Below are 72,089 nucleotides of genomic sequence, written 5' to 3'. Positions count from 1 at the left end.
TTTGGTTTCCCTAAATCCTTGTGTTTGCTATATCTAACACATATTTCAAATTTCTCCCTTTCATTTGAAAGGATTAAAACGCTTATTTTATAATTGCCATTCCCGCTTAAGTACACTTGACCGAGTTTGTCTTTGCGTTCATGGTTGACAACATAAACCGCAATACCATATCCTTCGACGTAATTAATTCTTCCGTTCTCAATAAACATCCTGTGTCTCTTTATTCCCACAACAGCATAATCGCCTAATTGCAACCATTCGTTTACCAAGTTGGTCCCAAGAAAATGATTTGAGAGGAATATGATGAGTTGACAGTTTGTTGCAGTACGAGATTGAAATATGTTTATAGGATAATTTGAATCCCAAAAAAACTTCGGTGCATGAACGATTTTCACGGGCAGGATAACATTAAACCAATCAACGTTGTTGATAATGTCTTTGTGTAAAATTTGGACGTCGCAAGTTTCCAATTTCTTCAAGAGAATGTTAAATATTGGAAGAATTGACTTACTTTGTGTACCTTGAAAAAAGTGTAGGAATGAGAGTGGAAGGAAATAGATAAGTTGAGATGGCGTCATTTTAACTTTTGTGCTGCGGCAAGTAAATTAACGCTTTTTCAATCTACACTGCAAATAGCCCAGTGTTGTCACGCGGGTGTCAACTTCTTCTTGTTAATTAGGTGTGAATTTTTCAACGGTCTGACGTTTATTTGTCACCACGCGATATAAATTTGTGACTATGGCGGTCATAGTGATTAACACTACAGCAGGGGATTCATATATTATGCACCCGCACGGTGTTGAATTAACACCGGATTATCTGCAGTGTAGTAATTGGCCTCCTGTTGATGCCGTTCATAAATAATTTACTAGCAAGTTACAGTTGACAGAACATTAATATTAATATTATTATTCTAGAATATACAATAATATTATTATTAGATTAATATTATTGTTTATTATTATTCTAGGCAACTACACTCTAAAATATATATGAAATCTTCGCCATTTCTTTAGTACCTTCACGTTATAAAAATTTAGACACTTCTTGCAATTCTGGTTTTATGACGACCCGGAAAGATTATAGCTTCGCTAAAAAAATGACCTTTCAGAAACGTCAAGGAGACCCATGCTCAGGTTGTCATAGGTTGGCCTGACTTTATTAAAATCGATATACCGTATGTTCTACTTAAATATATTTCCAATAGATAAGGCCATCCACTAATTGTGTTAATGAAGTCTTAATTTTTACGATATTATTCTAAATTGGTGATAATCACGGCATGTCGGAGTGAATACACAAATGTGCGAACAACAGCTATTTTTAAATATTAGGTATCCGATGGTACCGGGATACCAGAGCGGTTAACGTCATATTTGCACCTCACCAAGGTTCTTCAACATCTTCAATAACCACGCTAGGGTTGCGTGTTCTAAGACACAGCAAATGCTAATTTTCTAAGTGGATTTGAAGCAGGCACGAAATTTCTCGAAGCTGCATATAACAGAAAATTGCTTGACTAAGAGAGACCATTTGCTTATCATTGTGTCGATACATTTCCTATTTATCGATTTCCATCGACAAAAGAGGAGGAGTCATAGTTCTGGCCAAACTTATATAATTTTCTTACCGACACTATAAGTCCATTATGATAAGGAAATACCACAACTGATAAGCAATGAATTTGCATATTTAATTTACACACCAGTGTGAGACTTCACAGTAAGACCCAGAAAAAAACAATTAGTTTCCTCGAATAGGAGGGCCGTTATTATTTTTAGCGCGGTTCTCGCCATGATGGCGAACGGTGCTATGGTTCACCTAACAATGCCGCAGCATTTTCTTGCTGAAAGATTATGTAGCGTATGTTGTAATGCTAATAAGCATTGGAAAATTGAAATTCAGCCATTTATTGAATTCTCCACCGATTTGAAATGAATGATTTGAATGAAATTTGAAATGTTATGTGAATTACTATCTGTGATGTCGATGATTATTTGACCGGAAAGGTCCGAGGACGTCATCCTCATCGTCTTCCCAATAAAGCGATAAAGCGTCGTCCCAATATGTACGTCCTCATTCTTTATTTAATTCAAGGAGGCACATTGTCCGATATAACTCATTATTGTGCAATTCACCACCTAGGTAAAATTTAACACCTTCTTCCTTCAAAAATGTACTAAAGTCAACCCATTTATCCTAATCCGGTGCCCAAATATATGAAGCTGTAAACTATGGAACTTTTTTTCCGAATCAACCACTGTCTTGCAAATAAAAAAATATATACTTAAAAAATAAATATATACGAGTACATGTGCATTACTCGCTAATTTTATAGCAATTAATCAATAACATTGCATAATTTAATAAATCGTTACATAATCTTTGTATTACCATTCTTAACGTATTACCCATACCACTAAACATCATCTTCACAATACATCACATCTACAATGAAAACACACACTAGGCAGAATTTTTACCTCTACCACGACCACCATAACAGTATTATGACCATCAGTTATCACAATTCATATTTCTATTACCACATTGGTAACAAAAACATTAATTACACACGTTTAACCAACACCACCAGGTATTGACAAGCACCTTCAATAACCACAGTGTGGTTATCACACCTACATAGATAACCAACAAACCATGGTGTTAGTATGCATTATACATCCTTGCATTAGCGTCATAAAAATTAGTCGAAATATTTAATGTAATAAACAATGTTTGCAGTTTCATAGATATTATCGTAAAGGTCGAAATATTTTGTACAAGTCAAATATCAAGTACAAGAAATATTAGACTTTAAATATTAGGCCACCACTTTAACCACACTCTTACTGTTTGTTTTATAAGTCCACACTTACCAACAAGTTTAGTGTCTGCTCTATAAAATTATGCACCGAAATGACAACCACCCAGCGCGAGAACGTAAAGAATATTCCAGCTTTTACCTTGACCCCACTTTTGGCCACGGATGTGAACATTTTACGATATCTTGCCTTCATCATACCCTTTTCCCAATGTTGCATTAACCTATCTGACGCCCATCGCATCTGTCCTGCCATCAAGATCTGGCTGAACGTTTCGAATGCACACCGAATCGCGCAGAACGGGAACACTGTATCTGCACGGAAGTCGACGTCCCAAAGTCGGATACTACCAAAGAGGAGGATCGAGCAGATAGACATTAGCAGGATGGGAAAGGTGGCCAGGTATGGTTTGCAAGCGACGTTGAGGAGATTTATGATCCGTTGAAGGTCTAGGTAGGTCCTTATTCCAACTTCTAATGGGATGCCCATTGACCTAAAAAAGTCATTCACTTTAAGGTAACTTTTCTGACTGTGATAATCAGTGTTATGTGATTTTACTTGGTTTTTGTGTTTATCAGAATGAGAATTCTAATGTTATTTATGTGCTTTATTATGGTTTTAATAGCCGCCATCTATAGGGTTACATGTTGGTTATGAGATATCGTTGGATGGCGAATATTAAAATCACAAACACACAAATACACAAATTTGTATATACAAATCCTTTTGTATATGCAACAAATCACGTAAATCACAATATATCACACTGTGATGTGAAGTAAGAAACGGTGTAACTGATAATTCCATAATATCATTTTCTAAATATATTTCAAAATCCAACCTCATTCCATTCATTTCCCTAGTGCCGGAGGAGACCCCAAGATAGACGAATGCCCACGCAAGGAAGGCCTGGATGAAGATGACCGTCATGAAGTAAAGCTCCCAGCAGCCCATCAAGAGCAACAGCCCATAGCCAAATTTGGCGTGGTCATGATCCCCAATGCAAGCACATGATAAGACGATGGAGCTGAGTAGATTGGGGGCACATGGGGTATGCATGGCGACCAAACCGTGTGGCAGCGGGTTTAAGAAGAGGAGCACCATCCCTGTCCAAAGGGCGCCGGAGTATGGATACTTCCTGAGAATTAAATGAAAATCAAGGTTTCCAGATTGTGATATTCACAGAATTATGTGAATTTTTTTGTTATTTTAATATGTATTTTTTAATTCTGTGATTTATTATAATTTTATCATTTATTTAGCTGCGTGTTTTAACTAGCTATGTAATAGATTGAGACTACTAAAATTACCATAAATAACTGAAATTACAATCAATCACACATGCTTAATAATCCAGTATTAAATCATTACTAACCGGTATTCATATATGACGCTACCAGAATAGTACTGATAATGAATACCGTATGGTGCAAAGTGGGAAGTTATACCATAGCAGCAACGATTTTCACCAAATGGTATAATTTTAATACCGAGCGGTAAAAAATTTAATACCGTAACACTAATACTCGCGTGATTCTGCCAGACTTCTTGGAGTGCATAAACCACAATAAATCGCAGAATTCGCGTGAATTGATTTCATGAACACTGTTATGTCTGGATATGAAAGTTTAAAATACAACATTAACGCTGTATTTTTTAGGTAAAGGGGAATTTGATTAAATAATTTTACCAATCTTGCTACCAATCTCTAATCCTTTACAGCTATTTTTGTAAATCCATCCACATACCCTTGACTCCCTTGCTTCACAATCTTTTCCAGTACCCTATTCCCATACTGCATCAGGTCCCCTCGGAGGGCCCAGTTGTTCAAGAAGATGACCGATACCTGAATCGAAGCCAAAAGCCACGATACATTGACAATCTTCATCATCAAGGGAAACTCATCCCTATCCTTCCCCACATTCATGATGAGACGGACGAAAGAAAAGATCGTTACGGCGTACATAATCCCGCTGTGAAGTTTGATCGCAACCCGACCTCGCAAATCAGTTGGATCTATTGGCGAAAAACGTTTCATGACACCATTCCAATTGTACGGGATGACTTTCCAGGTACACGAAAATTCCAAAATTTTGCAGAACATATTCAGCGATGAAGAATCGTGCGTTTTCTTATCCATCACTGGCACTGATACACTTTGATACACTGACGATCTGCGGATCCCTAGACCCTGACAGGATACCCTACGCTGGGACCGCTTACCCTTGACGAGTCGGGGTGTGGTACACCTAACGCGCGATATTTTGGATGATAGATCCATGTATTTTTACAGAATATTCAAAAGCGGCATATTCTTAAGGAATTTAGAATTGTATCGATGTCGGAAATTTGCATAGCGTTACGTTTGTATTGAAATATTACGCAGTGGTTGAAAAGAAATGAGTCCATTATTCCACATTATTTAGTTCAGAGTTTTCTTTAAACCATAATCAAATCAAGTAAGCAGGAAAAGGGCATTAATTCTCCGTTGAAGGAAATCCGGAGATAATTTAATTGAATATGGTTTACCTCAATAGTAAAAAAACATTTTAAAATAATTATTCCTCTTAATCTGTAATATCTGTAAGTCTTGAAATGTGAATATTTATTCTAGTGTAGGGTTTGCCTAGGCATTGTATATAGGTACATAAGTATAACCTTTTAGCAATTTTCAATGTTAGTAGAAATCCCTGAATTACACGTGCCAAATTAGTCTCCCATTCTGAAATGCGATATCCTCTTAAGCAACATTTCAGTAGGCAGCTTACCTTCGACAAAAAATTAATGGTAAATTAATGCGTATTTAATAACGAAACTTGAAGGTAAGTCAATAATATTATGTATATATTTATGGAAAGGTTACTTGGGAATCAACATAATCTCTTTGATGAATGTCCATTAGCAGCTTTCTCGTTGTTTCTAGGGATATACAGAGTAGGAAAAAAAGCCAAGAAATGCATTTCTAAGCACACATTTTAAGTTTGATTAGTGATACAAAACTTTAGGCGAAATAATGCACTTTTCCGCATAAATGTAACCCACTTTTATCATATTTCATACGCTACAATATTGACAACTATGATTCAACTTTTTCAGTAATTTACTGCCTAAACCTCATTCTCCTTTACGGGATGCAGATTGAACTACTAAATTGCAAAATCTTGTTAATTTTTCTCAAAGTTTAGTTTTATTAATCGAAATTATTGCAATGGGGAATTGAAACTTGCCGTCCTTATCGAACCTTCTCTGCCCACCCTGTATATTCCTATTTTATATGTGTGATAGATATTTATATCTGTCATCATGTCTCATCCTTCTTGAATACTGTTCAATGTATTCTGTCTAGAAAATCAACAGACCTATCTATTGATTTTGCTCAAAAAATAATTTTTTTTACATATGATTTTGCAGATAAGAATTTCTAGAGTTTTATTTCAATCAAATTCTTGTTCGAAGCTTTATTAAGTAGCTTCAGCTACTTTATGTGAAGACTTTGTCTGTCTGTCTGTCTGTCTGTCTGTCTGTCTGTCAGCAGGATATCAGGAGAACGGATCGAGATAATCGAAATCGGTTTTCGCCATCATACATAGGACCCCAGGGGGAGGATCCTATCAACTTTTGTGGGCAACCGGACCACACCCCCTTTGGCGACAGGGGGTGTGGTCGGGGCAAAATGAGATTTTTAGTGCAATTTAATCTATGGGTAAAATTAGGTGAAATTGAGTGAAATTAAATGAAATTAAGTGAAATTAAGTGAAATTAAGTGCTTCCCCGATTGTGCCACACCCCCTCGGCCCCAGGGGGTGTGGTTGGGGCAAAATGAGATTTTTAGTGCAATTTAATCTATGGGTAAAATTAGGTGAAATTGAGTGAAATTAAATGAAATTAAGTGAAATTAAGTGAAATTAAGTGCTTCCCCGATTGTGCCACGCCCCCTCGGCCCCAGGGGGTGTGGTTGGGGCAAAATGAGATTTTTAGTGCAATTTATTCTATGGGTAAAATTAAGTGAAATTGAGTGAAATTAAATGAAATTAAGTGAAATTAAGGTGAAGTACGTCTGAAGCTACTTCCGTATGCGCGTTTGCGACGGTTTATTTACAAATATGAGTAAATTATGGTACTTAAAAGTTTCAAGTTAAAACTGATACTATTACCGATAAATTTGAATCCTAGACTCTTAATTACAACATTTCCTATGATATATAAATGAGCAATAAGTGACATGTGAAAATATAAATTCAGGTATTCGTCACAAAATCCTGTATATTTTTCAAAACTGTGGAATCCTTCACATTAGCTTGACGTTATTTCTCCCCCTTTCCGACAACCAATTCCCACAAATCTTTTTTATCTTGGTGTTCCATTTTGAAGAAAGTAGTCGCCAACAAGGAGTCCATCCCATCCATTGTTGGTAATGGCTAGATCAAATAAATAGAAAATGAACAATCGGATTCTTCTATAACAAAATATTTGTATATATAAATTTTAACAAATACTGTCGGAAACTGTTTAGGATTTGTGGCTCCGTTCTTCACTGGCTTGATTTTAGAGCGAAACGTAAGCAACAAGGTTTCGGGTGATATTGACAAGGGACATTAGGTGACTGACATTAAGTAACAATAACCGGTTGTTGTCACTTGACACTTAGTGACATTAAGTGACAAGTGACATCAAGTCATAAATTGGGGAAAGTGAGATAGAAGTAAACGATAGAAGATAGAAGAACTTACATAGATATAAGTAACTTAAACTCCGTGGATTGATGCAACAGCTTCTTCTTGTGACTCATTAGTGCCTTTAAATAAAGTAAACAGTGAAAATGAATGTACATAAGTTCGTGTATATAATTGGCACAGGTAAAAATTGACACAGGCGCAACGCAATACCTATAGTATTCCATATCCACTAGTTAATTCCATTTTTACAAGATAAGTTTTACCTATCTGATCTGCGTCCCCTCAATATAACTTCAAAATATAAAATATACAATTATTTAATTTATTATGAGAAGCGATGAATTTTTAACAAATTTTGCCTTGGGCAAAACCGACTGTGATGAAAAATCTCATGATCCGCGTTGATTTCCCTCTCATTTTCCCCCAATATTTGGCTTAATGTCATTTGTCACTTAATGTCACTTAATGTCGGTTATTGTCACTTAATGTCAATGTCATGACATTAGCTCTCCAAAAGTGGCATTAACGAAACCCTGGTAAGCAACTTTCTAACAACGGTATAAATAATTTGGTACCGAATCGTTACCGTGCAGAGTCATTACATTCTAAACAAAATTTTAATGAATCATTTCTTCGCGGAGTGCATATATGACTCTACCGCGACAGTAATGATTTGGTATTAAAACAATACTACATGGTAAAAAAAGCAACACAAATTAGTGTTAAAATAATTACCAAAAAGTGTTATTTTATTACTAAATCTATACCAACATGGGGTAAATTTTTAATTCCGTCACGGTATAGAGTCATATATCTACTCCGCTGGTTTGTTTATTACCAAGTTGCTAAGAGTGTATGAGGTTAAAATTGTTACCGAATGAAACCAAGAGTTTCCCTGAAATTAAGATTCGATACCATCCGGAGTGCACTACAAATATTCCGGTGTACATAGTCACGCGGGTACAAATTTTTTGAAATTAATGTAGTATAAATTTGTCACAATTTAGTGTAAATTTTTTACTAGTTTGGTGTGAGCTTGGAACTATGCGGTATAAATTTGTCACCATGATCATATCTTAATAATTTACACCACGGCGAGGGAGTCATACAGCCATGCACCCCGCACGGTGTTGAATTAACACCAGATTAATTCCTATGTGTAAGTTTTCACCAACCAGTAACAAATTTGAATTTCATAGAAATTCTTGTCATACACTATGTCACAAGTTCAACTCAGGAGGGGAACTTCAGAACATGCCACTCTCAGAATTCGATGCCCTTTGGATATGTTGTAGTACCCCATGAGTGTACCAAAACCCTGAAACGGTTTTTGAAACCATGGCCCTATTTGCCTCCGCCACACCCACTCAAAGGGGTAAAAAACACGAAAATAATCACTTTCAAACGCTAGCCAAAAGTCCAATTTTGCTCGGATTTGGAAAATTTTTCACCAGTATACTCCAGATAGTTGTTTTATAGTATCCGACATCAAAATATATTTTTTAAATTTTTTGAGTATTTTCGAAAATTTTCCAACCGAGGGAATGTCTTCGAAAAAATCAAAATTTCAAAAATGTCGAGTTTGATATTGGATATTCTAAAGCAACTATCTAGGATCACAAAAAGGCTTAAATTTTGAAAATCCGATCAAAATTGGATTTTTGGCGAATTTTCTAATGAACCAGAACAGGGTATTTTTCGAATTTTTTGCACCTTTGTGTGGGTGTGGTTGATGCAAATGGGCCCATGGCATCAAACCGTTTGAGGGTTTTGGTACACTCGTGGGGTACTACAAGATATCCAAAGGACATGGAATTCTGAGAGTGGCATGTTCTGAAGTTCCCTTCCTCAGTAACAATTCGTTACCAAATTATGTTCCGTGCAGCAAAAAAAAATATTTAATCTATTTCCCTAATTTCCAGCCAACTTTGACCGGATGGACAATCGCGTTAAGTACGAGTATACGGGTATGTTTTTATTCAGAGGGAATAAAGTAAACTTTTAAGACTTATAAAACTTGTTCACTAAATTTGATAATTTTCGATGTTTTTGCCAAATGTTTTTAATCGATATAATCACATTTCTTGAAGCAACTCATAAAACAATTCTTTTATTATTAGCTAACCTACCTGAACCTACTTCAATTAAGTGCATACGCCCCAAAGCGTCTACTTAGGAGGGGAGCTTCACCACTTGCCACTCACAGAATCCGATGCCCTTTGGATATGTTGTAGTACCCCATGAGTTTACTAAAACCCTGAAACGGTTTGACTCCATGGCCACATTTGCGCCCGCCACACCCACTCAAAGGTGCGAAAAACACGAAAAATACCCTGTTTTGGTTCATTAAAAAATCAGCCAAAAATCCAATTTTGATCGGATTTTCAAAAGAATTACATATTCTTCATCTCAGATACTTGCTTTATGATGTCCAATACCAAACTCAACTTTTTTGAAATTTTGATTTTTTCGAAGACATAGTCAGGAAATTTTCGAAAATATCCAAAAAATTAAAAAAAATCCTTTTGGTGTCGGATATTATCGAACAACTATCTGGGATCACGAAAATGCCTAAATTGCGGAAATCCGATCAAAATTGGATTTTTGGTGAATTTTTGAAGGTGACGATTTTCGTGTTTTTCGCACCTTTGAGTGGGTGTGGCGGGCGCAAATGTGGCCATGGGGTCAAACGGCTTCAGGGTTTTAGTACACCCATGGGGTACTACAACATATCCAAAGGGCATCGGATTCTGTGAGTGGCAAGTGGTGAAGCTCCCCTCCTTAGGCCTAGCTCCATTGGCATAGCTAATGATAAATTAATCGCATTATCCAATATTTGTACGTAAAATTTTCCCTTTGTACTCCGATTGATGGAGAAGAACCTTACTTGACCAACTCCGACATGGAGTTTTAGTAGTTTTTAAGCTTTTTCAGCATTCGTTTCAAACAAGCACGTGTTTTACCACATGGTTCATCCATTAAGCTACTGTTCCACTTGTGTAAAATTTTCACCGAATAATCATTAATCACTTGTGCTTGGGGAACTAGGGTGAAAATTATGAAAATAATTATGGCTGATGACGAAGGTAGGCAAATATACAAACAAAATGGGAGAATGTTGAACAATTTGATGGTTCCAGCGTTTACTAAAATTCCCGCGAAGAGCCCGAATAAAACGGTGGGACAACATATACATATGTTGTTTATAGGTGCATAAGTTTTCCCCGGAAATTTTGTATATAGTAGTTTAAAACTAAGCATTGTCTTATGTTTCCCGTAAATTATGGCGCCAAAAATGCCAACCTAAGCTTGAGTGTTTGTCAAAATTTGTCTCACTTTACCCCTACGGAATTTAGGGTGCGTGGAGAAACTTTCTAACACTTGTTATTAAGGGGTGAAAACCCCTTTATGGGATTGTCTTGTCTGTCTGTCTGTCTGTCTGTCTGTATCCACGATAACTTTAGATCGGATGCGAATATCGAGATGCGGTTTTCGCCAATGTATTTCTAATTTTTAAAGTACGGATGAGTTCGAAGATGGGTGTTGTAGGTATTAAGGTCACGGTGCCATGGCGACGACGCCGTGTCGAATAGGTGTCGAATTTTTTGTTTCGACGGTTTTAGACGTATTTTGGTGCGTGGATTTCAAAAATCGACATCATTTTGACGTACGATGACCGTGTGACCGTGTTGACGACGCCACTTGAATTATGCCATGTGGGGTGTCTATCGAAAGGTATAGTCGTTGTAAAAACCAAGCTATCTTCTACCCGAAGTATAGTGTCTTTACTAGATATTTAATTGTGCCTTGCTCGGGGTTTTAAAGAAAGCTGATGGAGTGAATAGTGCAGTAAACGTTTAGTAATTTCCTTAAACTGGATTTTATTCCAAACGGCAAATTACTACAATTACTAATAAATCAACAATTGTCAACCTAATTCAGAGCTCTGCTAACAACACGAGTTGATTGGTGACTAACTATACTGACAAATTAATCGTGGGCAACAATTAAAAAGAACTACAATTCTTACTCTTGTCCGCCTACCACGATGACTTAAACTCAAGTGTGGACGACTTTCCACCTACTTACTTACTGCGACTTTATAACAAAGACTGACGCGTACCCACTTTTCCCCCTCTGACATCACCATGGCAACCACCGAAACGTCATGGGGCAATTGTACACATACACGCAAAACATTTTCATACATTCAACATTTTACATTTATCATACTCCCACCTTCTTTTGTGAGAGCAAAAGAACAATTTTACAATAACCTGCAATATTAAAATCAAATTAAACTACACGATTATATTGTAAGCATCCTCATAAAATCACGTAAAATTAGAAACTTAGCAAATATATGCGTAAATTATGTAAACTTCGCAACTTCATACTCGTCGCGTAAGCTTTGTAAACTTTGACACTTAAACTTCGTCTCTACAGAAGCCAGCAACCACCCATTTTTGCAACCGAGCAGCAACCAAGTAGCAGCCAAGGAGCATAAAAATCTGTTCTCCAGTTGCATTCAACAACAAAATCCTGACCAGCAGAAGAGATGATGATGTCAACTCGGTAGCCAGGCAGCATCCGTTTTCATGCTCTGAGTCTGCATTCTTGACCCTTCACCTCTTCTCACGGATGTTGGGAATTGCTGACCACGTAGATTAGCGGTGGTATGTCAATAAGTACGAGTAGGACGACAATAATTATGACGCTTGAGAGTGCTGGAAAGATGTAGGTTAAGATAGAATACTTTGTTACGAAAAACAAGGGGAGAAAATGGTTGGGAAAGAGGAAAGATGATTATTCTGTCTGGGGCGTTTGAGTGGGAATAAAGTAAGAACTTGTGAGATTGACCAACCACCAAACTTACATTGTTTAAACACACATTTTTTTGGCAAGGATTTTTCCTGACACACAATTGCATACACACTAAGATACATAAATTTGCATCTAGAGTTTTATTAAACAAAAGGACATTTAATTAAGACCGCACGTAAAAAGAACGCCCCATATAGGAGAGGCCGCGCAAGAGGCATTGCGCTCACAATATTACAAATTCTTCTGCGGGTGCCGCACTGGCTACATCCAGCTCCACCTCGACTTCTTCACTATTTCTTCTTTAATTCCAACGTCGTCTTCTTTCTTCAAGACCTGGTCTTCTTTCCATCTTCTTGGATTTCTAATTGTGGTTGGTCGCTCCATTCGGCTTTCTTCTCCACCTTCTGCACGAACATTTTCTGCCTCGAGGCTGGACGACTGTATCCGATGGGGTCACAAGCTTCCATCTTCCCACATGGCTTCTTACTTTTGTACTTGTCACCACTAGGACCAAGTACCTTTGCTGTAGAGAGTAAACTTGGCTTTACTGGAGTAGTGTAGCTGTTGCCGTTTCCCAATCCGCACCCCCTCATGGCAGGCTGGCCGACTCTGGGAACCCCCACAACACTACGCTCCCACCTTCTCAACTCTTCTACACGCGTATCTTCGACTTGATTCTGCTCTTCTTGAGAGGTCTTCTCGACAAAGCTCTTTCTTCCATCTAAACTACTTGATTCTTTTTCATTTATTGACGTGACTTCATTTTCACGGCTTTCCACACTAGGGCACATAACCGAGTAATGTGCACGTCCACACTTTTGACAACTGACCTCCTTGGTACAGTTTTTCGCTTGATGATTCCTCCCCAGGCAGACGATTCCTCCCCAAGCATCCCCGATTCTCCTTGACCAGAATCTTCTTCTCCTCGAGAGGTAGTTTCTGAGCTTTATAACACATTTGACTTTTGTGGTTCGATCTTCCACAAAAGACGCATTTCTCAGCTTGTTGACTTGAATAGAGACCGGCAGCAGTAGGAAATTCTTCACATTCCCTATCTGCATACACGTTTATCTTATCTTTTTCTTTCTTCTTTTCCTTGACTGGACTACATCTGAATGTTGACAAAACAAATTTTCTTTCTTTAGCATTGTGGGCCTCCAGTCGCAAGAACTCCATGAGATTTTCTAAATTGGCAGCAGAGGTCAAATCTGATTTCTTCTCGCGTACCCTCAAATTACTAATCTGCCATCGAAGTAACACTTGCTGTGGGAGACTTGATTCCACCAATGGATAAATGAGCTCAGTTGGATCACTAACTTTCCCCAACGACTCAAGACTCTTTAAATGACCTTCCAACTGGTCGTGCAGAAGTTCCACGTCGGTATCTTCTCTTGAATCCGCGGCGCTATTGATAGCTAGACCCAACAATTCTCTGATATAAATTTGGCGTAAAATCTTCTCATCACCAAATTGGGTCCTCAGCTTCTCAACCACCAAAGGATAATTCTCGTCCGACCGTGGATAAATCTTGATTACTTTATCTGCTTCTTATCCGGGGACGATGGCTTGAATTAAATACTGGAATTTCACGTTTACTTCTAAATCTTCATCTTCGTGAATCTGCCGGTATTGAGCCCACCACCCCAACCAATTCTTCCAACTCCCGTCGAACTTCTGTAACTCGATCTTGGGCAGCTTGAAGTTTGTACACTTTTTTACCGTCACCATTTGCTGTGGTATAACTACTACTACTTGCACTTGGACTTGCTGATCGAGTTCCTGCAGTAAGAATCTTCTCAATATCCAAAATAGCTGCACTAATTTTGTCAGAATATTCTTCACTTGCTACACTCTCTTCAGCATAAGCCTCCTCCGTGCACTCGTCATCCAACATCTGGCTGAGCACTCTTTCATCATGTTCTCTGATCGACGACTGCAGAGATTCCAACTTCTTTAACTTGATGGCGAGTTCTCTTGAGTCCGGTGAATCCTTCGCCAACTCAGCAACTGCACCATCAATCGTCTTTGTAATTGAAGAGCGAATCGGAGCCCTCGCCTTCTTCAATCGATCCATGTTGATAACTCAAAATCCAACAAACAAAAATGATTAAAAAATGTTGCACGTTAATATATCCAATCAACAACTCTATCGACCTCTTAAGCTCCCGAACGCTCAGGATGGAGCCCTCAAAGAGGCAAGACAGTGATTAATATATAGCGAATAATATTGAAGCTCCTCTCGGGTCGGCAATCTTCTCCTCCCACACGGACTACTTCTCAGCAACAATAAAACTTGAAAAGTATCACCTGAACTGCCCCCGAATACTCAGGGTCGGGTCCTCAGAGAGGCAAGGCTTGATGTGATCCTCTCCTTTCGAATCTGCTCCTCGTCCAGACAGCAACAATCGCCCAGGATTCCACGGAACAGTCTTTTACACTTGCACTACTTCACTCAAAAGGTCCCAGTACCTACACTTTCAACTTTCAACTAAAACTGACCCCAAGACAATCACGTCGAGGTCACCACTAATGTAAAAACCAAGCTATCTTCTACCCGAAGTATAGTGTCTTTACTAGATATTTAATTGTCCCTTGCTCGGGGTTTTAAAGAAAGCTGATGGAGTGAATAGTGCAGTAAACGTTTAGTAATTTCCTTAAACTGGATTTTATTCCAAACGGCAAATTACTACAATTACTAATAAATCAACAATTGTCAACCTAATTCAGAGCTCTGCTAACAACACGAGTTGATTGGTGACTAACTATACTGACAAATTAATCGTGGGCAACAATTAAAAAGAACTACAATTCTTACTCTTGTCCGCCTACCATGATGACTTAAACTCAAGTGTGGACGACTTTCCACCTACTTACTTACTGCGACTTTATAACAAAGACTGACGCGTACCCACTTTTCCCCCTCTGACATCACCATGGCAACCACCGAAACGTCATGGGGCAATTGTACACATACACGCAAAACATTTTCATACATTCAACATTTTACATTTAACAGTCGTGTACGTTCAAAGTACGCGGGAGTTATGTCGAAACGGGGCGAAATGAGACGTGGGGTAATGTGAGATAATTGGGGAAATTTATGGGAAAGTATTGAAAGACGATGTGGGTATGCCAGAAGGACATTTACGTGTGTTTTCACCCCTTTGCTACATTTCGTTTGCAACGGTTTATTTATTTGTTTCATAGGTCCAAGATGGTAAGCCTATTACCTTTCCACGCTACGAAGATCTTCCAGAAACTTACGATGCACTATCTGAATCCGACCATACGTTCAGCTTCTTGCGAGAAGGAGATTCTGCCCTTAATTTCCTTAAGGGGTCATCACACCCAGTTTTCGTCAAACTTGTTTCAAGGATGGAAGTAAAGCCGGCAAAGGGTGGTTTGGAGTGCATGCGGGACGTCGTTACGAAAACGAAGCACGCCTGCATCCTATACTCGATCAGTTCACCTTACCTCATAGCGAGGAATATGTCAGACGCTGATGCCAGGGAGCTGGTTCTTGCACCAGAAACGACGTACATGGTATGCCATACTTTGAGTCCATATCAAGTTAAGTTTTTCCGGAAATTAATACTTCTTCGAAACTACGGCCCGGACTGTCCCCAGGGTAGAATACAAACCTATGCTGCCCGGTGAAGTTTGCTGCCAGGGCCGTAATTCTGAAGTATAAATTTCCTCAAAAGTTCAATTTGATATGGATGCAGAGTAGGTTCAGTTTTTTGTTCAATTTAAATTACAATATGCACCTAGTTAATGGCACAGGTTACGTCGCTGATTTGGGTAACAAGCCTTTGCGCAGTTTTTAGTCCGTTACCAATGGTAACTTACCATACCCACCAAAGAGTAATTGTTGAATTGTTTAGAGAAAGGTTCTCAAAAATGTTATTTTCTTTAAATGCCGATGGTTTTAACAAATATTGTATGCCACTGGTTAATACCATCCAAAACCTTGCGACAGACATATATGGGAAAAGTATTAAGAAATATAAGATTTTAGAGAAAGTCCTACATTTTCAGATTTCGATATTATTATAAACCTATTTCTACACACTTTTCCAGATTTTCGTAGGACTCGCCCTCCACGGGGGTTCCTTGTGCAAAACAAGTTTGGACCGTTGGCTCAGCCAGGCACGCCCCTTTCACCTGGAAACCATCTGGACAGGGCAGGATGAATATGAAACGGTCCGACTTCCCAAACTGGCTTGGTTGGCTGCATCGAGCGAAAGTGAAAAAAAGGCTGCAGTAGAAAGCGACGATCTAATTTTGAAGCACATTTCTGGTGCATTCTACGCCCTTACGGTTTACATTGGTGTATCGTTACTATTCTTTGGGCAAGAGTTAGTTGGTGAGCGGAAAGAAGAGGAAAGTTAACCCGTTGGCATCGGAGTTATAGTAAATTTTTAAATAATTTAAGGATTGAAGTACATTATTTGACTGTGTACATATGTATTTAGGGAAGTAGTTCTCACCTGAGATCAATTTCTTAAATAATTGCCGATCAGATAATCGAAATATTTATTCTACTTAAATAAATAAACATTTGCATCTAGTAGGATACTTGTAGTATTGTTAATATTTCTTCGCTTTTATACTCGCTTTTGAGAAAACTGGTACACGAATGGATACATATCTTCATTTGGAGATAAATACATACATAGATAGATGCTAAACCTATATATGTATTAAAGGGAGTAATAAATCGTAAAAGAGGAAGATGGGTAGAAATTAAGATAGTTGTTACTTGTCCATTTAATTATATAAGTTCGTCCATCCATCCAGCCAGCCAGCCACACTTTTACCTAATAATTGAAAGTAAAAATGATCTCGCTGGAAGATATTTTTAGACTGATGGTGATTTTTATTAAACAACTTGGTTTTAAGGTTTTGACAGGACATAGGAGACATTCATACATATGTAATAATATGTGGTCAGAAGTGACCATACAAACTACGCAGAGTTATGCTCAAACGAAGTGTCCCTTCTAATGAGGCATAAAAACAAAAGGACCCTTTTAATCCCTTGTCCTGGGAAAAAGGTTGGAAAATGCTCAGCCCTCATAAAAGTCGACAAACTTAAAAATTGATAAATATGGAAAACTTTGTTAACATGCATATTTTAACAATAATGATGTACGCAATTTCATAAGAAATGGATACACACAGATTTTTAGCTTCCAGTCGGCTACCTCTGGTCAGTGGAAATACCTAAAATATTTTGGAGAGGAGTGGACGTGACCTAAACCTCGTAATTATAATCATCTCCTGAATCTAAAGAGGGCTATTTTTCTTTAAAAAAATGTAATTATTGTGTACCCTAGCGACTAATTCCTAATGGCTTAGCCAAATTTTACATTCTTGTAAAAAGTGTCCATAGTTGTGGTCTCTAAAAATACATCATTGTGAAGTGACTCAAACCATAAAAAACCAGAAGCTTTTACCCTTTTTATTTATATCCCATCCTTTCAAAAGGGTACATATCCCCTCAAGAATACAACCAGTGACTCCATAGAAATAGCCCGAGCCAGAGTATTCTAGAAAAAATTTGTCACCATGTCCTCCCTAAAAACCATTATTATATATTAAAATTGAGCTAGGAAGTATATGACCAATGTACATGACGTCACACAACGTCAAATTACGGGGTCTCGCCAGCTATGGTCGTCTTGCAAGTAAAAAATCTGGAATTTCTGTCAAATCCGTTCAAACACTATTACCTGATTAAAAACAAATATGACCCCATAAACCCACTGCTTAAAATTAAGAAACGAGGCGAGAGAATCAGTGTATGAAAAAGGTGAAAAGTTTTCGGAGAAAAAAATGTTAATCGCAGTAATCAACTGAATCCGCGATTATATAAATTCTCAAATTCACGCAAAAAGTATAAATTATTCTGGAATAATATTCAGCATACAATGACCAACCTCGTTTGAAAATGAAATTTCTAAAACGTTGCCTTATTCAAACCGAGAAAGTGGAAATCCGTGGTTTTAACGCTTCTCAAACGCTGCGATGATCACGACCCAGTAAGGAGCCGAATAAAACTAGAAATTCGGAATTGCACCCATTTTCAATTAAGGAATACTTGTTAAGTATTTCGATTCATTCCACATGCTACTTTCGTACTTGTGTAAAATTCAACATCATTAGAAAAATAATTATAACTTTAAATGGGTTTTTGCAAAGTTCATCACGACGAGTCGCATAAACGAGTTTTGAATAGGGTAACTACATTCCCCATCGAAAAGCGGTGATAAACACGATGGAACTATTTATAATATTCACCGACGAATACTTCGTCCACAAAATTAAGATGACGCCGCGGTACGAAATTTATACGACATTTTTGAACTAGATGGATTTTTTCCACCTTGATGGATTTTAAAAATCATTTTTAACTTTAAAAAAATTAATAAAGCTGAAATTGTAAGTCGATGTGTAGCAGATGACCATAATGTACGTCGATGCATCCTCTTCCTCCAGGGTGAATGCCATGCAAATAGTCGGACAGAGAATAGCCTGAATTGAATTTGGCATTTCGCAAAGCCATGGAGAGATTGAATTATACTATTTTGGCAAGTTGCGAAATATTGGGCTCCATTCGGATTACTTAAAACTTACTTAAAACATTACTTAAAAGAGTTTTCCACATATATACACTCTAAACAAAATTTTAATGAATCATTACTGCGCGGAGTGCATATATGACTCTACCGCGATAGTAATGATTTAGTATTAAAATAATACTATATGGTAAAAAAGGTAATACATATTAGTGTTAAAATTATTACCAAAAAGTGTCATTTTATTACCAAATGTATACCAACATGGTATAAATTTTTAATTCCGTCACGGTAGAGTCATATATCTACTCCGCCTTTTTTTATTAACAAGTTGCTAAGAGTGTATGTATATAGTTCCCCATCTTCCTTACAATAATGTCTAATTAAAATTCGGTTGTGCAGGATATGACAGGTTTTATAAGGAAGATCGAGCCCATTAATTTTAATTATCAACGTATCCTCTCAAAGTGTGACGTGTGGCGCATTGTGACTACTTAATAAATAAAGCCTTCCTGCAGCAATTGTACGTCAGTCCATGATCTACGCAATAATCAAATTTCTTTCACAAATCAGTCTATCAGAGAAAAATGGTTCGATTTCATTGCCTTGTTATCTTTACGATTTTGCTCGTCACATCAAATAATGTCGCAAATTGTGGGGAACCCGAATATCTCAGTTTGCCTCGTTGTGCTCCTGGAGAGTGTCGTCAGGCGAACGTGAAATGCAACTGTTTTTCGAAAGAGGTAAATTTTAACATTGTGGGGCAGAAAGCAACTTCTTGGTGACATAGAAATATGTACTCGTGAAGTTACACTACGGGACAAAAAGGAATAGATTGGATGCATGAACTGATTGTTTCTTCGAAATCTCCGAAACTGCGTGGCCGAATCGATTAATTTTTTTTGCACATTATGCAGCATTTAATCCTCTAAAATTTCTGCATTTATCACTTATTATTATTTATTTGAAACTAAGATGAATAACAAGAATTACATATTTCCGTCGTATGTATGAAACCGCTTGGACAAAATTGAGTAGATTTTTCAGTTTTTGATTTATTATTTAAAATAAAAAAATCAATTTCAAATATTTCGACATTTAATATCTAGTAGGGCCTCCTTTGGCTTCAAGCACGGCAGTGCATCGTCTGTTCATGGAGTCTACAAGATGTCCAGTGACTTCCGGAGATGTAGCATTCCACGCCTCGATTATCCGCTTTTGGAGTTCCGTTTTGTTGGGAATCGGCGTCTTTCGGATCTCCCTTTCAATGTGATCCCATAAGTGTTCAATTGGGTTGAGATCAGGACTCTGAGGAGGCCAATCCAATACAGTCATCTTGTTTTTTTAAGAACGCCCACGTCGATTTCGCAGTATGCTTAGGATCGTTATCTTGCTGGAAGATGTATCGTCGTCCTAAGGCAAGTTTTGCTGCCGAACTTTTGACATTCCCATTCAATATATCCTGGTAAATATGCTGGTTCATTGTAGTTTCAACAAACTCCATATTCCCCGGACCTGCAGAGCTGAAACAACCCCACACCATGACGCTGCCGCCCCCGTGCTTTACGGTTGGGTTTAAATTCTTCATTTTCAGGGCTTCATTTGTCTTCCTCCATACTCTAATCCTACCATCAGACCCAAAGACATTAAATTTGCTCTCGTCGGACCACAAAACTTTGTTCCAGAACGATTGATCCTTGTGGATGTGTTCCTTTGCGAAGTCCATCCGCTTCTTGATGTTCCTCTTGGAAATGAAGGGCTTCTTCTTTGCCCGAAAGTTTTTCAATCCATCTTCATTTAATATTCTCCGGATGGTTTTAGGACTTGCCTTCTTGCCAAGATCAATTTCAGCGGAATTTGCAATATCCACCGCGCTGGCTCTAGGATTCACCTTAACGGTTTTGAGAATTGAGCGCTTCTCTCGGGTGTTGAAAATTGATTTTCGTCCTCGTCCAGGTGTATTGCAAATTGTTTTGGTTTTTCTGTAGCGGTCAATGATCCTCCAAACAGTTTTATAATTGAGTTTGAAAAAATCTGATATTTCCTTGGGAGTTTTGGACCCATTTTCATCTCCCTCCCATGCTTGGATAATGAGCGCCCTTTGCTGGATTGTGGTCTCGGTCCTGACCTTCGACATCCTAATTAATTGATGAATATTATGTAAATGAGTTATCCAGACATGAAAATGTCGATTTTGAAACAAAAACATCTTACCTGGTCAAGTCCTGCTGGAATGTTTTAAAAATCTACTCAATTCTGTCCGTCTGAAATTTTACTTTTTTTAATTATGCGCATAATCAAAGCGCAGGTTTTAGACCCTTCGTATTTAAGTTGGCTGTTTAAGTAGCCTATTAAATTGTGCATAACATGCAAAAAGAATTAATCGATTCGGTCACGCAGTTTCGGAGATTTCGAAGACACAATCAGTTCATGCATCCAATCTATTCCTTTTTGTCCCGTAGTGTATATATTTTATTGGGGTCATGCCGTCTTTACGTGGGGCATCTTGAGAAAATAGGGAATCAATTGCAAATTTTTGCGGTATGAAATAAAAAAAAACTTCTCATCTCTAGGTTGGCGTTTACTGTGGATTCATCCTGAACAACTTAGATAAGACGAATAATTGCGCACAAAATGTTAAGTATGTCTGCCCAAGTGCATCCCAGAATGAAGATGCGACCGAAGTGAAGAAAGATTTTGTCGATGTTTGTCTCAAAGAACAAGCAGCCCTCGTTGTGGAAGGTATGTTATTTTAATAATGTGTTTTTTCTATTTTTTGTGAATTATCATGATTTATGTAGCTTGATTTTAATACGGTTATGATATGCTCAGCTGGAGGGCGCCTTTTAAAATCACAATAAATAAAAAAAATACGTTACACGTTAAAATTACGAATGATATCTTATTTATTTTATTATTTCCCTGGGTTTAAATTAAACTGAATGCAACATTGACGTGGAAACCAAAAAGGCTTTTCACTATAAATTTGTGACAAATTAAATGATATTTTGTGACTAACACATTATACCTTTTGTCTCAATAGGTGTGTGAATTTGACTAAATATTTATTAATTATCTCCATAGAGGGAACTCCAGCGGGTAGTGGGATGTTGTGAACGCCAGTTATACCGATGTGGAATTGTTAAAGGAATTTTACAAATTTTAAAAATCTATCATTGTAAAGAATTTTACGCAAGAAATAAATCAATATAACTCAAATTAATTAAGAAAGTAATAATTTTAACCATAAGAATTAAATTAATTTTAGTATCGTACATATTTACACATTTTAAAATTGAATCTACCACAATTAATTCGTCTTACCGGTGAAATTTTTAATTTAAAATAGCACACATTCCATCGTAATAAATACTTGATAAATTACATTTGTAATTATTCAGGGGTGAAATCCCTTTATGCATCGGCTCTCTCCGTCCGTCTGTCCGGGCGCGCTCTAACCTTCCAACGATTTAAGTTTTTCGAACTCTGATTTCTCTAATCCAGATAAACGGTCAAGGCGGTGATCAAATTCGTTAACTGACCTTGTAGGTCAAAAGGTCACGGCGCTAGGTCACAGGTCATTTCTTAAATGACAACCCCAGCATATTGGGTATCGAATACTTCCTATTTTAGAAGGGTTACCCAATGCCGTAGGCCATTTTGACCTGTGACGACGCCATTTTGACCTGTGTAGACGACGGCAAAGTCGAAAAAAGTCGAAAATTTTGTTTCGACTTTTTTAGACGTTATTTTCGACGGGGATGACGAAAATCGACATCGTTTTGACCAACGACAATACCATCACCGTATTGACGACGCCAAAGTCGAAAAAAGTCGAAAATTTTCCAGTCAGATGTAGGGATGTACCTTGTCCGTGTCAAGCAAATATATGTCATATTTGTCAATTTGACCGTCCAATTTGTCACTATTTCAATATGTCTGACAAATGGACGGAAAAATTGGACAAATATGACAAACATGGCATTCTGTCTTAATATTACCCACAGATGTGGGGGAACTTGTAATTGTGTACACTCTCAATAAAGTTGAGTGAAAATCGCACTAACACAACTAGTGGTGTAAATTTTAGTCAACGTTGAGCGAAATTCCTGCTACGTTGACTAAAATATACTCAACCTTGACTAAATTTTACACCAATAGTTGTGTTGGTGCGATTTTCACTCAAAGTTGAGCATATTTTAATCAAATTTATTTAGAGTGTACTTTGGCGCAATTGGGATTACCTATTATTTAGAAAATAAATGTAAACGGTTTGACATATTTGAAGTTTCAGTCACTTATATCTACTTAATCAAACTATAGGTAGGTGTAAGAAAGGGCCACAGCGTAAGATCACATTCAGCATATTGCGTAAACACTCGCCAAGAATCAAAGCACTCCTCGCATCAAGATGCAGTAGTTGCAATCGGTTTTGTTAATGTAAACGACACAATAGTAGGAGTATCCTAACCAACTGTGAGTCATAATGCAAATATGTATTAAAGTTATATCGTGATTATTAAGTAGCGCAAGCTACTTTATGCGATCGGTTAGTTAGTCTGTCTGTCTGTCTGTCTGTCTGTCAACAATATAACTCGAGAACGGTTTGTCGCAGCGACCTGAAATTTTTAACACATGTTCCACACGGGTAGGGGGTGACTCCCTATTAAGGGGGTGTGGCCACTTTGTCGACATCATGTCGAAAAACGTCGCCATGGCCTAATTTCTGCATTTTCTGGGCGATTTGCATGAAATCTGGGCAAAACATGTTTTTCGGTGTTGTCGACATGTCGCAATATGGCGATTAAGGTTTCGACACTTTTTTCGACATGCTTTGTCGCCATGGCCTAATTTCGGCATTTTTTGGGCGATTGGCATCAAATTTGGGCAAAACATGTCTTTTGGTGTTGTCGACATGTCGCAATATGGCGATTAAGGTTTCGACGACAAATTTTGTCGGCATGCCCTAATTTCGGCATTTTGCGGTCAATATCCATGAAATTTAGGCAAAACATGTCTTTTGGTGTTGTCGACATGTCGCAATATGGCGATTAAGGTTTCGACGACAAATTTTGTCGGCATGCCCTAATTTCGGCATTTTGCGGTCAATATGCATGAAATTTAGGCAAAACATGTTTTTCTGTGTTGTCGACATGTCGCAGGATAGAGCATGTGGTCAATTAATTAATTAATCAATCATTAATCAATTAATTAATCAATCAGTCAATCAATTAATTAATTAATCAATCAATCATTAATCAATTAATTAATCAATCAGTCAATCGATTAATTAATTAATCAATCATTAATCAATTAATTAATCAATCAGTCAATCAATCAATTAATTAATCAATCAGTCAATTAATTAATTAATTAATTAATCAATCAGTCAATCAATGAATTAATTAATCAATCATTAATCAATTAATTAATCAATCAGTCAATCAATTAATTAATTAATCAATCATTAATCAATTAACTAATCAATCTGTCCATCAATTATTTAATTAATTAATTAATTACTTTAATTAATTAATTTAATTAATTTGAGCTTTATAGCGCAAATAAATTCTCAGCATTCTCAGCATTCTCAGCATTATTGTGCTACTTATGTATCGTGCTTTGCCGCACTTTATTCTTAGTCTGTTCACACGAAAAACATAAACATGCAGTAAAGTATATAAGTTATGCCCGAAACGTCTTATTTTAGAATTCATTTCACTTCATGACACGTCAGACAAAAAAATTCAATAAACTATAGAGAGTTGACCGCTTAAGGGCATTATGCTCAGCAATGACTTATCAGTCGTGTCTAACCATTCCTCACAATTAAGTGGAGGGTCAAGGTAAATTAATTGATCGATATCTTGGTCACACTCCATATCGTTAATCCCTGTAACTAACTCGGGTGAGAATTTTCTTTAAGTAAAGCGAAATAAAATGCTTTCGAGCCATATGCAAATCTCGCCAGGGAGCAACGAAATGAGATTGTCATCTTATGTCAAAAAAACAAATGTCAATTGCGCTGACAAATATCCGTGTAACAAATTGAAATTGTCATAAATGTCCAATTTGTCAAGTATTTAAATGTCTGACAAATTGGACATTTATGACAGATTCAATTTGTCGTATTTGCCATATTTGTCATATTTGTCACAAATTTTAAATGTCTGACAAATTGGACATTTATGACATGTCAATATGTCAATTTGTCCATGACATGTCATGACGATACATCCCTAGTCAGAAGTCAGGTTGTAAGCACTGGGGGTGTGATTATAATATCTGAGATGTACAGTGATCGCGTGGGTGTACCCTAACTTGATGGGGGAGTGTCAATACCAACCACACCCCTTCATGGGGCACTATGAGATGTTGGCCGGAAACATCGACAAACCTAAAGTAACATTATGGGGGCGTGGTCCATAAATACTTTTGGGGCACGGTGACATTTTAACTGGGAACATCTCCAAACACAAAATACCATTTGTACACTTTATTTTACTTATGTTTACACTGTTATTTTGTGTTTGACGACCTTTCCAGCTAAAATCTGAATGCTACTTGTCACTTAATGTCGGTTATTGTCACTTAATTTCAGTGACATGGTATTAGGACCACTTTGGTGGTCCCCAGCTTCACAGAACAATCACTTGGCTTTTTGAATTCAAATTCGGATTCCTTGGACTTTTTTGAGAATATCCTCCTGCGCATGACGTGTCCCTCTCTCGCTCTGCCTCTGGATCCTCTGCCATCTGGGTCGCTGGTGGGCCAGGGCAAGTAAAGTGTGTCCCTAGGCTTTTCGCTATGTGAGCTTCGTCCACTCACACCCCCACCTGCGTGCCAGGTGACACCCCTTGCCACACCCGTCCCAGCAACGACAAGCTGAGCCTTCAGGCGAAGACGGACTCGCCGGACCCTTGCACAGGAGGATCTACGCCATGGAACTATACCGGGTAGGTTTTTGTTTGGTTTAGCGGGGTAGTGACCGTGGGGAGTGGTTGGTGGAAGAGTGGGGAGGAGGTCGTGCATGAAGGAGGGCAGCATAGTCGGGTCTACGGGGACCCATGACCTGAGCATGTTGTGATGGGGGATCGGGCAAGTGGGGGGGGGGTTGGGTCTTTGGTTCCGGCTATGGCTTCCATGGGGGACGCGGGCAGTGACCCGCGGTTTGCGGACACCCCGCCCACCAACCTTCAACTGTCTACTTCCGCCTACAGACGTCATCCTCATTTGGATACCACCACCACCCCACGGAATCCGCCTATGTGTCACTGTCATTCATTCTCCTACCTGGGTGTATGGTAATTGGCCGAATGGTGTATTGTGCCACCTTCCCAATACATGTAGAGGTTTTCCGAGACCATCATCGGTTTTCCTTCTACACCCTTACTGCTGCTACATAGATTTTAGCTTGGCATGTTATGATCAACTCGGAAAGTACTGACCATGGGAATTCTCGGGAGGCTAAATGGCCGACGTCGCCATAAGCGATAACATGTAGGGTTTGAAAATTCACCGTAAGGTCAGTTCTTGACCGATTTTCAAAATTCCGCCCGTTTTGGAAACATTAGGCGCTTGTGCGAAATATATAATTCAAAATTTTCAAAATTCGTCCCCACCCACCCGTTATCCAGGTCACAAGGTCAAAAAACGAGTGACGTTTCTTTGGACCTGGTTGCAAATTATTGGCGACAATGCTTGACATTCCCAGGTCATCCAATTCTGTCGCTACTTGGTCACACCCCCTGCCCCGGCGTCATGTGGGAGTGGTCAAAAGATTTAACGAATTAAGATACATACAAATTTCCTCCAGCCTTGGTTGTTGGAGTTTAACGTCGCCCTGGTGTTGCCTACGTCCATCCCCTGAACCGCCTGACATTGTCGCCGACCAGAGGGGGCGGGGGGAGTGGCTATCTGCGCTTCGGTGAATGCCCTACCAATGCACGGCATGCGACATATCATTTTTCTCAGCTCGTCAAGGGGGTTTCGGTGACATAATTCAAATGTGCAAATCCACACCCCCTCTGGGTGTGGCTGTTGGCGCCTCATGAATCTTGCGAAATCAGGCCTTGCGACATATCATTTTTCTCAACTCGTCGAGGGGATTTCGGTGACATAATTCAAATTTGCAAAACCACACCCCCTGTGGGTGTGGCTGTTGGCGCCTCATGAATCTTGCGAAATCAGGCCTTGCGACATATCATTTTTCTCAACTCGTCAAGGGGATTTCGGTGACATAATTCAAATTTGCAAAACCACACCCCTTGTGGGTGTGGCTGTTGGCGAGATATGTTTAAACAAATTTCGACAAATCCTATTCTGTACGAAAATCGCAAAATCTTGAAAATATTTGAAACAATCAATATTTTTAAAAATGTTATGGCATACGAAATTTGATTTTCGTTATTTTTGGAATTTTTTTGAAAATCCGCCCAGGATTTAAAGAGTTTTCGCAGTTTTAAAAATAAAACCATACAAATTTGGCGAATTTGGCGCCACGCCGCCAAATATGCGTTTTCCAGGGAAATAAGAATGGTTCCTTCATTTGGGGTCCTCGTAGAGTCTAAAAAACATAGTGGATACCCTGGACAGGACTATCGCCTGGATAGTCTCCCTAATTAGATAGATACATACTTGAGCTGTGAGATAAGTGTGTACCACAAATCACAATATTTTTTTATCCTGCAATAAATCATTTGCAAGTCAGAGTAAAAATAAAAATTACAGGTAGTTCCGGAAAGAATTTCATAGCTTCATCAACATCCCTTTATGACCACCAATATTTCATTGCAAAAGGAATTTTATTTCTGAAAATTGCCAAACAAATTTTTCCATATTTTGTTTTCCACCGTTCTGATTCTTATATAATTTGCCGCATTATATATTTTTATGCGCACGAAATTGATTTTCTGCATGCATGTGCATGAAAGTACATACAGAGAAGTATATATAATCTATAAAAATGAACAAAAATGCGTAAAATGCAAAAAACTAATGAATCCGGGGAATCTCATATTTTTCTAACATGTTATGGCGTTAAAATTCTGTTATCTAAACTTATAAACTGATTAGGAACGTTACAATACCAATTTGAAATTTAAAGGTTTTGGATAATTTTGTAATAGGCAAATTTTTTTACACTAAAATAATAAAATGATGATAAAAATACTATTAAAATAGAACAAGAGGTTGTTTATTAAATAAACTATTTAGAAAAAATGCAATATTCAAACATTATTTCGACTCTCCACTCGTCTCTACCGTCGGTACGGCTCTGATGCCCATTGAGCATTCAAGATGATTCTTTCCCAATACGGGGTCTACCATTTAATACTATGAAACTGGAAAATCAACTGAAAAAGAAACTTCAGATGGATTTTAGATCATATAAAATTGCAATACTTAATTGTTCAACAATATTTAAGCAGCCTTATAAAAACGTGCGACTCACAATGCAGAGGCGTTACGGACAAAATTCATAATTTACTTTATGTTGAAGCGTAATTTACTGAGTTAGTGACAGAGTTATTTTTGGTAACATCTGCCAGGAATTGCATCACAACCTGTGATTCACAAGGAATGTTTTCCATCTTTTCTTCCAAAATCCTTTCGTCGCGATATCCGAGAAATTTTCGAAGTACTGTACGGTAAAATGTCTTGAATTATGGCGATGTGGGCCGTTAGAGAATGAAATGTATTTAAAATTTGGTTTCTAATCATTATAAATGAATATGTAAATACAGGTATAATGTTGACTAATTTGAGCGAGGTCAGCCACACATATATCAAGAGTGGTTTCACAATTTAAGTAATACTGCAGTGTTCGCTTTGCAGCTGAGAATAATCATACGCTGTCGTGGTTTATTCTGGATGATCATCAGGGGATGTGGTTTTTTAATTTGAATAACTGCACCGTGATCGGTTTGAAGATCAGAAGAAAATGACATGTCGCTTGATATAGTTTTATTATACGGGCGTTAAACTCCACACCCGCTGTGGGTGTGGTTTGTTAAATTTTGCTTATGACCCTAAATCGCTTTTACGAGCTGAGAAAAATGTTATGTCGCAAGGCCCGATTTCGCAAGATTCACGAGGCGCCAACAGCCACACCCACAGGGGGTGTGGTTTTGGAAATTTGATTTATTTCACCGAAATCCCCTTGACGAGTTGAGAAAGATGATATGTCGCATGCCGTGCATTGGTAGGGCATTCACCGAAGCGCAGATAGCCACTCCCCCCGCCCCCTCTGGTCGGCGACAATGTCAGGCGGTTCAGGGGATGGACGTAGGCAACACCAGGGCGACGTTAAACTCCAACAACCAAGGCTGGAGGAAATTTGTATGTATCTTAATTCGTTAGATCTTTTGACCACTCCCACATGACGCCGGGGCAGGGGGTGTGACTTTCATGCACATGCATGCAGAAAATCAATTTCGTGCGCATAAAAATATATAATGCGGCAAATTATATAAGAATCAGAACGGTGGAAAACAAAATATGGAAAAATTTGTTTGGCAATTTTCAGAAATAAAATTCCTTTTGCAATGAAATATTGGTGGTCATAAAGGGATGTTGATGAAGCTATGAAATTCTTTCCGGAACTACCTGTAATTTTTATTTTTACTCTGACTTCCAAATGATTTATTGCAGGATAAAAAAATATTGTGATTTGTGGTACACACTTATCTCACAGCTCAAGTATGTATCTATCTAATTAGGGAGACTATCCAGGCGATAGTCCTGTCCAGGGTATCCACTATGTTTTTTAGACTCTACGAGGACCCCAAATGAAGGAACCATTCTTATTTCCCTGGAAAACGCATATTTGGCGGCGTGGCGCCAAATTCGCCAAATTTGTATGGTTTTATTTTTAAAACTGCGAAAACTCTTTAAATCCTGGGCGGATTTTCAAAAAAATTCCAAAAATAACGAAAATCAAATTTCGTATGCCATAACATTTTTAAAAATATTGATTGTTTCAAATATTTTCAAGATTTTGCGATTTTCGTACAGAATAGGATTTGTCGAAATTTGTTTAAACATATCTCGCCAACAGCCACACCCACAAGGGGTGTGGTTTTGCAAATTTGAATTATGTCACCGAAATCCCCTTGACGAGTTGAGAAAAATGATATGTCGCAAGGCCTGATTTCGCAAGATTCATGAGGCGCCAACAGCCACACCCAGAGGTGGTGTGGATTTGCACATTTGAATTATGTCACCGAAACCCCCTTGACGAGCTGAGAAAAATGATATGTCGCATGCCGTGCATTGGTAGGGCATTCACCGAAGCGCAGATAGCCACTCCCCCCGCCCCCTCTGGTCGGCGACAATGTCAGGCGGTTCAGGGGATGGACGTAGGCAACACCAGGGCGACGTTAAACTCCAACAACCAAGGCTGGAGGAAATTTGTATGTATCTTAATTCGTTAGATCTTTTGATCTCAAGAACTGACCTTACGGTGAATTTTCAAACCCTACATGTTATCGCTTATGGCGAGGTCGGCCATTTAGCCTCTCAGAGAAATTAACATTGGCCGATGTTCTATTATTTCCGAGTTGACCATAATATAGTGCGTGATTAGCATGTATTAGGATGCCGAGTGCTACTTGTGGATGATGCCCACAACTGAGCACATACTTTACTAATTCTTTGATTTGTAAGATGAAACTATGTATGTATGCAATTTTAATGATTCTGTATGTAATGAGTGAACGATATGATTCTAAAAGCTTGCGATACATCAATCTCGAATAAACCATTGCAAACGGAATGTAGCAAAGGGGTGAAAACACATGTAAATATCCTTGTGGCACACCCACATCGTCTTCCAATAGAATTCCCGTCATTTTCCCCAATTGTCTCACATTACCCCACGTCTCATTTCGCCCCGTTTCGACATAACTCCCGCGTACTTTGAATGTACACGACTCTACTTTTCGATAGACATCCCACATGACATAATTCAATTTGTCGACACGTGGCGTCGTCAACACGGTCATCGTACGTCAAAATGATGTCGATTTTTGAATTCCCCCCTTAAAATACGTCTACAACAGTCGAAACAAAAAACTCGACACCTATTCGACACGGCGTCATGACCGTGGCGCCGTGACCTTACTACCTACAACGCCCATCTTCGAACTCATCCGTACTTCTAAAATTAGAAATACTTTGGCGAAAACCGCATTTCGAAATTCGCATCCGTTCTAAAGTTATCGTGGACAAAGTTATAACTTGTCGAAAGCTTGTGTTTGCTTAAATAAATACAATGTCCTCCATGAGATCCGAAAATTCACAATTTAATAATAAAAGCGCCGATAGCCACACCCGCAACCGCTCCCACTAAAATAATATGTCACCTATTTTGAAGTTGGTGTAAACAACGTAAGTATGATCTAAAAATGTTAATTAAGGTAAAAAACAAATTTCCGCCAAAAGGAAGAAAGTTGTTCATATTGTGACCTTACGACCTTGATATTAGGTCACTGGTGTCAGAATTAAAAAAATTCAAAATACGTATTGTAGAGAAGGCCAAACTATTTTTAAAACGTGTTATATTTTTAAAATTCGTTCCAAATTGAATTTTTGGGAGAATTTTTAATTTTACTGGTTATTAGCAGACGTCGGTTATGAATGATCGATAAAACCCCAAAATATGAATGCAATATTACCGTAAAAATCCCCAAAACATGACCATAAAACTGTGTTTATTTTTCTTAATTTTTGGTGTGTAATACGCTATTTTTATCAATATGATAGGTCCGCTAAAGCTCACTAACTAGGGAGACTTTCCAGATGATAGTCCTGTCCAGGGTACCCACTATGTTTTTTAGAATCTACGAGGACCCTAGATGAAGTATCCATTCGTATTTTTCTGAAAATCGCATATTTGGTGCCGTGGCGTGACGCCAAACTTAAAAATCTATGTTTTCGACAAATTTTAAACCTCTATAACTTTTGCAATTTCCGTGGGATTTTCAAAATTTTGGGCTTAAAATGAACACAAAGGTCAAAATTTTAAGAAATGTATACAAAATTAAATGTTTTTATTTTTTCGATATTTGTAAACAAATTTCGACAAATCCCAGTCTCCAAGAAAATCGCAAAATTTTGAAAAAATTTGAAACAATCAATATTTTGAAAAATGTCATGGCATACGAAAGTTGAACTCTTTTTCATGATTTTTGGAAATTTTTTTGAAAATCCGCCCAGGATTTCAAAAGTTATAGCGGTTCTAAAAATAAAAACATACAAATTTGGCGAATTTGGCGCCACGCCACGGCGCCAAATATGCGATTTTCAGAAAGATAAGAATGGATACTTCATCTAGGGTCCTCGTAGATTCTAAAAACCTCCAGTGCAGCCTTCATATAGCCCGAGTCAGGGATAGGATCCGATTGTTACCGTGTCCGACTTCTCCGAGAAACTATTACCACCCCCGTGGTGGGGCTGGTGCAATGTTGTATTACTTAGCACTAAATGTGTAAAGTTATTTGCAAATCCTTCACCTTGCCTACAAGGACCAGTTGGGGTCGCTTCTTTCAAACTTAGAAGTTACAAATTTGTATTTGCTCTATAGAAGTCATTTTTAGCCGCTGTGCCAAATTTCAGCTGCAACTAATGTCTTTCAAAAACCGGCATGGGTCACCCGGAAGGGTCTCTCTGGAGACACCATGCTCGCGTTTAACCTTATATTCGTTCTTAAGAAGCCCTTGAGTATCAAAGTACCGAATTTCATCTTTTTAAGACAACTTCTGAAAATCAGTATGGGTCATGCGATAGGGTCCCTATGCATAATAACTTTCCCAATTTCACTTCACATTTTTGCATTAGAGGCCATTAGCAACATCTATGCCAAATTTCGGCTCGATTGGACGATTTTGAAAAATCGGTATGGGTCACCCCATAAGTTGACTCCGGTTTAAAATTTTTCAAATTTGACTTCATATTCTTTCATTAGGAGCCATTAGCAACTACTCTACCAAATTTCAGCTTTCTGCGACAATTTTGAAATTTTGGTGCATAATACCCCACCCACCCACATGACCCCCACTGGTCCAAATCTTTTTTGATCGAACCCATGTTCGAACTCGGTCGTTGCATTGCCGAGATACATGTTTCTGCCATAAATATATCTCGGAGGGATGTTTCTGCCAAATTTCATCCAAATCGGTCAACTCGTTCTTGAGTAATCGTTAGTCAGACAGACAGACAGACAGACAGACATGATGATTACATAAGCCCTGACTCGGGCTAAAAACATAGTGGGTACCCTGGACAGGACTATCATCTGGAAAGTCTCCCTAGTAAGAGAAATCAGCTCTATCTCCGAATTTTAGAGTGGCAAATCCCGGCGTCTATCGTAAAGGAGATATTTGTTCACGCTAAAACTTCTTTATGCTTTCTTCTTTCTTTATTTCTTTACCGTGGTGATTATTGCAAAGGTAGGAGCTGCATTAATAGTTGTGAGTGCATTTTTGTAAATTTCTCACAATCAATCATTGTCAGAAAACTGCATTTTTGTAATTTTCTGGCAATTTAGTGGGGAAATTTCAAAAATTTGGCCAAAAGTCATAAAATGAATGAAAAAAACGAAATATGATAGAGAATATGGATACGTCCCAAAACCAGAACCAGGGTGTTTAGGTTATATAAATATGACAAATATGAGAAAATATGCTTTGACCTACGTGACCTACTGAGCGTAAACAATCTCAAGGAAAGATTGAGGACTGTAGGTTAATAAACGGAAAAAGTCATATCTCATTCATAGCCGACGTATGGTTATTAGTTATGGGCAAGGTCGGCCACGAAGCCTTTAAATACAAATGATAACTTACGCTTGTCTGGCATTTTTACACATATATACTGTTAAGCATAACACGCTGGTGCCTAACTAAATGAGTACGTACGGTCGCAATCTTTGTCATGCTTACCAGATGTACCTACATACATATATAGCTTAACAAATATCTGCAAATTTGTCCTCTCTCCAAAGCTGTAAAGCTCTCCTCCAGCTGTGATCAGTGCAGTCGTGACGGTGTAAACTTTAACAAAGATTGGTAATTGGTTTATAGGTAATACACACAAAAGTTAAGACACAATTGAATACAGAATATTGTATTTTTACAGTATCTTTATTTGTTTTAGAGTCTTGAGACTTAAAATAAATTAATTTACATTGCTTTGGTAACATCCACCACATTAAAATCACTTTTCTGGCAGGATAATTAAATTTATTTATTTAAACTTGTGTAAAATTTTAGGGTCAGCTGACGCAAGTTAAACAATTTTATTTTGACGCATTAATATACACTCACTATTGTTTTCTTATCAATTTTATTTTCCGTGTGCTGAAAACTGATGTCTGACTTACGTATAAATCTTGACACAAGTTTATAGTTGGCCAGAAAAAAATATTTTAGAAGTTAATAAAATGTACAGAGCTACACGAAAATCACGCAAATCGACGTCTTGACCTACGACAACGATCAAAAGACCATTACAGTATCGACTACGCCAAAGTTCAAAAGTAGAGCGCGTGACGGTACGTGTTGTTTCACCCCATGTTTATGTCCGGGTTTTAAACGGTTTTTTTGAAAAGTACTCAATTGATCAGAAACTACACCACAGAGAGCCGACGTGCAAGACCATATCACACCTAAACACTTATGATATGTCACGTAAATCGATAAATACATTCGCATAAATTAACCAAGCCTAAAGTTTTTTGCTCGACAATTTCTCAAACCTTTTTGAGTAAAATTTACTCGATATGGAAATTACCTAATTTCTTAAGAGCGTCTGACACTGGCGCAACTAGGGGTAGGTGTGGGAGGTCCCACATATCGGCCCCGCCACTGTACAGCCCATTAGCTTCAAATGCTAGTGTGCAAATATTATTGGATTTTGGCAAAAACGGCCCTTCAAATTACCCAACATACCGGCCCCGAATCCATAATCCTGCTAGTGGCGTTTGATATTTTCGGACAACTTTTGTTGTAATTCTTGAGTACAATAAATCATTCTTGGTAATCATAGTGCTTTAATTTTGTAATATACAGGATTTCCCTCAACTTACGTCCAATGTCGATTCTCAACTTCAACGAGGACGAAGTATTTCAAAGCCTGCAGTGGACAAATATGTGGGGAGTTCCAGGGATAAGTGAATTCCTAATTCTAAATTCAAAAACCCAGGCCCAGCACAACCTCATAGTAGTTGATAAACGCCTCTCCGGTAACCCTATTGTTACAAACCGTCTCAAAAAATTCGAACTGTTCGCCATGCTGGACCATCCTTGCCTTTATAAAATTCAAATTATCCACCGCACCTTTTCCCGTGACGAAATTCTGAGCCTGGATACTCTAAAGATTTCCCCGGTAGACAGGCCCGAGACAGGTTTGCATCAAATGGGCCGGAGAGCTTAAAAACAATTTTTACTATCAGATTTCACCGGGGAACAGAAAAAATGGGTTAAGGTGGGAAAAATATAGTTTGAAGGCGCTTTGACAAATTTGACAAATGGCAAAAATTAATATATATTCATACTATGCTATTTATGGTGCCCGTAACACCTATGCAATGAACGTACTTCTGTCAGTTTGTTTTCTATCTCTGCGCCATACCTCTCAACTGAAATTGAAAATGTACGAGGGCTGCGAATCCGATCCAATTGAATGTGCTTGATAATATGTACGTGCAGTTACCCGATCCCATCCGATCCGGCAATGTTACATTTATCCGGATGCACAGCCTACACGCAGGTGCACTTGTATGGAAAACCACCCTTAGCTTTCGTTTTCTATCTAGTGCTTCATATACAGGCCGAGTGTCAGGAGGGTAGAGATTCCTTTAAATGTTGGTGTTAAAGCTGTGCAAATCTATCAGTTGATTACAAATCGGAAATTGTAAAATATAATGTACGAAACTGTTGTTATGTATGCCGGTGATCGGAGTAACGTTGGGTTCCCGAACATATAGTATAAGTAGTGTTTATTGATACATATATGGCATGCAGCCCTGATCCACATTTGGATCGCGAACATACCGTAAATACTCTATTTATAGCCGGGACTAAAATCTAAAACTGAGCCTCACAGACCCGGCTAAAATTAGAGACCGGTTATAATTAGAGACCCGGCTAAAATATGTTTCCGCTATAATTTGATACATTACAAGATCAGGCATAACTCAAGTTAACACAATTTAAGGTTTGTGTTGTTTAATAAGATATGCCATTAGGACAGCGTTCACCGAAAATTAAAATTAAATCATCCCCTCTCAACAAGATTTAGTAGTTTTTTTTAAATTTTCGGTCACCGTGGTACACATTCTTATTAACTCACTCTTTGATTAACCAAATATGCGACATTTTCGAAGATGCTGCTAATACAAACAGCGGACAAGACATGCCATAATTAGAGACCCGGCTACAATTAGGAACCCGGCTATAATTAGAGACCCGGCTAAAATTTTAGAATCCTGGGCTCCAGACGCAGCAATAAATAGAGACCGGCTATAAATAGAATAGGGCTATAAATAGAGTATTTACAGTAGTTAGATTTCTGAAATCTGAAATTCATTTTCGAGAAAGTTAACTTTCTTCATAACGAAATAAATACGGGGCCATAATTCTTCCCACTTGGATATTTGTAAAAACTTTTTTCCTCTACATATTTCCCGCCTATTTTATATTATCGAGAAAATAATTGTTTTAAACCTTGACTATAGGTGACCGTATTTCCCCAACTTATGGACGAATCAACAGTGGATACAATTTGCTTAAAATTGGAACATCCCCACCGTCTTACTGCTATAGCGTGGGTATTTTCTAACCACTATCGAAGAGATTCCCCAACATTTCACCAGCAACAGGTCGTCATCTTGCAAAATTTTATTGAAGTCATGAAATATTTACACTCGAAAAATATATGCGTCGGGAATTTACTGGGCAGTACGTTCTTCTGCGGGGAAAGTGACACAACATTAAATTCCCCGCTGATTAAGGTTAACTTACCAAATGGATTGGCTCCCGTAGGCGAGGCTACATTCAGTATATAGAGATATAGAGGGCTTGGCATCTGTATTTATGGAAGTGTTAATCTGGGGGAACCCATTAGTTAGAAATATCGAAGAATTATCAATACTGGAGAATATCGTATCTGTCGACCAAATCCAAGTGGATGTGATAAATCGGGATAACAAATGATGAGTTTCCTAAGAGACCCGGCAGCAACGGGATGGCTGGATAAGATACAATTTACTGGCTATCTTGGGTCAGGGGCGTTTGGTTTGGTTTTGTCGGCAGTACATGGACAGGATGACAAGGTAGAGCCACTATCAGCTATAATATTGCAAAAAATCCGGTGTAAGTTATTTTGCCCTGGGGTGTGAATTTCTTGAGTTACTAGGGTATGATAACTTTTTCGAGGTGTTGTGGTTTTGCTGTGTTTCGGTATCATATCGAAGCAAACCCCGATGAGGTTTTCAATTTTGATAAAGACACTAAATGCTGCGAAGCATTTAATGTAAGTGCAGGAACTCTTATTTCGCATATGTAGTACAAGCTTGAGAAACAGCCAATACCCCGAATACCCGCTGAAACCCCGAAAATAAACTAAAACACTGTAGCGCATGGGCTTCCAATAGAGCAACTCTGGTGTTCTCCTTACACTGATTTTGATAACTTTCCACCTTTGAGTATGATTTTGTAATTATTTCATTTATACTGACATGTTCCTTTCTGACATTACAATCTAGTCCGCAGAAGCTCCGACTAGCCCAGACGAAGTTTATTACACCGCTGTCAAAATCGTTGCGGGACGAGAACCAAATTCAATGGATTACGATGACGACACTAATGGCAATACAGAAACGCCGTATGCAACAAACACAAATTATACGACTTCCGAACCAACCCAACTGTCCAAAGTGAGGTGGGAATTTCAAAACATGAAAGCTACTCAACATCCAAACCTGACCAAACTGTATCAACTCAAAGAAATCAATTTTACGCTCAAACAAATCCAATCCTTACCCAGGGTTCTCGACGCTGATTATACCAAGTTTAAGTGGATGCTGGAGAAAATGGCGAAACTGAATGAAACCGTTTACTGCATTGAGATGGAATTATGCGGCCCCAACCTACGAACTTGGTTAGACAAGGTATCCCCTATAAGTTCTGAAGAATTCGACAATATTAGATTGGCCATTATTCGTGACATAATCGAAGGTATGAGATACCTCCACGGCAAGAATATTCTTCATCGAGACTTCAAACCTGCCAATATATTTTTTGCTTCACACGAGAATATGTTTCCCGTAAAAATCGGCGATTTTGGGTTATCTCAGACATCTTCCTCTGCCATATTTGTGACCGATATTGAAAACAACGACGATCGGCTGATCGCTAACTCCAGCTACCACACCGCCAACGTTGGCACCTACTTGTATCAAGCGCCAGAAATGAAAAATCAAACCATGCCTCGAACCAGGTATGGGAAACAAGCCGATATTTTCAGCCTCGGACTAGTTTTACTGGAAATTGTGCAACTCTATAAGACAAGGCAGGACCGGGTGGAAGCATTTACTTCAATCGTGGGCAGAAAGGACTTCACAGTAATTTCCGATGCTGATAACTTGGTCATAACTACCAACGTAAAACAATTAATTATCCACATGACTGCGAAAGATCCTAACTCTAGACTTGCCTCAATGTTTAACGTCTCGTTGTCGGACCGGAAGTACGTACTAGAACGTCACAGCAACTGCAAAATCATTTGACCCTCCCTGGAACAATAATACTATCCGAGGGAATTTACAACGGACCTTTTCTGGTTGATATAGACTGCATCCATATTAAGGGCACATCCTCAACAAGTACTATTCTACAAATTTACGATCTTTCCATCGGTGACCCTGTCATAACCATGACCGGGAACAACTGTTCCATTTCCAACGTTACCATTCTTGTTGGTCCTAACAACCAAGGCCTTTTAGTGGCCGGAGCTAACAACGAGGTGCATAATATCACAGTTTCCAGCATCAGGTCATGTCTTGGTTTACCAAGACTTTTACCGTCTAGAAGGTAATGGTGTGTTTCTTCAAGGTGCCCGCACAAACCTGTCCGATTGTACTCTTTCAAATGTCAAATGCGGTATTCAAATCCGCCACAAGGGTTACAGTAACTTAAATCGCGTCAATCTTACCATGTGCGCCACCGGAATAGAAGTCGCGCATGGCGGGAATACCATTTCAAACATTTACATCAAAGATTGCAGCAAAGGAATCGAATTGGATCGTAGCGACATTAATGTTCTTGAGGACATTATCTGCGTTTTAGGCGATCAAATTCCTAAAACTATTGGATCCCACGGGATCTACGTAAGACACGGAGAGCGAAACGTATTGAGAAGAATTTTCTGCAAGAATTATAGAAGTGGGGACGACTATGGGATTTACACGCAACACACGCAACGCTTGGAAATATCGAACAGTAGATTGACTAGCCGTATTTATTTGGGTGGCAATCATAATCAGATGCAAGACGTGGATGTTGCCGATCAATCAATCGAGGTTGATGGCGAACAAATACGGTTAATCAAATGTGCAGCAAAATTATTTAAAAGTTTTGTAGACGAGAAACAATTTGTATGTGAACAGTGTGACTTTGGTGACATTCAAATGCAAAAAAGATGAAAATTCGAGATGGCGATGTAGGGCCAGGGAATTAAAAATAGATCAGCATTACATTTCCAAATGAGTAATAAATTATATTAATAATATAAACGAATTCACGTAAATAGTTTCATCTCATAATAAGCAATCCTATCAAACTTTCATAATAAGTATATATATCTTACTGTATATATAGAGGGTTTACTTATTCATATAATGGTAGGCCTTAATATCCACAGGCAGCACAACTTATATATACTTATATATTAAAAATAATATATTCTGTTATTGTAGAAAATCTAAATTATACCTAAATTGAATTTACTGAATTTATTTAAACTGAGACAAAGTTAGTGTTTAAAATATGTGTCAAACTTACCAAACAAAAATGCACACAATAAAATTGGCAAAATATCAAAATTTACCTAACAGTCAACCAAAATGTGAGTGGTGTACTTAATTACTACTAGAATCTGCCGGGTGACTAACCCAGTCAAACTAAACGAGTACATTTATCGTCATACTTATATATGTACAATCCTACCGCATGTTGTGGTAAATTGTGCCAGTGTAGTTGAAATTTACTAGAACTGAATTTGAGCTTAGATAAATCCTTTCTTAATTCATTAACCTAAGAATAGATTTATCTCAGCTCAAATTCATTTCTAGTAAATTTCAACTGCACTTGTTTGTTCACCTATAAATTAAGCTCATATTACAACAAATCTCACTAATTTTGATGCAGAAATGAAGGAGATGGTGACAATTGAAAGTATACATGTGTGCTTATGGGACGGACGAGTCCAACTTGAATAGGGGTGCTAGGAATGTCATCCAATTCGACCATAAAGCAATATTTTTTACAAGGAATGGTCGTGAGCGAGACCCAGAAGATGCGCCTAGTTTTAGTAGATTCTAAGTGACATATTTGTAATGATGGATTTTATTATTTTGAGTTAACATAAAAATAATAATTTTACGAGAATAGATATTCCCCCGCTTGCAAATAATTTGCTAGTTATATTTACAACAATTATTTAATTAAACTCGAAACTCACGAGGATAACGCAAAGTCAAACCAATCTTGAACATTATTACAACATTTTCAACAATCAATTGATCGATGGCATGTGATATCGGTCCGACTAATTGCATTTCCATTTCCATTCGCAACCATTCTTGTAAAAAGTTGTGCAATATGCATTGTAAACTAATCAGTATTGATTGTACATGCTAATTGTGCCACTTTACTCTTTATCTTATCTATCAACAAAATCAGTTGACTTCGTAACACACGTATGTAATAAGTTACCAGGACTACAAGGATTTTGTCCTGCTTCATTGAATTGCTACTCGTCGAAGAATGTTGTCCAAGCATTATTTCTCGTTACTGCTCGTCTCCTTTTTAAGTGTAGGGAGATGCCAGGATGACGATGGAATTTATAAAGTAGGAGTAGGTATTGGGGACATAACTGGGCCACCTGCCGGAACTCCACTGGTACTAAATCCCACACATTATTAAAAAATATAAAAATTACTGAAAATCATTCTTCATTCCCAGAATGGATTCATCGGTTGGCTTCAAGCCGCCGGGATATACACTCGGCAGTACGCCCGAGCTTTTGCCGTTGAGTCCGTCACCTCTGGTAATGTGGTGGTCTACATCACCTGTGATATGGGAATGATCGACCATTCGCTCGTCGAACAAGTTGTTCTCAAGCTACAGAGAAAATATGGAGAAAAAATTAGTGTGAAGAATATCATGGTTTCCGCAACTCATACACATTCTGGCGTCTCGGGATTCATGACGTATTATGCCTTTCTGTTGATTGAGTCGAAGGGATTCAATCCTGTTTCTTATTGGTAAGCAAAGCTGTTCAAAAAATATTTATTTATTCAATCTTCATTCATTCAAAATCTGGAAGCTATTATTCATTCATTATTCATTCATTTAAAATTTGGAAAATATTATTCATTCATTATTAAGTAGCGTCAGCTACTTATTGTGATCGTTTTGTCCGTCCGTCCGTCTGTCCGTCCGTCCGTAAGCAGGATATCTCGAGAACGCCTGAACGAAATCAAACGCGGTTTTCGCCATTGTGCTTCTAATTTTTAGTTCTCGGTCGAGTTCGATACCCAGGTCAACCGGACCACCCCCGACAGCGCCAGGGGGTGTGGTCGAAAATCAAATTTAACCTTAATTTTCATATGGGGTGTCATTTTAAAGGAAATTTCGACACGAATTCAACGACGCCAATATTTTTGACTTTTGACGTCGTGGTCGGGGTCCTGGGGTCAAAAAACACTTAATTTTCATGGGGAGTCATTTTGTAGGAAACTTAGGAAAGGAAGGAAACTTAAGAAAGAAAAGGAAATTTAGGAAAGGAAACTGACCACGCTGACGCTACTTTTTTATATTCGTTTGGAGAGTTTATTCACTGATTCATTCATTTCATTGATTTTATTCATTCATTTATTCATTTATTCATTCATTTTATTCAATTTCGTATTATTAAATGGATTTCTCAATACACACCATGCATTAAGCATTGGGGGAATATCAATAATGAATAAAATTATTCACTCATTCTTCACTCACATGAACTAAACGAATGCATTGTAAGGGAGAGCACTGAGAAGAAGATGTAACCCTCGTGGGGTTAAAAGTAGAGCGTAACTGAGAGCGCGTTACGTCGTGTCGAGTGTCCGAGAGGAGAAGTGCCACTTACATATAGAGACAGAGCGAGCGGTCGGAACGCTGTTTCTGCGTGAGAGTGGATAAACAAGACTTAAGTGGGACTTGGCTCACTGTTTATTAGTTATGGCAATGCATTATATTATGCCTTGTGTTAGGAATGGATGAGTGGTGTTGAGGCAGGCTGAGACTGGGAAGAGAGAGCTGGGCTCAAAGCGTTAAATGGATAACTATGTGCAGAGTAGTAAATATTAGACCACCACTTATTGTGGGCGGATTTGCTTCAGTTTGTTAACCTCCTTGACATTTTAGGTTATGCATGCATTATGAATGCATTAATTGTTCTTAGTTAAATACGACATGATTTGATCATAAATAAATTAGTTGCTGAATGTACTCATGGAGCAGTTGATCTGAGCATTTAATTCAACAGTTATACGAGGTATACTCGTGTTATATAAGAGTTATGTGGTGGACTGGAGTCGAAGTAGGAATGTGGTGGTGGCGGTGGATAGTGACTACTAGGGCATCCCGCAAGACGGGATAAGACGGGACATATACGTCTTGTTACCATCGACGGGACGAAACTTCAAGACAAGACGAGACGGCAACCCGTCCCGTCTTGTCTTGCGTCCCGTCTTGCCCGTCCCGTGAAAGACGGGACAACACGGGACATACATGTTTTAAATAGGTACAATTTGCTGTCAAAATTTATGCTCCTTTCAAGAAGCATGATACAAATTGTTTTCACAGACTAAAAAATAATTTCTACCAAGCTTCGGTTGTTAAAAATCAGATTGTCCAGTGCACTGTCCAGTGCAAGAAAAAGTGGAAAAGTACCCTCTTTACTACAACTATCTAAAACATGAGTGATGAAAACCAACTAATTTCGTTTTTGACCGATCCAAAACTGTCATTTGATATTTTCAAAATTTTATTTCATGGTCACATTCCTTCTACATCAGGTTCACAGGAAATAAGGTTCTGATCTGTACGATTCAATTTGAACAGTGATAAATTTCGTTTACTAGAATTAGTGTTCCCAAATGTAGTACGTACTGGCAATAATCTTGGATATGTTATAAAACATGTGGGAAAATGATTCCATGCACTAAATTTCAATAGAATTTGCATTTTATCAGGATTAAAATTTTGCTGAAGTTATATTCGATTCAAAATATATTACATTTGTCCCTATTTGAATGCAATTTTGATATTTGGGACGAAAATATAATATTTTCGATGGTCGCAAGACGTCCCGTCTTGCCGGGATAAGACCTGGCTTGTCCCGTCCCGTGCCCCGTCTTGCTTTTCAAAACGCGGGACGTAAATTTCCGTCTTGTCCCGTCTTGTTATCCCGTCTTGCCGGGACAAGACAAGACTGTCCCGTCTTGTGGGAATCCCTAGTAAGTACATAACTACATAGAGGTAATCGCCAATCTCTGGCTGGTTAGTTAGAGAGTAATTGCATACATACATGTGCAGGAAGAGGACTCGTCGCGAGTCAAGAACACTGTGTTTTGAGTGAGAGCTCGGACGCTCTTTATATAGTGGGCTGCGGGTATCGCACCCGCATTAAGTTAGTTGGCCTTCACGGCCAAGACCGTCTCTGACCTTATCTAGACTGGTTAATTAAATTAATTAAGTCGACGCGATGGAATCCGCGTTGTGTAGGCTTTCGGCTCTACAGCATATCTATTACTCATTCATTCAACTAATTATTATCAACACTTTAATTCAAACTAATAACTGTACCTTCATCGGCCCGAAGCGGCCTCTATAGGGATTGAATGAATCTTATCTTATTATTCATTCATTCAAAAAGTTTGAAGAAATTATTCATTCATTCAAAAAGTTTGAAGAAATTATTTATTGATTATTCATTGGTTTGATGAATAATAAATTAACAATTCATTCATTTTGTATTGAATGAATGTGAACAGGTGTGCTGGTAAGTAGAGAGCTATTGTCGGATAGGTAATATGATAGGTAATCAGATAACGAGACCTATCTCATCTGATATTGGAGACCCTGGAGTACAGTTTATGCTCACAAGGGACACTATACAAGTGAGCGGACCATGCAGTGTACCCACTATGATTTTTAGAATATACTAGGTCCCAAGATGAAGGATCCATTCGCATTTCCTTGTAAAACTCACATTTGGCGCCATGGCGTGGCGCCACATTACCAAATTTTAAATATTTTTAATTTTAAAACCGCCGTAACTTTTGAAATCGTATAGGGATTTTCAAAATATTTAGCCAAGAATATGACAGCGAATCGAACTTTCCAACTGTATGAAAGTCTTCAAAAAATTAATTGTTGCATTTTTTCGAAAATTTTTAAGGCCGGAGATTCGTCTCCAAAATCGTATAAATATTTCGAAACAAATAATTTTTTAATATTCTCTTTTTTCTTAAGATCTTTACCTTTGTGATCATTTTAAACACAAAATTTTGAAAATCCCACGGAAATTGCAAAAGTTATGGAGGTTCGAAATTGGTCGAACACTCACTAGGGGTACTTTTCAAGTGATAGTCGTATCCAGGGTACCCACTATGTAATTTAGATTTGACTAGAACACTAGATGAAGGATTCATTCACATTTTCGTGTAAGTCTCATTTTGGCGCCGTGGCGTGGCGCCAAATTTAAAACCTACAGTGCAGACTTGATATAGCCCGAGTCAGGGAGAGCGTCCGCTTAGTGTTTGTCACAATTGACCGGACTTTTGTCACACCCTCTCTGGTTGCAGTTTGCTCACTTTTAACGTCGAAGTATCGCGGTGCTGAATTTCAGCTTTTTACGACAATTTCTAGAAATCGGTATGGGTCACCGCATAGGGTCCCTCCACGTAAAATTTTTAAAACTTTGCTTCATGTTCTTCCATTATTGCCCATTAGCAACTCCAATGACAAATTTCAGCTCGATATGATGATTTTGAAAAATCGGTATGGGTAACCCCATTGGGACCCTCCAGACGAAAATTTTTCCAATTTGAACTCATATTCTTCCATCAGGACCCATTACCAACCTCTGTACCAAATTTCAGCTTTCTAGCACTATTTTGAGATTTTGGTGCATAATACCCCATCCACTCATATGACCCCCACCGGTCAACCACTTGACCGATTTTACCCATCTTCGAACTTAACTCTTCATTTGACCCATACTACATGTGTGCAAAATTTCAAGTCGATAGGATGAGTTTAGCGACAGTTATCGCAAGACAGACGGACGTGACGGGTACATAAGCCCTGACTCGGGCTAAAAATCTCCGTTTTCGACCAATTTTGAACCTCGATAACTTTTGCAATTTCCGTGGGATTTTCAAAATTTTGGGCTTAAAATGATCACAAAGGTCAAAATTTTAAGAAATGAATAAAAAACGAAATATTTTTATTTTTGAGATATTTTAAACAAAGTTTCGCCAAATCCCAGTCTCTAAGAAAATCGCAAAATTTTGAAAAAATTTGAAACAATCAAAATTTTGAAAAACTTCATGGTATACGCAAGTCGAACTCTTTTTCATGATTTTTGGAAATTTTTGCGAAAATCGGCCGCCCAGGATTTCAAAAATTATGGCGGTTTTGAAAATGAAAACATTCAAATTTGGCGAATGTGGCGACATAGTGGGTACCCTGGACACGGCTATCACTTGAAAAGTACCCCTAGTCAGATTTTTAAGTTTTGCGCCACGCCATGGCGCCAAATATGAGTTTTACACGGAGATACGGATGGATCCTTCATCTAGGGTCGCAGTAGATTCTACAAAACATAGTGGGTACTAGAGGTGAGTCGAGACTAGGATTTCCAAAGCCCGGCTCGCCCAAGCCCGACTCAAAAGCCCTACCCAAAAACCCGACCATATTCAAAGCCCAACTCGAAAGCCCAGGCCCGCCCAAGTTCAGATCTTAAAAGCCCAAGCCCGCCCAAGGCCAATGGGCTTTTAGTTGAGAAAGCCAGCCCAGGCCCTAGCCCAACGGGCTTTTAACCCAGGCCCGTCGTTTTCTTGTTGTGGCGTGAAGACTTGCAAGTAATACATTTAATACAATTAATAAATCCTAGGGTGGCTAAATAATAATGAAACGAATGCAATGATAATCACATAGAGCAAAACCTTTAATCAACATGTTTCAAACAGTAGTATTAACTATTTTCACTTTAAATGTACGCAAAACAGTTTATGCCAATAAGTACATAAGGCGTAACTCCGAGATTAGCACTCGCCTAACAAGTTCAAGTAGATTGTGATCGTCTTCCTCACGACACAGATTTCTTAAATTCCTGCTCTCACAGCGATAAACAATAGTTTATTCTAAAAATGGTGGGCTGGAATAACTTTATAAGTGAAAATCCTAATAGAGAACAATAATGAATTGTGAGGTATGATTTCTACTAGTGCACGCTTTGTAATAAATTTGAGGACTGTCTCACATCAGGAAAGGGATATGAGTGGGGCTTTTTTCGGGCCCGACGTAAAGCCCGACTCAAAAGTAAAGCCTGCCCAAGCCCGGCCCGAGTAAAAAGCCCAACTCAAAACCTCGACCCACCCAGGCCTGACTCAAATTTCCAACTCAAAAGCTTGGCCCGCCCAAAGCCCGTTGGTCCTGGGCGGTCTCGAGCAAGCTCGAAAAAAGCCCAGGCTCGGCTCTCCTCTAGTGGGTACCCTGGACGCTACACCCAATCCAATAGTGTCCCTTGTCAGATATAAAACAATCTGAATCAAGCGATAGATATAAATTCTCTAAATTTTTGATTTAGTTTTCATCTTTAATGCTATAATAGGAATTCTATTGATGGTATCTATGAGGCGGTTGATAACGCCCTAACTTCCGCCCAACTTGGAAGGATATACTACACCAGTGGAGTGCTGGAAAGGGTGAATGAAAATAGGCGGAGGGAGGGGGCCTACTTGAGAAACCCGCAGTGGGAACGGGATCTCTATAACACGACCGTAGATGTGGTTATGGACCTTTTCAAATTTGAGACTTTGGATTCAACCCCTCTCGGAGCGTTTAATTGGTTTGCTGTCCATCCTGGCGATTTCAATGAAGGAGGCGACAATCCTCTTGGTAGATAAATTTAACTATTACATTTCCATAACATTTTCATTAGTGTGAACATCACCGCTTTTTAGTGTCTTCTGACCACAAAGGATATGCGTCTCTATTGTTCGACTACAAGATGAATCCTGGAAAACGACCGGGACAAGGTGATTTTGTATCTGGGTTTGGGTCTGCAAATCTTGGAGGAGTTTATACGTCATGGGAAGAAGCCGATGTTCCCCCACGGCCACAACCCGAAGATCCAGATGTTACTCCCAGACTGCTACGGTATATTAAACGCAACATTAAATTTCCTTAATTTAGCTATATTTTGATATATTTATCTTATGTCAGAATGAAATACGCCGGGCAAAGACAATTTGACCATGCCTGGGCTTTATTTGAAAATGTTGAGAACCACAATTTGGTAACCGGTCCGATCGGGTATTCCCATCATTTTGTTGATGTTCATGTTGAGAATGTTCCGCACTTTAATGAAAGCTCTGGGGAAGTTGAGAATGTCTCGCTGTGCAAGGCTGCCATGGGGGTTGCATATTTCAGAGAATTCGATCCTGAGGGGGAACTGTGGGAAATTATTCGTGACCTGATCAAAGTTCCTTCAGAAGAAATGACCGAATGTCAATTGTAAGTGGAATTTCGGTACAATAATTCTAAAACGAGCAATGTACTCATTTGTTGGATTTTAAAAACACCATGCGTCGGACTAATTCTAAAACAACCTAAGTGACATCGCTTCTTAATTCGAAAACAACCTAAGTGACTTAACTTCTTAATTCGAAAACAACCTAAGTGACTTAGCTTCTTAATTCGAAAACAACCTAAGTGACTTAGCTTCTTAATTCGAAAACAACCTAAGTGACATCGCTTCTTAATTCGAAAACAACCTAAGTGACTTAGCTTCTTAATTCTAAAACAACCTAAGTGACATCGCTTCTTAATTCGAAAACAACCTAAGTGACTTAGCTTCTTAATCCGAAAACAACCTAAGTGACTTCGTTTCTTAATTCGAAAACAACCTAAGTGACATCGCTTCTTAATTCGAAAACAACCTAAGTGACTTAGCTTCTTAATTCGAAAACAACCTAAGTGAGTTAGCTTCTTAATTCGAAAACAACCTAAGTGACATCGCTTCTTAATTCGAAAACAACCTAAGTGACTTAGCTTCTTAATTCGAAAACAACCTAAGTGACATCGCTTCTTAATTCGAAAACAACCTAAGTGACTTAGCTTCTTAATCCGAAAACAACCTAAGTGACTTCGTTTCTTAATTCGAAAACAACCTAAGTGACAATAAAAACTATAGCTTTTACTGTCACTTAGGTTGTTTTCGAATTAAGAAGCGAAGTCACTTAGGTTATTTTCGAATTAAGAAGCGATGTCACTTAGGTTGTTTTAGAATTAGTCCGACGCATGGTGAACACGAATAATGTGTAACTTAATTTAACTTTTCAAAAACTTTCCCAATAAGCAACTTTGCACTTTTTCGAACCAGTGATGCTATTTTAAGCTTTCTTAATTCTCTTCCTACAAGGCCTAAAGGAATCATGATCGCTGCCGGCGAAATGGACGAACCATGGGCATGGGCACCGAGAATCTTTGCCGTTCAATATTTTCAAATTGGCACGATTTCCCTGCTCGGGTTACCCGGTGAGTTTACAACTATGGCGGGCCGAAGGGTACAACGAGCTCTGAAAAACGTCACAGAATCCACCGTTATTCTTGCTGGACTTTGCAATAACTACATAAACTATGTCACCACGCCGGAAGAATATGATTATCAAGCATTTGAAGGTGGCGCCACCATTTTCGGAAAGAACACCGTGCCTTTAGTGACGTATTGGATGACTGAAATGGCCAAGGCTGTTAAAGAGGTTAATAGGCCATGCAAATTTTATACCATGAATACTATTTAAAGGCTTAGTTTTAAAAATTGCTAAATTCTGACATATTTATATTACTTGCACTTCGGTCTTTTCAGCCAAAGGGAGAATTCACTCTGTCTAAAATTAACGATTTTTGTTATAATGCTACTTACGCAGAATGACCCTGACAGAATTCCAAGTGGACCATCTCCTCCGTCTTTTCTGGATTTAATGAGAACCGAAGTAGTCCCCGCACCTGACCCTCTCCCACCTCTTAAATTTGGTTCCGTTATTCGTGATGCCGAACCGGAGTATGACAGTGCCACAGACATAGAAATCTCTGTCGTATTTATTGCGGGATCACCACGCAATTCGGGCTTAAGGAAGGGGACATTCTTCATAGTTGAGAAGAAAATTGAAATAACTGGGCGCTGGGGTGTTTGGAGGACTGATGCTGATGTGGATACTTTGTAAGAATCTGCTTAATCTTGAAAAACACACAACGCGAGTACTTTCTGGTATTTTTCATATTGAGAAACTTTTTCTATAAGAAAAACATGCCTCTACGTCAATACTTTAAATAAGAAATTTCGTTTTTTTTTGATAATGTAAAATACTTAAGTTAATTATTTTTGCAGGTTCCATTGGAGGGGACCTGAGATCCGAGAAGTAGAAGTACGGTGGTTCCTCAGCCCCGACATGGAACCCGGAACATATAGGATTCGGCATTTTGGATACTATAAGTTAACAGTGGAAGGAAATATGCATAACTATGAGGGAAAATCGAGGGAATTTTTAGTGAAATAATTAATTGCACGCATATTGTTAGCAACTGCGTTCGAAATTAAACTCGGTTTATGTATATGACACAAATTGTGTTGTATATTTAATTAATCAAATGAATAAATTAATGCACACCAAGTTATTTCGATTGGGAATGTTATGAAATTTTGGTCTATCAAAAAACGTAAATGTATAACGAATAAAAAATAATATTTGCAAAAGTTTAAGCATTAATGTTAAAGCAAATCACGATCATGTGCATCACACTTAGAAAAGGTAAACCTTCGTTTCTTACTGGGAATGCAGATACGGGGTACATGAGAGTTGGTCCTATCCAATCCGGAAGAAATTGAAACTCCATTCTGCACGTTAAAATAATGCGAGAGAGCATAAATTTGACATAGAACTATGGGAAATATTGTCTAATTTGGAAATCCAAAAACCGATGGTAATTATCTTGAAATCTAAAAAAATTTGGTCAACAAGAGCAGAGGAACTTGCGAAGCTGCGACTGCCATGAAAAAGTGAATAATGGTCGTGATCGGAAGTTAACACACTGCCACTTCAAAAATAAAGGAAATCAAAATTCAACTATTTATGGCATTATTTATGGGTGTGAAGCGAATGGGCTTGCATAACACAAAAATTTTAAACGTCGCCGTACTCGTGTAGCCACATCCCAAAGTCATCATGAAAGTGGGAACATATAAAAATACAACCTAGTCATATCGGAGCAAAGTGTGGCCCAGCCACTTCATATTTCGAAAACAATCATACACAGAATTAAAGCTGACAAGTTGAGCATTAAGTCGTTTAAAGCTCGAGTTTTTTCAAAGTACACAAAATATAAGAAATATCGTCGAAAACCAATTGGCGCGAGCTCGCTCAAAAAAAGCAGAATATCATCAGAATTTCTCGTCGTAGGTGACGAGCCATGCTTTCCGGCTGATTCAGACGACCTACCGAGAGGAAATTTGGCAAATTTTCGACCCTTTGGTGAGTATCCCGAAATCTGTGGTCAAAACGGCTACAATGAACTTTGATTGATTTTGTCGAGAAAAAGAATAATGCCCAACACGTCCGGGAGGCTAGACCAATTTGAAAGACTTTTTAATTTGTGCAATGCAGAATATCATAATGCAACAGATAACGCAAAAAATGTGAATTCATTTCGTCGGACCTTGTCAAACATCTCGAAGAAAGTAACCAAAACCAGTGAAAGGGCACTCATGGCGTCGGTCAGATATAGGCCGATCCAGATTGGAGGAGGAGGGACGTGTGACCCTCTGCATTCAAGAACTAATTATTTGAGAACTAATTATATGACAAGAATTTTTGCCGAAATATATTGATTGGTTATTTTTCTATGAAGTTGCAATTTCTTCCGGATTGGGTAGGACCGAGCCTTATTAACAAAATTTATTCGGTGACATGTAGAATTTCATTAAAAAAGTTCAACTTATATATATAGGATTCTCCATTTACCCATATAGGGGATGTGGTCACATCCAGGACATAACCCATTAATATTTTTCGTTTCAATCGTTGCATTTGGCACGCTTTATACAAAAATCTCACTTTACCCAAGGCCACCCCACTGAATAGGTCTCTAATGGCACAATCCCATAATATCCAACATAACTATTATTTAATTGGGTTACTGCGCCACGGACCTTGTTAACGACACCCGGCTCGGTAGTGTAATCTCGGTAGTAATTCAAGATTCTTGTCTTTCTCAAGTGTCTGGCCGATGGTGGGTGAAAACCACGACTGGGTATAATGTCACGAGTTCCCTAAATAGCTTTATAACGACACACAACTCGATGGGTTGAAAATTAAATAAAATCCTTAACTTGGGGTTATGGTTGGAGTGACCAAGTAAACTGTGGTCATTTGACTAACCTTTCCTCCGTGACAAAATATTTGTGCCGCATGACCAATTTGGCTTAAATAATTACAAAAACGCCAAGTCACACCCTAACCACTCTCGGCTGACTTATTTTGAAATTTCGCCAAGGCAGAAGAACGCTCGATTTCGAAATGATAATTTTATTCTCAAAAATAAATTTTCCCATAAGGAAGAAAGTTCATAATTCTTCCTTGACCTTTATTGTATGTCAGTCGGATCGAAATTAAAAATTTTGAAAGTACATATTGTGGGCAGGGCCATACTGTTTACAAAACATTAAAACTTTGAGAATCCGTATGGAATTGAAATTTTGACGTATATTTGAAAATGCAAGAATTTCAAGCATTTTACCATGCATCAGATAAGGCTCTTAAAATAAGACAAATTGTCGTCACTGTCTTTAAACTTTCAGCAATTTGCATTATTGCAGGTGGTTTTCTATGCAAATTTTAATAACGTAACCCGGGAAATAAATATCAATACGAAATAAACATCCGGCTCCACAAAATTATTCTCACTACTAATTTTGCTTAAGTTGAAATTTCAGTGTTTCTACTCAAGAGGCGAGCATAAAAATTCGGTAAAAACTAGCATTTATGTATCATTGGATTGTGAAAGTAGTATCTTACAAGGGACACTCACGGCCTGTCGTTCGTGACCGGAGTACCCACTATGTTTTTTTAGAATCTACTAGGACCCAAGATGAAGGATCAATTCGTATTTCCGTGTAAAACTCATATTTGGCGCCTCTGGCGTGATCTGTTGGGTATGTATTTAATACAAGTACATAGTATGCATGCTGATAAAAAACAACTGACGTTATGACTTTAGTTGTTTTCCAAACTGCGTACAGCATGGTGCATTAAATTGCGAAAGGGGTATTTCGATTGCCAGTCATGAAAGGTCGAAGTCAAAGTCATTGAAAATGTGATTACAAAATTGGTTACACAATTTAGTGCGTTCGAGATAAGTTTCGCTGCCAAATAATTAAATCTATAATAATAGAATAAAAAATGCTGAAAAAGTGGTGCAACATTGGATTGGGAAGTTTTACTTTCTAACACGTTGTTACATAGACTGTAGTTAAATTTGGTAAATTTAAGGTTGCAGCAGTTAAATTATTATTTTTTGTACCGTTGAATTATTTTTGGAATTACCAGTGTATAATTTAATAAATAATGCGCTCTAGCATGTAATTATTTTAGCAAGAAATCAACTTAGCCCTACATGAATTCACGGAATAATTAAGTAATTTGCTTTCTGGCTTATTGAAATTACATATCGTCGGACTAATTCGAAAACAACCTAAGTGACTTCGTTTCTTAATTCGAAAACAACCTAAGTGACAATAAAAACTATAGCTTTTACTGTCACTTAGGTTGTTTTCGAATTAAGAAGCGAAGTCACTTAGGTTGTTTTCGAATTAAGAAACGAAGTCACTTAGGTTGTTTTAGAATTAGTCCGACGATATTAAGAAAATCCATGTACTTTATTCACCATAATTATTAATTCGTAGACGGAAGCGCCAATCAATTGTGCATGGAAATTCCACCATGCCTGGGACATACCAAAATAAAAATAACGGAAGATGTACAATTTTAGGCATTATATAGAGCTGAATAGGACATAATGATAGCGGCACATGTATTATAGCTTCTCCTTAACCCGAATTATTCATTTAATTTACTCAACTTTCCAAACAGCGTATGGAATGCGGACGTCATGATCATAACATAACGACAATGTTACATTAATTTTTTCAACTTCAGTAATTTTCGCATCCCATACACCCACATCTTTAATTGTGCTCGACATTCTACAACCAGAAATATCATAGGTAATGAAAACGAGCCGGCAAAAATTATAAAAGCCGTTAAAAGCGATCCCGTAATTGAAACGATTGGTGCTTTGTCCCATTCTTCTTCCTTTTTACGTATAGCGGGCTTCCTATTAAGTAAGCTATTCCGCCACTGTTCGATTTCCAACCTGCTGTAGATTCCCGACTCAAACAGAATTCTATAATGTGTTGGAACCTTCGAAACCCCACTGTTATAAAAATCGAATCCTATAGGTGTGCTATAGATGATCTCGTCCCCTTTATAGAATTGTATCCAATGATAGTGCTTCCGTAGGAAACCCAACTCTATATTCACGGTTTCCAAATCGCTTGTAAAAACCGTTTTGTCGCAAGAGATTATTTCTGTTTCCACAAGTTTCCGAAAACTTTCCTCCTTGAATGCGCTTGAGTTCGTGCCAACTCCAGCAGGATGATGTGAATGAACTGGATTCAGCAAATTGAAGGTCAAGGTCGCCAGTGTGTTTGGAAAGTGGAGAGTCGATGCCTTCTTTACGTTGAGGCCAGGGTATAGAAGCCGCATATGAGTAACAGCAAGAAGAAAGTCTGGTACATTGTTTTCAAACCCACTTGGGATTAAATTTGACAATATCTTAAAGCAGTCTGCATCTTCGAATTGCCTCCCCAACAAATATGATACTCCGCGGAATCTCCAGGAAGTATAGTAACTCCGCAAATATTCCCTATGCCGGCTGAAATCAAGATTCGTGAAGTTTCCGAAAGTCTTCAGAACATGGTCAGGATTTTGGTTATTGCCCATGATTTTTGGACATACTAGGTCCGAAAATGTTTTGAGCTTTCCCCCCTGCAGGGGAGCGTTCAGTTCGGTTGTCATAATTCCGTTGTAGCAATTTGTCAATATAACTGACATTAAACACCACAATCCCATGGTCAACCGAAAAAATTGTTTCCTTTCAATGTCCGCGGGCACACCGTAACCTTCTTCTAGAACAGTTGACAACATGAACAACCATGTCGGAAACTCGGACAGTTTAGCGCAGTGGATATAAATCGTCATGATTAAAATCAATACCAATAAGCATGTTGTAATGCCAAGCCATAATTCTGGTTCAAAAGGTGTAATATAAAACAAGAAGGATATATACTTCTCAATATAGCATGAGAAATAGGTATAGCCACTAAATTTTCCGATCACTGGGATGTTTTCGTCAGGGTAGAAACTTGTATGGTGATATACCGTCGCCAATCGTTCGTCAGGAGAAATCGTTTCTGGATAAACAGTTACGTTTAATCTACTAAATATTACAAATGCCAACTGTTCGAAAAATGCATATTTGGGATTACTTGCAAATGGATTTTGGAAGATACATCGTTATCATTCCTGAATGTACGAGATACCAATGTTTTGGGGGTGCTGCTACCTGGTAAAAAGTTGAGACAATGTTTCTGACGCTTTCTGTGCAAATTATTTTGCACCAATCCGGTATAGACCATAAGGATAACAGCAGAATTTTAGCAAATTAGAATCTTCGAAATAAGCTATCGCAATATAATTCGCTTTCTCTAACGTTTTACTGTTAGCCACTGAGTTTCGTTCAGCTGATGGTAGGAAAGCTTTTGGATTAAACAAATCGGGTCCAGTATTTTGCTTAACTTTATTCGAAACGAAGACAATAAATACGCTCTCAAGACGAGTCCATTGCTTCGCACGTGATGTTGTTGATTCAAAATAATATTCTGAAAAGTAGACAGTCTTATCGAGAGTCACAAACTTCCCTTCCTGTTTATAACCCTTCCTCCCAATGTAGTAGGGTAGAGAAAATACTAGGCTGATTTTGCAAACTGCAACATGCGCTTTGTAAATGTTCAGCCCCGGAAATTTTGACCGGGACAGGATTGTTGTTGGCAATAAAAGATTTGTATTCGTTTGACAGTAATAGAAGTTTGGGTCGTAATCAGATCCACTGTCTACAAATTGCAAATCGCATTTACTCGGAGCCTCAACAACGTTGTTTAAGAAACAATTTGGCCTCACGATGGTATTGCACTGCATTATTTGGATATATACAAAAATGTAGGCGAAAGTTAACCAAAAGTTTTGAAAATTTGACATCTTGAACAAAATCATGTATACTGTTGTGGGCAAGAGTGAAGAGCTAAATATGTATGCACGTTTTGTCATTGCATGACTATGTATGCCTATGATCCAGTAGATATATTTGATTTTTTTTATTGTAAAGGAATTGATAACTTATATAAAGTAAATATATAATAAGAATGAAAGCTTTTCTATCTAAAATTGTACAAATTATTCATGATCACATAAACCCCAGTTGAGTAATTGTTAAAAATTCGGATTAAGTTTTGTTTGCAATGAAGATACTAATACCTGTCCATACCTGTTCAAAAAATATTTTTTCATTCAAAAGTCAGTCATCCCGCTTTCTGACTGAAGATTTTCATTCAAATTCAGTCATTTCATTTCAAACTCATTTCATTTCACTTCATCTAACTTTATTCTTAATTCGCCCCCTGTATTAAGCATAGGGTGAAAAATGAAAGGAGTGAAAATTCATTCATCTGAAATGATGGAATCTTTCAGTCATTTTCATTCAAATGACAGGACTGTCATATTCATTCACTATCATTGCCTATCATAATCAGTCAAATAAATGAAAATGAACAGGTATGAATGCATGTATATGGATGTCATCAACTAAATTCACGTGGATTAATATAACATTAATTACAGCTAAAGATTTCCTTAGCACGCCATTTAATAAATTAGGGTAAAAGCTTCACCAACTTTTAGCTCAAGGTTCATTTAATATTTACAGCTTTGAATTTTTTATGTTCACATTATACGATTATTGTTTTACGGAAAGTACGCCGGACGCAAGATCGAAAAGCTGACATACATATTTAACTATGATACTTACAATTCGAAGACATTGCATTCAGCTTCATGTGGGACTAATTTTATCTTAAATGGAGAATTTTATAGAGCATACCCGATTTTTCTTTTAAATGCAACCTTGATGCCCGTGAGCCTTGGTTGTAGGCGGAGAGAAAAGCCGTCAGGAATATTCTTCGAAAAGGAACCATTATCTATTTTGAAAAGACTAAAAAAGTCTAAGCAATTGTGAATTTTGCAAAGTTTATGTAGATAAGAAAAGAAGTAGATTAGAACTCATGTTGCCTTTTTGTTTTATGTCAGCAACTTTGCGCGCAATTAAATTTATCAGAAGCTGATTTCGCAATCGAAATCTGCGAAAAATGAACGTGGCATAGCAGGTTGAATGGTCACGACGTGATCAAGAGATCATTAATCATGACAACCCACAAAAGGAGAATATGACTTGCATATTTATGAGCCAGATTAGCAACTCAGAAAGAAATGGCCAACACCAATCTTTACCTATGTGCTACCCTACTAATAACTAGTTGGACAAGAAAAGCGAGAGTGAGCACCAACTAAGGTTAGATGAAGCAGCAACAAACAGACCTGCTTAAATGTGAATGTCTAAATGTGAAAGTCTGAAATATTAATGAAGATTGACAAAAACTTAACCTTTACAACAGCATTTCCAGTATTTGAAGTTTGTGTGGGGATTTGTATTTTTACATTTTTGGTAGAACGGTGTTACAAGATTGCGTTGAATAGTGCAAGTTTTGGTAAATAACGTTATGAAGTGCCTTATCAAAAGTATTTTTTTCATATATTATTCTAGTAGAAATTGACGCTATAACAAAAACACTGTTCGGATGTCATCTGTACATCTTCAGAAAAATAAAAATATATAAATAAATGTAAATTATATATTTAATAAATAATGCGTAGACATGTACAGATATTTTGCTTGCGTATATTTTATTAATCATGTTTAATGCCGTGATTTTTGTAATCCAGATTAATTCAATTGATTATAAGTACAATTAAGGATAATTGTGCTTCATGCACTAGATAAATTGGCAGGAGAAGAATAATTAGTTGATCCAGGGCGAAATAAAATGTCCACTAAATACATACATCTGCATTCCTCGATTATATCGGTTTACTCGACTCGTGAAAATTGCACGCCAAGAGGTCCTCCTTGTTTCAGTGACGCGATCTGGTAATCAATTTTGTCCTGCCCCTTTATAGAAACAGAGACAGTAGTCATGAAAATCTGTTTGCGTAGGAATATGCATTTTAAATAACTTTTTATGGCGAATAACTAAAAATTTGTCAACTTTACTATTATTCATAAAACTAAGAAAACAAATTGATATCCCAAGTAAAACTATGATGTACCCAATCAGAAAACAATTCTGTTCTCCATAAATTCGTGTAAACGTGACTATACGCTTTGTTTCAGAATGAAGAGATGGATTTTCGGACAGAATAGGAATTTTAGCCAACGATTATTGCCGAGTGGGTAAATATCCATTTTTAGACCCTTCAGAATTTAAATGATTCGATGAAGCGACGAATATTCGCGTTAATTCTGGCCAAAGGGGGTTTCACTAAATACCAAATCAGGCTACAAAGTTACTTAACCGTAAACAGTTAACTCATTAGATAATTAAATTCCTAAAAATTGCCCTCATCTCTTACTTTCGAGACAGCCGAATTTGACTAATTTTTTGTGATTGAACTGTGTGATTTGAATAAAATTTAAATGAAAGTTGGCACGGACATGTAGTAATACTTTGTCCATAATATAATAAAACTGTGCCCCCTAGAACCAAATCATCAAATGAAATTAGCATTTTCAAAAACCATCTCTTGATTCTGGTACAGACTATACTATTTAAATAACTAATCCTTCCTACGCAACGCCCACTTTTCTAAGTATAACTTTGTTTTTCAAATATATAAATTTTTGACCCAACTCTGTGGTAGTATTTATTTTCCAATAAAATAGGTAACTTTTCTAATTTAAAAGGTCATGTTAAGATTTTGTATGTGTAACAAAAATACTTATAATTACGGTTATCTCTGTGTCCACTTCCTTGAGAAGATGGAACATTCAGAGGTCCCCCCTGTTCCAGAGACGCGACCCGATGATCTATTTTGTCCTTTTGTCCCATTATTGACACCACGGTCATGACCAGGATCAGAAGTATCAGCTTCATGATTTAAATAAAGTCTAATGTTTTTTTTCTAGCTTGCGAATTTCGACTGTTGTTTGAGTTTGAGTAGAATGATGAACCGAGGGGCTGCTTTTATTCATCTCGCTGACTCCGTAAGAATGAGTAGATTTTACTATCTTTAATATAGTTATAAATTATAATGCTAATTCTGAAAAGAAATAAACTAATTCTGGTTCAGAAACCTTTTTTATTGGATTGTCAAAACGCCGAAAAGTCCGGTAATGTGGAAAACTTTAGTTTTGTATAAAGCCGAGCTATAAATCATTTGTTACTTTATGACCTTATACTTTATGACTCGTGAAAAATGAATGACGCAAATCACAAATGGATACGATGTTCCACGAATATGTACAATGGGCAATATGCAAAACTTCGGAAAATATTTAGCTTACGGTCACAAGATTTAAATGCCTAATTAAGTTAATTGGACATGTGGTCCGCAAATGAGTCTGAAATTCAAGAAGAAATGCTCAGTTATTAATATTTTTACGATATGTAACTTCAGTTCTGATTATATAAATTTCGTCGAATTTAGTTGCCGTCAAGTTGAATTTATTTTCTTGTGAGATTTGATGATCAATTGATAAGTACATCGTCGCCCACACTTTGGCCACCAAATCCATCATCTCATCACAGGAATCGTGCATGAATCACGGGATTTCATTTCAAATTTTAAACTTTCAAATTTATCTCAATTTGAATATTACTGTATTTTATGTATGTTTCTTGTATTTCTTCAACACTATAAAGTACACTTACCTGAATTTTGTTTTTCATTATCTATTATTTACCGTTTTTATCACCCATAATTTAATTAAGGGTGGTAATTAAGGGTTATTAAGGGTAATTAAGGGTGATTAAGGGTGATTATAATTAAGTTAATTATCATCTGCATTATTATACAGCACTAAAAATACTGATTGGACAAACCGTTCCTAGAAAACATGGGTAGTTTTGAGATTAAAATCTTTCAGAAGCCGTCAACATCATTATGACTAATGAGGAGGATTATTTATGCACAAATGGATTTCAAGGGTTTCGATTTGGATAGGAAAATGTCTAAAAGTGTTCAAAATGTTATGTTTTCATCGCATAAAATTTAGTGAGTTAAGTGTCGTACTATTTTTCAATATTTATGTGTTTTTTTTGTGTTAAGTAGGTTTTATTTGGGTATTGAAAGGTATCAATTGGTTTTGTTGGGTTTGATTAGATTTTAAGTAATAACTTAACAAAAATAATTCTCGATTATTGCAAATTCAATTCCAGTCAAATACAAATTCCCATTGTCAATATTGGAATTTGTGTCAATTCCGAAATTATATTTTTTAATAACACTTGAAATCTGTGATGCTAAAGGATGGGGTTAATTGTTGATTTGTTCCGCATTTTCATATATTATAATAGTGATGAAATAAACCTATTAGATAAATTGAGATAACGTCTTCTAATGTATAGGAGATATATTTAACTTTTATAAAGTAGTTTTAAGGTAAAACTCAATTAAAACCCAATAAAACCCAACCCATTAAAACCCAGGTCGGCATACCCTGTTAGTGCATTGCCCGGTTCAACTTGGGTTTTGCTAAACGACACCCTGCACAAATATTTACTAATTACTGACAAAATCTATATTTAAAATATTACAAACTGATTCGAATAAATGCTCGAGCAAAGCGGACACTTGCTATTAGTCTTCCAATCAACTTCGAGAAGTTTCGCATTTCGAGAAACATTTCACAATGGGGCATATTTCCAAAAAATTTGTAATAGTGAGTGCAAAAATAAAATTTTAGACTTTTGCTACAGAACACAAGTAACGAATTTGAGATAAATCTATACAAACCCTTTCAGAGTCTTGCCATAATCATGGCGATCCTGACAACTGTATATTCCGGAGGATCAGGCCATGGGCACACTCAACGTCTAAAGGATGCCGCCATTGGGACAAACAGCACATCTACGGTGAGCTTAAGGGGGTAGTAGGCCTAAATTTCCGCGGCATCTCATTTTGCCCCATATGTCATGTTTCCTTATGAGGAATTTAAAATCATCTCCGTCATTTTTCAACGAAATTGAAATTTAGAAACTTTAAATTACTCTATATTTTCAACTTTACAAAGTTAGGTAATTAGATTTTCTATAAATGATGGTTCGATGGTTCTAGGAAAAGTTCGGTCTTTTAGAGTAGGATTTTTAAATAACAAATCTAATTATCTAACTTAGTAAAGTTGACAATATAGAGTATTTTAAAGTTTTCAAATTTCGTTGAACAATGGCGGAGATGATTCGATTTTAAACTTCCCATAAGGAAACATGACAGATGAGGTGAAATAAGATGACGCGAAACCGTCACGAAGTAGAGCCTTAAGAAATTTGCAACTTTTAACTTAAATACGTACATAATTATGGTCCATCCAGAAAGTGTAGAACATCGGCCAATGTTAATAATACTAAAAGGCAAATTGGCCGACCTCGCCATAAGCAATAACATGTAGAGTTTGAAAATTCACCGTACGGTCAGTTCTTGACCGATTTTCAAAACTCCACCCGTTTTGGAAACATTGACCTCTTGTGCGAAATATATAATTTCAGATTTTTGAAATTCGTCCCCACCCACCCGTTATCAAGGTCACAAGGTCAAAAACAAGTAGCATTTCTTTATTGAATTTAAAATTTCTACGACCGTATTCGAAGGTCGCCGACGTAAATTATTGGCGGCAATGCCTGAAATAGTCAGGGCGTCGTATTGGCGACCAGTTGGTCACACCCCCTGCTTCGGAGTCATTGTGGGAGTGGTCCAAAGTCAAGTATCAAGAATTAAAGCCACAAAACATTCCTTCCCGACATGGTTTCTGACGTCGCCACCGCGCATAATCGTACCCACGTCCTTCTTCTTAGCGATTTGATATTGTTGGTGACCCCATGGCGACGGGGGGTGTGCCATCAGCGCTTTTTCCAGGACCCTATCCAAGCACGGCATGTGACATATCATTTTTCTCTGCTCGCCAAGGGGATTGCAGCGACATAATTAGAAATTAAAAAACCACACCCCCTGTGGGTGTGGCCATCGATCCCCGCCGAATCTTGCGAAACCATGGCATGCGACATATCATTTTTCTCTGCTCGCCAAGGGGATTGCAGTGATATAATTAGAAATTAAAAGCCACACCCCCGTGGGTGTGGCCATCGACCCCTGCCAAATCTTGCCAAACCATGGCATGCATCACGTGACATGGTTTAATCTAATTCGAAAAGTCGAAAATGACCACACCCATGTTGGGTGTGGTTTATGAAATTCTATATTTCACTCGTCATCCACTCATCCAGCTGAACAAAATGATATATCACACGACGTGATTTCCACAAACTCGAAGAGTAGCTGATAACCACACCCAATATAGAATTTCATAAACCACACCCAACATGGGTGTGGTCATTTTCGACTTTTCGAAGTAGATTAAACCATGTCACGTGATGCATGCCATGGTTTGGCAAGATTTGGCAGGGGTCGATGGCCACACCCACGGGGGTGTGGTTTTAGAATTTCTAATTATGTCACTGCAATCCCCTTGGCGAGCAGAGAAAAATGATATGTCACATGCCGTGCTTGGATAGGGTCCTGGAAAAAGCGCTGATGGCACACCCCCCGTCGCCATGGGGTCACCAACAATATCAAATCGCTAAGAAGAAGGACGTGGGTACGATTATGCGCGGTGGCGACGTCAGAAACCATGTCGGGAAGGAATGTTTTGTGGCTTTAATTCTTGATACTTGACTTTGGACCACTCCCACAATGACTCCGAAGCAGGGGGTGTGACCAACTGGTCGCCAATACGACGCCCTGACTATTTCAGGCATTGCCGCCAATAATTTACGTCGGCGACCTTCGAATACGGTCGTAGAAATTTTAAATTCAATAAAGAAATGCTACTTGTTTTTGACCTTGTGACCTTGATAACGGGTGGGTGGGGACGAATTTCAAAAATCTGAAATTATATATTTCGCACAAGAGGTCAATGTTTCCAAAACGGGTGGAGTTTTGAAAATCGGTCAAGAACTGACCGTACGGTGAATTTTCAAACTCTACATGTTATTGCTTATGGCGAGGTCGGCCATTTAGCCTCCCGAGAATTCCCTTGCTCTACACTTTCTGGATCGACCATAAATTAAACTAGATTCTGCAAAGTTAGAAAGCATATGTTTTTAAGTTCTAGTACACAGACATAATTTGCAAAATATTTCGCAAACTAAACACAGTACAACTATATTGTTTCTCAACTTAATTCTAAGAAAAAAAATTACCCACTTAAGCTAGGTATTCACTTAGGTATTCACCTCATGTTTTCGCGCGAAAACCCACTTTTCGGGCGAAAAAATGGAAAAATTTCGGCTCACGGTATTCACCTCGGAAAATATTTCGGCTGAAAATTTGGGACGGTTTTTCGCTCGACCGAAATTTACTCGATTTTTTCGGCTGAAGTGAGCCGAAAATGTTTTCGCGTGAAAACTTTTTCACCCGAAATTTTAACGACCAGTTCCAAATATTTATTTGCCCTTGCCTCTCAAATTTAAAAACTTTAATTTTTGTGACTGATATGAGCCAAACGGTCAAATGTAAAAATAACAATTGTAATTTAAGGGCAAAGGTCACACCGGTCAAGGTCAAAAAGGCCAACAAAGTCACATAAATGTTAAATTAGATACATATTTCAATCTGAACTGAAGTTTGACTCTGAACTTCATGGTGACCTCCGTTTTGACCTCAGAGGTCACGAGAGGACAAAGTATGCCACAAATTGTTAAATTATATGCATTCGTCAATTTCAGGTAAATTGACCTCCGTTTCAGTCCAAACTCAATGCTGACCTCAGTTTTGACCTCAAGCATTACAAAAGGTCATAAAAGGGTCCACAAGTGTTAAATCGCGGATGTGTGTAAATTTTAACCGAAATCCAACCATATGAATGCAGAAAAGGTGAAGGAGGTTTACGGTCCATAATCTCAAGTACGCCAGCCACACCCTCTCAAAGGGTCGTCCAAATTGGATGGTCCAATACTAAACTAGCCGCACAACAACCTTTATCAAAAATCCAATTTTGCTCTGATTTTCACAATTTGTGCATGCTATTGATGTCAGATAGTTGCTTTATCATATCCGACATCAAACTCATCGTTTTTGAAATTTTCAATAGTTTTGAAAATTTTATGGCCAAGTATTGAAAAATGTGAAATTTCAATAAAGTTGAGTTTGATGTCGGATATGATAAATCAACTATCTGACATCAATAATATGCACAAATTGTGAAAATCAAAGCAAAATTGGGTTTTTCATAAAGGTTTTAGTGCGGCTAGTTTAGCATTGGACCATCCAATTTGGACGACCCTTTGAGGGGTGTGGCGTAATGAACTCTAACCCTTCACTTTTTCTGCACTCATATACTTATGCAGCATATCCGAAGGGGGTCAACTTGGCACTTGGCAGTTTCATGAGATTGTTTCTTAAAATATTTTCTGGAGCGAGCTGAATACCGTTGGTTTTTCAGGCCGAAATTGTGCCGAAAAATATTGTGTTTTTCGCTCAATTTTAATTTTCACACGAAAAAATTTCGGCTGAAAAATTTCGCCTCAAACTTTTCGCCCGAAAAAAAAGTAGGTGAATACTAGGCTTTACGCACACTGGTTCTGGTAACAAATTTGAATTCCATAGAAGTATTGGTACCAGTCTGTGTCAATTTTAATCATTGTGTCCTCAGTAAGGACACCGAAAGCCAATTTTAAAAATTAAACAATTTTAATTACAAAATTGTAAAGTGTTAGGCGAAAGTTATCCACAAATATTTTTTTTACAGAAAGAGTGCATTCCTCTGGGCCGAATTTGCAGCTGTTCAAGCGCCACATGGAGTCCGTACGGCGAATGTTGTGGGGGGAATAAATGTGTAATTCATTCCGGTCTGGCGTGCCTCTGTGTTGTTCCAATTAATTAAACTTGAAATATTTTAATAATGATACTCTGATGTTTATTATTGGTTAATTGCCTTCCGGTCTACATGCATATTTGCACATGGTGTTATTTTTGTTACATGAGACATAAATGTCAGTGTTTTGAACAAATTGTTAGTGAATTAAATCAAGTTACATTTTAATAAAATTAAGCTTTATTACGGAAAAAACTTTTTTTTAAACGAAATTTTGAAATTTTGATTTTTCAAAGACATACCTTCAGTCAGAAAATTATTGAAAATATTCAAAAAATTAAAAAAGTTGAGTTTGATATTGGATATGGTAAATGAACTATCTGGGATCATGAATATGCTAATTCTTTGAAAATCCGATTTAAATTGGATTTTTGAATCGACAAAAACAGGCTGTTTTTAGTGTTTCTCGCACCTTTGAGTGGGTGTGGAGGGCGCAAATGGGGTCATGGGATGAAATCCTTCTACACTTTTGCTAAACTCGCCTAGTTCTTCAACATATCCAAAGGTAGGAGTGGCAATCCGATCCGACGGATTGATCCGAGTAACTTACTAAAGCATTGTCGGATCCAATCCAATCCGATCCGATGCATTTAAAACCGGATCGAATTGCCACTCCTATCCAAAGGGCATCGAAATCGGCGATTCATGAGAGTTTTCCCATATGAGTTGACAAATTGCCACCCATGAATACCAAACCAACTTAAATAATAATTTCACCGTAGTTTAAACTCATTGTCTATTTATTCGTCCTAATGATGGTGGAATTGAGTAATTTATGTAGCAACATTAACTCGACTTTATAAATTTTATTGCTAATTTTCTTTAGATCCAATTTAAATTAAGAAGTTATGATATCTATTTGGGTTGATTTTAGCACAAAAATATCAGTCTTGGCATTTGTTCAAGTAATAAATTCAATATATATTTATTCACTATATACGTAGGTAACATAATTGTGTAAACCTTGTGTTTTTTTAATAAAGCAGATTTAAACATTAATTTCTTTACTCAAAATTGAAAACGGATTTTGAAACCGAGACTTTAGCTACATATGTATGTTTGTTTGGTCAGCAATTAATTAATATAGTTAGAATCATCAATAAAGGTATGCAACACTGAACGGCATTGGAAATACGTTAGAAACAGCACATAAATTTAGACCTTGTATTTTAGAAATAATTATGTTTAAATTTTAATCATCCGTTTTTTTCGGACATTTGTGTGCTATCATATCACGCAACCATGTCCGATATCATGTCCGCGCGCCTATTGTAACAGATAAGGCAGATGTTATCGTATAATTTAAAATAATTCCAAAATACGTCGCCTTGGTTGAGCTTTTACAAAAATAAAAATTATAATTCACCGTTCCTGCATAAATTCTCGGAGTTCGTAACGATTGTAACTTTGTTTTCAAATGTTTCTTGTCCTCGCTCAAACCTAGAATATTTCTCCACTTGGCCTCCAACGATTTACAATTTTTAAACACGTCAATCAATATGGGTAACATAACGTCAATAATGACCAAAATGAAGGCAGCAACCGCCGGGAAAAGTGGATAGAGTGTCATCGGAATTCTTGACAACAATTTGAGCGCTGCTAAATTAAAGAGGACGCTTAAAACTAGGCCAAAAAACATGGTGCCTGAAACAGCAGGGTGAAACAAAATTGTGTCCAATGGCTAGATTAATTAAACAAATTTCGTAGTTTCGCAAGTACCTGGACAAAATCATGTTCTCTCTGCGAAAAAAATACACTGCACTGCTATCCATTGCCGACACGCAGGCTAAGCCAAGATACGTCGCCATCGTTGGAACGCAAATTAGCAGACTGATCGTTCTCGCCGCCTGAAGAAACAGTAGACATTGCGTATAGCGGAGAAAGAAGAACAGAAATCTTATTGGAATTGAAAGTATGAATCCATTTTCTTCCAGTAGATATTCAGCTTGGCTGTATGGATCCAATTGAAGTGATAAACACCCGAAGAAATAAAAAAATAAGGCAAAAAAGCCAGCAAGTGGTGAGACCAAATTTAATATTAGTCCAATCACGTCTCTCATGTTGCTCTTTTGTAGTTGTGAAGCTTTATCTAGAATATATTAGAGAAATTATATAAGGTTCGGTTGAAAAATATTTTCAAAACTTGGAACATGGAAATATTAAAAAGTAGTTTAGGATATTTTAAAAATATTTGAATGATTAAAAATAAAGTATTCAAAATAATAATTTGGTTAGCAGATTCAACTTACTCAGTTTCTTTTCCAGTTCTGCAAATTTATTTAATATTGCTGCTGTGCTGTCCCCGTATAAATAAAATATTCCCTCAAGATAGATAACATATGCAAAAAACGCGAACGCGATAAAAAGAACTAAAAGGTTTGTAAGAGGGATGTGAATAAATCCAAAAAGTTGAAACAAAAGTAATAGGATGGATAAAATGTTGACAGGAACCAGATACCAGATATATACTATCATCCAGGGTATTAGCTTTGTCGAGGGAGGGTTGACAATTAATTTTTTACTTGTAACGTCCCATTCTAAAGGATTCCTCCATATTAATTCGTACGTATTGGTTAAAAGATCCATCGACTTCCACATTAGCGGAGTGACAACCATGTTCGATGTTTGGCTAACAACTATTAGGCGATACGATAGCAAAATTTTAGTTATTTATTTTTGTTGTGTATATGTGCTTACTGATTACTGTGCACCAGTTTGTTAAGTTAACGACTTTTTTGTATCATAAATGCAAAATCGGCTTTATCTTAATTTGCACATGTAGGACAACTTTCAAGGTTTATAAAATGCACGCTAAGAATTCAGGTGACTTAACGTTCTACGAAAGATACTACCCAGGTAAATATATTGGATTGCAGATATTATTTTGAGCAAACTGTTATGCTGTTGATGTTATATTCTGCATGAACCTACTGGTTAAGTTGTCCAACCATTTGAAGAACATATTTCAGTAAAATTATCGACCTAACTTTTTTATAACTCATGGCAACTGTTGAATAATTTATAGACTTTATATTGTCGTCAAACTACTAACTGTCCATGGAATCCGAAATCCAGACGGACATGTATATAAGAATGCTTCCTTTTATGTCTCGATTTTGATTGGGGTAGACAATTTAGCAACTCATAACTTATAAATTCAAGTATTGACTTGCAATTTCCTAGCTAGTGTTTAAATTTGCAATGGTTAAATATGCTCATATTTCTAAAAATATTTGATTATCGTAAAAATACGATTAAGATTTGAAATTTAGTTTAGAGGTTTCTAGTTCAAATTCTTAAAGAAATATTTTTTTAGGAATTAAGTAAATCCTTTTGCAACATGAATTCCACCAATGTTATGATTACACCAGACAAGGGCTTGCACGAATTAGAATTTAACCTACCTCTGGACATTGTATTTGAATAAATTGATTAATTTTCAACTTCCAATTTAAAATTGATTGTTGTATGCAACCTCCTTGTAAGAATGACAAGATTAATAAAAAAGTGATGCTTATTCCACGAAACTGAATTGATCTTAAATAGTAAATTAATTAAAGGATATTAAACCTCAATTGGAACTAGGACAAGTTTAATTTTCCAGTTTATTGATCTATTTACTTATGTGCACCGATGTTGAATTCGGAACTTGTAAATTTCTCAATAATTTTTACAAATAACTTCAAGGCTTAGTTTTTCTTGACCTGGTTGAAGAAATTTGAAAAAAAGCAGTTGAGTACATATGTACACTGCAAAAAATCTGGTGTAAATTTTACACCGCGCGGGGTGCATATATGTGGCTACACCGGCATGGTGTTAATATTTGTCACCGCGTGGTGATAAAACTGTCACCAGACGGTGACAGTTTTTCACAATGCGGTTGCAATTTTACACTAGACGGTGAGAATTTATCACCAAACGGTGTAGCCACATATCGACACCGCTGTTTTGCTAATATTTTTTGCACTGTATTTAAAAAAAATTAGCTGCCCCTCAAATTTTATGTACAGACCGTATTTGTTACTGAGGCCCATTTTTTAAATTTGTTGAACCGTTATTAGACCGTCTTGTGCTTAGTAATTTATTTTCTACAACTTTTTTTTTTAAACAAAGTTGTGATGGTATAAGTGAGCGAAAATTGACATCTTTTCCCTGGCAAATACGTTGACCTTTGCTTTCATTTCTCCTGCTTTTTTTTTTACTAAATTTCGTTTATCGCAACCTTGACTTTGAGAATATTTTTTGAAATTCGAATTAAAAATTTAAATGCATAAAATATATTTATATATAACTGAAATTAGAAAAAATAGAGTTATGAAAAAATTACGATAATCATTATTTTATATTTCGCACAATATATTTCGCAAAACTAAAAAAATATTTAGGTAGTTTAGCCAGCGTTTTTCACGTTTTGTTGGGAGATATGGACATAACTACAGATTAATAAATAAATCGTTCATAAAAGTTGAACAAATAGCTTGACATTTAGCCCTAGAATCAAATTCCTCAAAATTCGCAAAAAAAATCGCGGATTTAGGCTTGTAGCTCAAAAACTGGCTAAGCCCCCTAGCTAATACTGCTAACTTTTCTTTTAATTGCACAATTTTTCGCGATATATATTTTTACAAGATTGATACCACTATTTCTTAGTGAAACTTTTTTATGCAGAGTTTCATTTACAAAGATGTTCCCATTTCTGCGAAATGTGACATATTTACATCACTTCTTTCTAAAAATTAAGCTACACCTCAAACGTATTAATCAGACGTGCTCTGTTTAGCATTCTAATTCGTCATTGATGTCATACAATAAAGTTTGCATAAATTTACTTTCATTGATTAGATCTTTAATGAAAATCAATTGCGCGAGTATTGCCTACATACATCAAGTACGACAAGGTCTACATGCTAATTAAAAAATCATTACATTCTACATAAGTATCTGATAAGAAATTATCAAAATAAAGTGGATATCGCCTGGATATCTTACTCATAAGAGACAGGCATATGTATTTAGTTACATTGGTACATATGTAATGATAGCCTTATTTTCATAAATATGTACAGCAAATAAATATATTTGCAAATTTGCACAAACCCACCCCAACAACAAAACACTGATCCAGTTCTCTGCAACGCATTTCTCTCCTTATCTTGCCAAGTAATCTTATCAACGCTGAAAAACAAATTGTTGTTTTCTTTACCGAGTACATACTGTGACAAAGATTGAAATAAGCGTCATTGCAATCAAAAACAGAGAATGAGACGTAATAGAAGGAGATGCAGCATCCAAAAATAAACTTGTTGTTTATTCGTCCCATTTCCAGGAACTCGGTCCACTTCAAGTAATCAAACTTGATTCGTGTTAATTAACTTTGAGTGAGAGAGTGACACGCAGTTTGCGAATGTGCAAATATTCACATCTAATCCAAGGTTAGGTAAAATCAGTCCAGTAAATCATTACCAGCTGTTGAAACAACATCTTAAATAAATAACTGTGTAATAGTTTCCATAATAGAAATTGTAAGATCACAAATTTGCAAAATTCTTTCGCGAAAATGTTCGTCATAAAGGTTGCATTTATCCTACTTTTTGCAAGGTAGCACAAATTATGCTATAAATGCTAAATAATATATTTTTCACTACCTTAACATAACGGTATTCAAGCCTAATTAAATATTTCGGAAGGTTGCAACTTCCGCAAAATAGTTGAAAAGTTGGCAAATTCGAAAAATTTTTAGTTGAAAATCGGAGCTCGTGAAACATGTTCAAGAGCTTGTTTTCATGAGCAAAAAAGTTTGCAACAATTTTATAAAAATATGTTGCGATGCGAACTTGCAAAGTGAATATCTTTTCTGTATTTATATCACAATTTTAAATTTTGACTTAATTTAGTTCACTTGCAACTCAAGCTTCCACGACCACATATTCCGTCAAGGATAACGTCATCATTGAAAAAATACTGCAAAGTTATGACGGCAATATGCGACCCAGCGGAGAAAATGGTAGCGATTGTAATTATTAATTCATAATATTTGTAACATAATTAAGTATTATGTAATTTAAGGATCATCTCCCACCGTGGTCAGCGTTAATTTTTATATCAGATCAATTCCAGAATTGGACGATGTAAAAATGGTGAGAAAAATATAGTTGGTTTTCCGTTCAATTCAGTGTTGCACGTGGTATAAACTACATTTTACCGGACGGTGGGAAAACATGGGAAAAAACAGTTTTTCCCACCCACAAAACCAGTAGGAAATGGGAAAAACGTTAGTTCCTATGCGATATACGCTAGGTGGCACTTTTCTTTCCATTTTCCCACTTCTCCCCATTTCGCACTGGGTGTTTTAGGTGGGAAATAGGCAACACTCAAATTAATTACGGTTCAATTAAATATTTTTATAAATATCTATTGATTTGCCTTTTTTAAAGGTTTACAAGACACAGCTCACTTTTAGAATGCAGTGGTTGGATGAGGGTCCTAAATTCGAATCAACAGGTAGATGCACACAGTGTTAGAAGTCTGGTATAATCACGCGGGTATTAATATTGATTTCGCGATATTGAATTTTTTACCATTTGGTATTAACATTATACCATTTGGTAGAAATCATTACTGCAGTAATGATTTCTACCATAGCATGCTATGGTATAACTTTAATACCGATTTAATATCGTACGGTATTTTTTTCAATACCATTTTAGTAGTCATAAATGAATACCGTTTGGTATTGATTTAATATCTGATTTCTAAGAGTACAGAACTAAATATTTTTTGGAAAGATTGTCCCGGACAGGGGTATTGCCTTTTTCGGCGAGAGGCTAAATCATGCCCAGTTTTCGAAATAAATAATTGGATTAATACCAGTTGCAAATATATGCACCGTTCACTCTTAGAAGTCTGGGATAATCACGCGGGTATTGATTTCGTGGTATTGACCCTTCTTCCATTTAATATTAAAACTATATCATTCGGTATAAATCGTTGCTGTTATGGTATAACTTTAATACCAACTTAATACCATGCGATATTCTTTATCAATACCATTTTGGTAGGGTCATATATGAATGCCACTTGATATTGATTAAATACCTGATTAGTTATGATCAATCTTATCCTTTATAAGTATAAATTAAATCTTATCATAATATTGTTACCAATTTATAATGTTTATTTATTCAGATGCCCACCGTTATATAACCCTTCCAGCGACCACGCTTGGAAAAACATTGTGGTAGCCGGACCTCTTCT

At 37.4% G+C, this 72,089-nt stretch overlaps 3 protein-coding genes across 6 annotated transcripts in view; all 3 read left to right on the top strand.

The window, feature by feature from the left end:
- Nucleotides 1-33,915: 33,915 nt before the first annotated feature.
- On the top strand, nt 33,916-40,017 carry LOC110860410 (eukaryotic translation initiation factor 2-alpha kinase 3-like). 2 transcript variants are annotated; one of them, XM_022109442.2, is made up of 4 exons: nt 33,916-33,989; nt 34,977-35,391; nt 36,644-37,240; nt 37,673-40,017. In XM_022109442.2, exons 3-4 carry the CDS (start codon nt 37,118-37,120, stop codon nt 38,693-38,695), a joined length of 1,146 nt encoding a protein of 381 aa, XP_021965134.1. In that variant the 5' UTR covers nt 33,916-33,989; nt 34,977-35,391; nt 36,644-37,117; the 3' UTR covers nt 38,696-40,017. The 2 variants fall into 2 exon arrangements, with proteins under 2 accessions (XP_021965134.1, XP_035716304.1); XM_035860411.1 differs by having other exon boundaries at nt 34,977-37,240.
- An 888-nt stretch (nt 40,018-40,905) lies between these two features.
- Nucleotides 40,906-50,220, top strand: LOC110860409 (neutral ceramidase). Its single transcript, XM_035860397.1, has 8 exons — nt 40,906-41,087; nt 41,151-41,452; nt 47,074-47,360; nt 47,426-47,621; nt 47,688-47,978; nt 48,886-49,225; nt 49,394-49,686; nt 49,855-50,220. Exons 1-8 carry the CDS (start codon nt 40,953-40,955, stop codon nt 50,021-50,023), a joined length of 2,013 nt encoding a protein of 670 aa, XP_035716290.1. The 5' UTR covers nt 40,906-40,952; the 3' UTR covers nt 50,024-50,220.
- A 19,939-nt stretch (nt 50,221-70,159) lies between these two features.
- The window catches only part of LOC110860457 (glutamate-gated chloride channel), a 3,885-nt gene continuing 1,955 nt past the window's right edge, over nt 70,160-72,089 (top strand). For 2 of the 3 annotated variants that reach the window (XM_035860388.1, XM_035860389.1), the window contains exons 1-5: nt 70,274-70,433; nt 70,730-70,839; nt 70,902-70,972; nt 71,270-71,336; nt 72,021-72,089. The exon at nt 72,021-72,089 is cut by the window's right edge. In XM_035860388.1, coding sequence (XP_035716281.1) covers nt 70,393-70,433; nt 70,730-70,839; nt 70,902-70,972; nt 71,270-71,336; nt 72,021-72,076 — 345 coding nt within the window. In that variant the 5' untranslated portion in view covers nt 70,274-70,392 and the 3' untranslated portion in view covers nt 72,077-72,089. The other variant, XR_004837309.1, reaches the window with a different exon arrangement.

The sequence above is a fragment of the Folsomia candida genome, unplaced genomic scaffold (genome assembly GCF_002217175.1).
Source record: "Folsomia candida strain VU population unplaced genomic scaffold, ASM221717v1 Fcan01_Sc032, whole genome shotgun sequence".
NCBI lineage: Eukaryota > Metazoa > Arthropoda > Collembola > Entomobryomorpha > Isotomidae > Folsomia > Folsomia candida.
Note: the sequence above shows the minus strand (reverse complement) of the source record. Positions and strands in the feature narration are given on the sequence as shown.

Coding starts and splice junctions, on each gene's coding strand:
- LOC110860410 (XM_022109442.2), top strand. CDS start 37,118: ATGATGAGTTTCCTAAGAGACCCGGCAGCAACGGGATGGCTGGATAAG. Junction 37,241..37,672: donor TACATGGACAGGATGACAAG/GTAGAGCCACTA, acceptor ATTACAATCTAG/TCCGCAGAAGCTCCGACTAG.
- LOC110860409 (XM_035860397.1), top strand. CDS start 40,953: ATGTTGTCCAAGCATTATTTCTCGTTACTGCTCGTCTCCTTTTTAAGT. Junction 41,453..47,073: donor TTCAATCCTGTTTCTTATTG/GTAAGCAAAGCT, acceptor ATGCTATAATAG/GAATTCTATTGATGGTATCT. Junction 47,361..47,425: donor AGGAGGCGACAATCCTCTTG/GTAGATAAATTT, acceptor ACCGCTTTTTAG/TGTCTTCTGACCACAAAGGA.